Source organism: Gorilla gorilla, chromosome 20 (genome assembly GCF_029281585.2).
Source record: "Gorilla gorilla gorilla isolate KB3781 chromosome 20, NHGRI_mGorGor1-v2.1_pri, whole genome shotgun sequence".
NCBI lineage: Eukaryota > Metazoa > Chordata > Mammalia > Primates > Hominidae > Gorilla > Gorilla gorilla.
In genome coordinates this window covers 26,822,903-26,885,665 of record NC_073244.2, presented here as the reverse complement: position 1 = coordinate 26,885,665, position 62,763 = coordinate 26,822,903, and the positions used below count along the sequence as shown (strand labels likewise).

Here is a 62,763-nt window from a genome sequence, read left to right as displayed (position 1 = left end):
GCCAAAGCTGACAAGAGGAATGTGGGAACAATTCTCTATTTCATAAATGGTGCTGGAATAATTACCTAGCACTATGTAGAAGACTGAAATTGGACCCCTTCATTACACCATGTACAAAAATGAATTCAAGATGAATTAAACACTTAAGTGTAAAACTTAAAATTATAAGAAACCCTGCAAGATAACCTAGGTAATACCATTCTAGACATAGAAACTCACAAAGCCTTCATGATGAATCTACCAAAAGCAATTGCCACAAAAGCAAAAATTGACAAATGGAACCTATTTAAACTAAAGAGCTTCTTCACAGCAAAGGAAACTATCAACAGAGTAAACACACAACCTACAGAATAAAAATAATTTGCAAACTTTTTCTCTAACAAAGGTCTAATATCCAGAATTTATTAAGAACTTAGGCCAGGTGCAGTGGCTCACCCCTGTAATCCCAGCATTTTGGGAGGCTGAGGTGGGCAGATCACCTGAGGTCGGTAGTTTGAGACCAGCCTGACCAACATGGAGAAACCCCATCTCTACTAAAAATACAAAATTAGCAGGGCATGGTGGCGCATGCCTGTAATCCCAGCTACTTGGGAGGCTGAGGCAGGAGAATCTCTTGAATCCAGTAGGTGGAGGTTGCGGTGAGCCAAGATTGGGCCATTGCACACCAGCCTGGGCAACAAGAGTGAAACTCCGTCTCAAAAACAAAAGACAAAAAAAAAAAAACCAAGAATTTAAACAAGTTTACAAAAAAGAAAACCTCATTAAAAAGTAACATCACAAAACTTGAAGAGATTCTTTTCAAAAGATGACAAACGTGGCTAACAATCATGTGAAAAAAATGCTCATCGCTAATCATTAGAGAAATTAAAAGAAAAACCACAATGAGATACCACATCGCATCCATCAGAATGGCTATTTATAAAATTTCAAAAAAATAACAAATGCCGGCAAAGGTTGCAGAGAAAAAAGAATGCTTATACTCTGCTGGTGGGAGTGTAAATAGTTTAACAACTGTAAAAAGCAGTGTGATGATTCCTCACAGAACTAAAAGCAGAATTATCATTTGACCCAGGGATCTCATCATTGGGTATATACCCAAAGAAATATAAATTATTATATTATAAAGACACATCCACATGTATGTTCACTGCAGCACTATTCACACTAGCAAAGATAAGGACAGGCCCTAAATGCCTATCGATGGTAGACTGAATAAAGAAAATATGGTAATATGGTATGGTCATATGCGGTGGCTTATGCCTGTAATCCCAGCACTTTGGGAGGTGGAGGCAAGTGAATTGCCTGAGCTTAGAAGTTTGAGACCAGCCTGGGAAACATGGCAAAATCCTGTCTCCATGGAAAGTGCAAAAAGAAAAATTGGCCAGGCTTGGTAATGCCTGCGTGTAGTCCTAAGAAGCCTAGCTTCTAGGGAGGATGAAGTAGGAGAGAATTGCTTGAGCCTCGGAAGTTGAGGCTAAAGTAAGCCAATATCATGCCTTGGCACTCTAGCCTGGGCAATAAGCTTGTCTCCAAAAATAAAATAAAAAATTTAGTAAAAACAAAAATTTACTAAACAAAATTTAGTAAAAACAAAACATCATGGAATACTGGGTGGCCACACACACACACAAAAAAAGACCACGTCCTTTGCAATAACATTGATGAAGGTGGAGACCAACATTCTTAGAAAACTAACGCAGAGGCCAGGCATGATGGCTCAGGCCCATAATCCCAGCACTTCAAGAGGTAGAGTTGGGCGGATCACCTGAGGTCAGGAGTTTGAGATTAGCCCAACCAACATAGAGAAACCATGTCTCTACTAAAAATACAAAATTAGCTAGGAGTGGTGGCGCCCTCCTGTAATTTCAGCTACTCAGGAGGCTGAGGCAGGAGAATTGTTGGAACCCAGGAAACGAAGTTTGCAGTGAGTGGAGATCATACCATTGCACTCCAGCTTAAACAACAAGATCAAAACTCCTTCTCAAAAAAAACAAAACAAAACAAAACAAAAAAAAAGAAAACTAATGCAGAAACAGAAAGCCAAATGCATGTTATTATTTATAAGTAAGAGCTAAATAATAAGAACACATGAACACAAAGAGGAGAACAGGCCAGACACAGTGGTTCATGTCTGTAATCCCAGCACTTTGGGAGGCCAAGGCGGGCAGATCACAAGGTCAAGAGATAGAGACCATCCTGGCTAACGCGGTGAAATCCTGTCTCTATTAAAAATACAAAAAATTAGCCAGGCATGGTGGAGGGCGCCTGTAGTCCCAGCTACTCAGGAGGCTGAGGCAGCAGGATAATGGCATGAACCCAGGAGGCAGAGCTTGCAGTGAGCTGAAATGGCACCACTGCACTCCAGCCTGGGAAAGAGTGCGAGACTCAGTCTCAAAAAAAAAAAAAGAGAGAGAGAGAGAGAAAAACAGACACTGAGGCCTAGTTGAGGGTGGAGTATGGGACAACTCAGAGGATCAGAAAACATACCTGTTTGGTGCTACAGGTAGTAACGCAGGGACAAAATAATCTGCACACCAAACCCCATGACATAGCTGTGTAACAAACCCACATGTGTACCCCAAACCAAAAATAAGAGCTAAAAGAAAAAAAATTCCTGGGTCGGGGAGATTGCAATGTAGGTAAGTGGACTGATTTTCGCTACAGATAGTGGCCCAGTGGGGCTGTACTCTGATTTATTTCTGTGTGAATGCAGGCAGACAAGATTGTGAAAAGCAGGTCCAGAACCCTAGGTTGGTGGAGAAAACAGGTTGCTGCTGCAGATTCGGTGTCCAGGGAGGGGGATATGCCAGATTTGTAGAGACTTGTGGGTTCTTGGCAAGAAACTCTTGGATCAAAAATGCAGTGGTGAAGTTTCTGAGGGTGGTGCCTAGTCCTGGGAGGAGTGTGGACATGTCAATGTCTAGTGTGTGTGTTTGTGAGTGGGAGGGAATCCTGTGGTAACAGCTGCAAGAAAAGGGGGTCTGTCATCAGTGCTCCTTTCCTCTAAGTTTTCAGTCCTCTGTCACCCTGGGAGAAGACCTGGAATCACAGGACAATGGGCAGTGTGACAGCCTGTGTGCAGGAGAGCAGAGCCTCCCATTCCCAAACACCCAGAGTTTTATTCCAGGCCAGGCCTCCATGATATCTTTTTTCTGGCACCAAATCTGTAATTTGCTGAACATCAAATAATTCTCCAACACCAACTCATTGTCTAACATTTGAATTCTGACACCACCCAGAGTCAGCACAGATCCTGATTCAGGGCTCAGTTCCACAACATTGTCCTCACTGCAGATGCCAGTCACAAACCCCATGGGCCCATCTATGCATCTGAGCTGCTGCTTAAAAACTGGGGACTCCCATAACCTCCCTGAAGTTCAATAATTGGGTAGAGCTACTCACAGAACTCAGCAAAACACTGTAGTTATGTTTACCGGTTTCATATATATAAAATGCAGCCCAGGAAAAGCCAAATGGAAGAAATGCATAGAACAAAGAAAAGAGATGGGGAAAGATGAAACACAAAATCATAAAAAATATTTGCGATTAATAAAATTCTACATCCTTTGTGTGCTCCAGTAACAGTTTGTGGAAAGAAACACTCTTCCCATTACGACTTAGATAATGCTCTCTTTTCTTGCTTATCACAGTGCCAGATACAGACTCTGCACATTTTCTCCTTATTGTCATTAAAACAATCAGCTGAATTTGTCTTCAGTGGCCAAAATAAATTATTATTATTTTTGAGATGGAGTCTCACTCTGTCGCCCAGGCTGCAGTGCAGTGGTGCCATCTCAGCTCACTGCAATCTCTGCCTCTCAGGTTCAAGCAGTTCTCCCACCTCAGCCTCCTGAGAATCTGGGATTGCAGGCACCCACCATGACCACCAGCTAATTTTTGTATTTTTAGTAGACACAGTGTTTCACCTTGTTGACCAGACTGGTCTCAAACTCCTGACCCCACCTTATTCAATATTTTGATTATCTTCTTTGCAGCCCCTCTTACTAATGTTCCCAGCAGGCTACTATCCTGCTTCCTGAACATTTCTACTCAAAAGTGTACTGAGAATGCCCCTCCAGGTCACAAATTGGTGGAATGTCATCAGTTAAGGCAGGAACTGGCTGTTTTCACTTCTTTTGTGATTCTTCGCTTGCTTCAGGCCATCTGGATGTATATGTGCAGGACACAGGGGATATGATGGCTTAGCTTGGGCTCAGAGGCCTAATAGTCTTGAACTCCTGACCTCAAGTGATCAACCTGCATTGGCCTCCCAAACTGCTGGGATTACAGGCATGAGACACAGTACCTGGCTAAGGTGCTTGCATTTTATACCTCCATAAGAAAAGCAAATATATCTACTTTTTTCAGACAATATATGTATTATTTTATTATTTCTATTAAAAATTATGCAGTAAAAGATTAGTCACATGGGAACACTTGTAGAAGGTACTGTTATAAAGTTTCGGTGCGGCTAAAGAAATAGCACTCAAATTTAACATTTTCTTTTTAATTCTCAGCAAGCCGAGGTACTTCTATAGAAGGGTGCACCCTTACAGATGGAGCAATGGTGAGCACATACCTGGACAAGGGAGGGAAAGGGGTTCTTATCTCTGATGCACGTGGACCCTGCTGCTGTGTCACTCCCCTATTGGCTAGGGTTAGACCAGACAGGCTAAACTAATTCCGATTGGCTAATTTAAAGAGAGTGACGGGGTAAGTGGTTTGGTAGGAAAAAGTGGTTATGCAGGGTGGAGAATGAGTCAGAGCAGAGCAGGTAGCAGGTAATGGGAATGAGTCAGGGTGGAGCAGGTAATTGAAAAATGTTGCTTTATGAGGAAGTTAAGCTTAAAAGCAGAAGGCAAAGAATTGAACATACTGACATATTGATTCTTTGAGAAGAAATTTAGAAGTCATATCTAACAACCCCTCCTCTTGCATTTCCTTACAGCCCTTTCTTTTCAAATTTTTTTTAACATGTCTTGGCTTAGTTGTTCTGCTTGATTTTGCAAAAGAAGCTTCTATGGATAAGGTGGTAGATAATTAAGGGAGGTTTTAGTAAGTGCTGTTTTTATAAGCCTCTGCACCAACTCACGGAGTCATGGTGTGACACAGCACCTGACAAGATGAAGTATACCCATTACGTCTGCAAGGGAAGTAAGAATTTAGGCTATTTTTTTTTCCATTTACTGAACCACTTTTCTAGCCATCTTGTAAAGGGGTCATTTACACTTGAGTTGTTGGCTAACTCATCGGACAGAGCAGTCGGACCTTGCAATGCCTTTGTTGTATTTCCATCAGGGACGGTGTTGTTTGGGATGAAGGTACAACATTGAGTTTTAATCATGATGCAAACTCCTTCTCTGTATGTTAATATTATGTCTAAGGCTATTCTATTTTCCCCAAGCCATCTGGCTAATAGGCCCTAATTGCTCAGCTATTCCTTTAACAGCATTTCTAGTGCAGTTAATAAATCGCTGTTGGTTGTAATAGATGTAGTTTATCCAATCTACATTTATTAATTGCCACCCACCAAAATATTGACTCAAATCTTGCAGCTATTTGATTTTGGGCTTTTTTTCTTTTTTTTCAAGATGGAGTCTCGCTCTGTTGCCCAGGCTGGAGTGCAGTGGCATGATCTCGGCTCACTGCAAGCTCCGCCTCCTGGGTTCATGCCATTTTCCTGCCTCAGCCTCCCCAGTAGCTGGGACTACAGGCGCCCACCACAACGCCCAGCTAATTTTTTGTATTTTTAGTAGAGACGGGGTTTCACCGTGTTAGCCAGGATGGTCTCAATCTCCTGACCTCGTGATCTGCCTGCCTCAGCCTCCCAAAGTGCTGGGATTACAGGCATGAGCCACCGTGCCCGGCCTGATTTTGGGCTTTAAATTGATCTGGTACTTCCCATGGGACTCCGATTGCGTTTCAATAGACTTGAGAGTCGAAAGACCCATAAGGAGCTTCTCTCACTTTATGATATCTTATTTTTCCTTCCTCTGGTTGATGAAATGCCAGAGTAAAAGGGATAGCCAATTGAACTAGAGCATAAGTACTGCTCTTAATTATTTGGCAGAGTGTCCAGTAAAGGTCCTCCATAATACTACCATACATCCACTCAGGGATGAATAAGAGCAGACTAATGGGTCAGCTCTAGGAAATGCCGGACTTCACTGCATCCTGTAAAGTTTCCATGGAATGCCAAATTTTTTCCCTTGTCATTGGAGACACGATGTAAAATTGGTTTTGGAAGATGGAGGCTGGATGGCGCTCAGGGGCTGACCCGCAGGGTGTTGGACTTCAGGAAATAGCAGAGAAAGCTTGGCATGATTCGTTATTCCAGGCAGTGGAATCTTGAAACAACAGCGGCCATGCACTCCATGTCCACTTGATTTGAGGACCACCCCAGTGGAAAGGCCCAGCCCGGGCCTCTGGCCTACCATCCACATAAGCATAACAGCCACTTTTGTTTAAAGCGTGAATGGAATCTTTAATCCATTTTGTCCAGGCATTTACATCTTTATATCCTGTTTCAATGGCTATGGTTTGCCTCAGATCTCCTATTTCTACTACTGAGAGCTTGCTTTTGTCATTTGGCGCGAGGTGAGGCATAGTTTGGTGTCATAGGTTTGGGAATGGGGCAGATGTAGGAGGTGGAGGAGGGAGAAAAATGCGCATCTTAAAGAATCATATAGGATCCTTTCCAGTGACCTCTGCTCCTAAATCATAGGAATGCTCTAAAGTGGGGTTAGAGTTGCTAGTGGTAGGAATAGTAATGAATATAAGCACTGGGTTAGGAAAGGAAAGGAAAGTATAGCTAGACTGAGCTTTTCTTAGCTTTAATTTGGTAGGGCTTTATCCAGGAACAATGGCCCATGATTCTGATGACAATGGTGCTTGCTTGACTCAGGTGTGATGTGTGCATCCCCCTTCTGCAGTATGAACAGCAGCCTCAGTTAGCAGCACAAGATAGGGTCCTTCCCAGGCTGACTTGAGTTTTCCTTCTTTTCACACTTTGATGAGAACGTGATCCCAAGGCTGGTGCTGGTTTACCAGAAATTCTAGGGGTGGAACCTAGACTTTTAGTTTTGAGGGAAAGTAAAGTGGAAGATACGCCTAGTATAAGATTTCTAAGAAATCGATCTTTTGTTTTAAATGTGGGGACCTCAACAGTGGACTTTATAGTCGTTGGTGCATTCTTGTTGAGAAATTTTCTTTAGCACCTATTTTTATTAGATTTCAGACCAAAGAAAGTCAAACACCATTTTATATTTTAAAATGCTTCCCGTATGATTTTTATATGAGATAAGCTAAATTTAGTGTTATTAATATTAAACTTAACTTTAATAAAACCTTATAGACATATTTATCCAACTTTTAATGTCTGACCATAAGGTAAGATTTTTATAGACTCTTTTTAACCTTTTATAATTTTTGTTAAAGAGCAAGTTAGTTGTTAAAGTTTGTTAAAGAGCAAGTTAAGAAAAACCTGTTGTGCTTTTATTTTAATGTCCAGTTCACAGAAAAACTGGATGATACCCCTTTAACTTTAGCTCATATGTTTACACACAGAATTTTCTTTACAATTAATGTTTCAAAACTTGCTGAGACCTTTAAAATAAATTTTTTTAACCTTTTAGTGTAGGTAAAAATCCACATTCTTATGCCTCCTTATAATCCTTTTACCAAAAGTATATTTTACTTTCCTTACACACCTTGCAAGTAAATTGTTTCTTCAATAGTTTTACATTCAGGATGCCTAATTACTTTTAAATTATAAAACATTTCTTGCATAAATTCCCTTTATAACATTTTCAAGGCTTTCAAAAATAATTCTTCACATGCCTCAACTTTCTGACTTGTTGCAAATATCCCTTTCTTTAAACAACCAGTTAATTTATTTTAGAACAAGAATTTACCATATAACATCCCTTTTTACATAAATTCTCCTCCCCCCCTTTTTTTTCTTTCAAAGATGATAACCATTCTTTTCCAATGCGAACTTCCTTCCTGTCTGTGGACTAGACTGTTTAAGGCCACAAGATTAGAAGTTAGGATAATACATGTTACACTGTTAACTTTCAGCAAACTTTACTTTTGTTGAAAACCTTGTCAATTTGGGATTTCAATTATTATTTGCTATTAATAAGACCTTGTTCAGTCCATATTAACTTGGAATTGGTATAGATGACTCCTTCCTCATTCCATAAGTACTTTAAGGCTTGGCTGGATGCAAACAACTCCCACGTTTGAGCAGATCAATTATTAGGCAATTTTCCTAACTCTGCTTCTGCAAGAGTTTCCTTATCAGTTACTGAATACCCATTGTGCCTTTTTCCCTCAATCACCCAGGAGGAACCATCTATCATCTTGTCCTGAAGGGAGTTCCTCCTAGGTCTGGTCGGACTTTTATATGGTAATTAAGGTTTAGATTCCCTGTTAGGAAACCTGCTGGGTTAAGGGGATTTACAGTGGTTAATGATAAATCATTTTTTTAACAGAATAATCTCATACTTTCTTCTGTTAGCATGTTATACCCAAGCAAGGTAGAAAAACGCCACACTTTGAGATGAATTAAGAGTCCTTTATTTAGCCAGTGGCCAAAGAGACCGCTAACTCTCAAAATTCTCTCAGCCATGAGGAGGGGGCTTGATTTCCTTTTATACTTTGGTTTAGGAAGGGGAGGGGAGCTCAAATGCAACAATTCTACAGAAGTAAAAACATGCAAAAATTAAAAGGACAAATGATTACAGAGAAACAGACAATTTAAAAGACAAATGTTTACAGAAAAGCAACGGTACCAGATGCGGGGGCTCTAAATCCTTCATAAGATGTTAGATATGGGTGCTATGCTGGACACAGACTCAAGGCTTTATGGTGTTATCTTTTGAGCAAAATCCTGGGAACTTCATACATTGTTTGTTTCAGTACCTTATCAGTTAATTGGACTCTTTTGATATGTTGAGAATCTGTTTATACAAGTTAACTCCTTGAAGAAGGGAGTGGGTAAGGAGTCCTTAGTGTCTTATAAATCAAGGGGGCCAGATGGAGTTCATCCTGCTTTCTCAGCTAAGCGAGAGTTTTATTCATGTGGAAACAAGGCTAGGTGATTAAGAGAGCAAAAGGGAGAGTCTAAAAACAGGGTTAGTAAAAACAAGGTTGGGCATTACCTTCACCACCCGTGTTTTTGGGGAATCAAATTGTTGATTCTTCAGTTATTAACAAGGGGGTCATATTGAGTCTTAAGATACGTAAGTTTGACAGAAGCTATGCGTTGTTTTATAAAATTAAGAAACCAATTTAATATACAAGGCCCAAAAATTAAACTTAATAGTAGGATGAGGAGAGGTCCAGCTAACCCAGTGATTAAAGTAGTTAGCCATGGGTTCCAGTTAAACATGCTTTGATACCAGGGGATGTTATTTTCTCGTTCTTGTTGGTGCCTATCTAGATTTTCTCGACCTTTTTGTACTGTACCTTTTATGACTCCAGATCGATTGGCATAGAAGCAACAACTTTCTCCTAGAGCTGCACATAAACCTCCTTGAGAGAGGAATAGCGGATCTAAGCCTCGGCAGTTTTGAAGAACTACTTCAGCCAGAGACTCTACCTGGGAATGTAGTATATCTATGGCAGACTGGAGGTTACTTAAATCAGCATCCACCTGTTGAGACAGGGACATTAGTCCAGTTTCTCCTTGAACCAGGGCAGCCGAACCAATGGCTGCTGATCCAGCTATGCTAAGACCAGCCAATAGGGGAACCAGAAGTGGGACAGCTTGGCACAACCTGGGATGTAACTCAGGGGAAGCGATGAGGAGTTGTCCTTCTGGTCCACTGTACACATATGCCTGGGGAAGTACATGAACTAACATGCACAGGAGAGGTCCTGGTTCAGTTCCATTAATGCAGCGAGTGAGACCTGAGGTGCAGGCCAACCAGGTATTGTTAGGCGCTTGGTAAGAGACTGAGGTGCTTATGGAAGTAAGCAGGGACTGATTACAAGTAGCCTGAAAAGGAGAAGCAGATAAGTTATACCCAGTACTAATCAGACAGGAAGCATTTCCAGACACATCTCCTAGTGTGAGAGCATGGGGTCGTGTATGACAAGATAGAGGGCCACGTTTAATTGTGGCTTCTACTCCTAATCCTACATAATAAGGGGGTTTTGCTTTTAAACATAGCCAACAATCTTGGGCTAGTTTAGGCTGGGTGAGGTTAAGGAGATGGTGTACTCCACCTAGTATAGATATTAGGCTGGGTTGAAGATGTTGTTGTTGTAGCTGGGTTCTAGGAACTAAGAATGGCAGAGGAACAGTTAAATCAACTTTGTTAGGGTGTTTCTGGAACATAGGGTCACCTAGATCAGTTAAAGGCCCGATTGGCTTGGGGGGGGCTCCATGAGACCAGGATTTTCTTTTGGATGGTGAACATAGTCCCAACATCAAATCCTGGGATATAAAGTCTTAATCCCCATGACATGCCATAATACCATTGAGCTGAATTAGGGTCATGGACAGTTATAGTAAGAGGATTACAATTTTTTCTAGTACATAATTTAGGATGAGGAGCACGACTTATGGAAAGAGTTGAAGATCTAGTTGATCCCCCAGAGTAGGTGGCTAAAGTTACACATGTCCAATCAGGGCAGAAAAACTGATAAGTATCTCTACAGCTAGCGTCAGGGTGATTTCCAGGACAGAGGTAAAAGTCAACATTTTGGAGCCCTTTTTCTGCACCTGTGGAGCTTCCACATCCAGTTTGGCTCCCAGAGTGTCCAAATCCTGCTGCAAGGTCAACACTTCCTGCTCCTATGACCGGCAAATTGTGTTGCTCTTCATGGGTACGAGCTGGCTCTGGGAACAGTACACATAAATCAACTGCAAAGGAGACTTCCTTGGAGGTACCGGCCCTCCAAGTAGTGTTTGCGAATACACGTCCTGTTGTGAAAGAGGTGAGGAGAAAGGAGTAGGGAGGCTCAGAGGACATAACAGGCAAAAAGAAACAAGAGAGGTAAATAAAAAGAATTAATCTAATGGCTTCACCCGACTTAGGTGCAGTTTTAAGGGGCCTGACCAAGGCTTGGGGACCCATGTTTCTAGTTGGGCTCTGTTGGCCTTTTTGTTGCAGGAGTGATGAATCCAAGCAGGAATGCCATCCACCTTCAGAGCCGTTGGCGTCGTGAGGATGATGGTGTGAGGTCCCTTCCAAGCAGGAGTGAGTCCTTCTTTCTGGAACTTTTTAACAAACACTAGGTCTCCTGGCTGGAATGAATGGCAGGGCCCCGTCTGGTCAGGAACTGGATTGGAATGAGCTCCTTAAACAAGTGGCAAGATATCTTGTACCTGTTGGAGAGATTGTAAGTACTGCAATAAATTAGCTTGTGATATTTCTGCCAAATGGGCATCCTTTAGCTTAGGCAAGATAGGCGGCACTCTCCCATACATGATTTCAAAAGGTGAGAACCCAGCCCAGTAAGGGGTGCACCTTACTCTAAGTAGAGCTAAAGGAAGGAGACTTACCCAGTTTTCACCGGTTTCTAAGATTAATTTTGTAAGAGTGTATTTAGGGTTCAGTTCATGTGTTCTATCTGCCCAGAGCTCTGGGGTCGATAGGCACAATGGAGCTTCCATTGAATATTTAATGCCTTACTGACTGAGCTATGGAGGAGGTGAAAGCCGGTCCATTATCAGACCCTATTGCAGCAGGCAGCCCATATCGAGGAATGATTTCATTGAGTAAAAACTTAACTACCATGCAGGCAGTTTCTTTTTTTGTAGCAAATGCCTCAGTCCATCCAGAGAAGGTGTCTATTAGTACTAGAAAGTATTTGTACCCAGCCCGGTGTGGTTTTACTTCTGTAAAGTCAATTTCCCATTTTTCTCCTGGTGAGTTTCCTCAGAGATAGTGGCCTGGGCTGGGTTTAGGACCTTGCTTGGCATTTACCTGGGTGCAGGTTGTGCTCTGGAAAGCTGTTTGATCTGTTAGACTTTGAAGATGGGGGATCTTAAAAAGGCTCCAGAGGAGCTGGGCTAGTTTTGCTCCTCCTAAATGGGTGGTAGAATGTAGGTGGCTGATTAAAGTTTTCCTAAGAGTTCTGGGTATGAAGACTCTAGAGTCAGGAAGAATCCACCAACCTTCCTGATTTTTATTTGCTCCAATATCTGAAGCCAGTTTTTCTTCTTCTGTTGAGTACATGGGATTGTCAGGCAGATCTGGCTGTGGAAAAGAAACTGCAGGTAGCAAGTTTAGAGGCGTGACTCAAAGTCACGCTGTGTCCTGAGCTGCTGAATCAGCTCTCTGGTTACCACGGGCAATGGCCATGTTTTCTTTTTGATGTTCTTTGCAGTGGATTACAGCCACCTGCTGAGGGAGCCATACGGCTTCAAGCAGGGCTAGAATTTCTTCTTTGTTTTTGAGTCTTTCCTGCTGAGGTGAGTAGCCTGCGCTCCTGGTAGATGGCTCCATGTACATGTACAGTAGCAAAGGCATACCTGCTGTCAGTGTAAATGTTAATACGTTTATTCTTACCCCATTGAAGAGCCTGAGTGAGGGCAATCAATTCAGCTTTTTGTGCTGAGGTGTTCGCTGGTAAAGCCTAAGCCCACAACACGTCTGTCTCCATGGTAACAGCTGCACCAGCTTTTCGTTCTCCCTGCTCGAGGAAGCTGCTACCATCTGTGAACACGGTGGCATCTGCCTTTTCTAGGGGCACATCTTGAAGATCAGGTTGGCCAGTTTTGGTAGTTTCCAACAGATCCTGACAGTCCTGAACAGGAGTAGTGGAGTCTGGATCAGGGAGTAGTGTAGCTGGATTTAAACACCTTGTGGGAGAGAAAGTCAAACGAGGCTGATCTAACAGTAAACTCTGATACTGCAAGATGCGAGCATTTGACATCCATTTGCCAGGAGCACTTCATAGTAAAGTCTCTATGGGATGAGGAGCCATAAGGGTTAAATTTTGGCCCAGAATTAACTTATCAGCCTCTTGGACTAGGAATGCTCTAGCCGCTATGGCTTGCAGACAACTTGGCCATCCAGAGGCCACAGGATCCAGCCTCTTAGATAAATAGGCCACTGGGCATCTCCAGGGTCCTAAAGCCTGAGTAAGCACCCCTTTAGAAACTCCCTGGCTTTCATGGACAAACAGGTGAAATGGCTTTGAGATATTTGGGAGGGCTAAAGCAGGGGCTTCAGTTAATGCCTTTTTCAGGTTTTGAAAAGCCTGTTCTTCGGTGCCTGTCCAAACCACTGGGCTGTTTCTTCCTGTAGCAGTGTACAGGGGCTTGGCCAACTCTGTGGACCCCAATATCCAGAGGCAGCAGTATCCCATGGCCCCCAGGAATTCATGTACCTGTCTCTTGGTGGTGGGAGTGGGGATTCATAGGATGGCTTCTTTCTGGGCACTGGTGAGTGCCCTTTTTCCTTGGTTTATCTTGTATCCCAAGTAAGACACTCTGGGAAGACAGAGCTGGGCCTTTTTGGTGGAGACTTGATACCTGAGCTCCTGAAGGAGGTAAAGTAGGTCTCTCATATGTTGCAGGCAACTGTCCATAGTTCCAGTATCTAATAAAAGATCATCAACGTACTGAAGAAGAGTACAGTTAGGGTGACTAGCTCGGAATGGTATAAGATCTTGCTGGAGAGCCTCCCCAAAAAGGGTGGGGGAGTTTTTAAAACCGTGAGGTAACTGAGTCAAAGTCAGTTGGGTAGTGTTCCCTGAGCTAGGATCTGCCCATTCAAATGCAAAGATCGGCTGGCTTTTGGGGTCCAGAGGAATAGCAAAAAAAGCATCCTTTAGGTCAAGGACAGTGTATACTGTATGTTCTGGTGACAGCAGGCTAAGTAGAGTATAAGGATTAGGGACAGTTGGATGGACAGTAACAGTCCATTTGTTAACTTCCCTTAAGTCCTGTACCAGCCAGTAATCATTTGTTCCACATTTCTGGACTGGCAATAATGGGAGCATTTCAAGCAGACTGACATGGTGTAAGTATGCCAGCTTGTAACAGTCATTAAATATGGGGATTAATCCCCTCTCTTGCCCCCTGATTCATGGGGTATTATTTCACCTGGACTGGCATGGCAGTGGCCAGGAGTTCTACAACCACTGGTGAATGGTGTTTAGCCAGTCCCGGAGGGTTTGACTCGGCCCAAACTCAGGGAAAAGGTGTCTGTAAGTCCAAAAGAAGAGGATTATTATTCTCCTCCAGTGATTGTGATGGTGAAACTAAAAGGTATTCCTCCCACAGAGGGGTAGTTAGCAGAAGTTGGGCAGTGGAGGGAGCTGTATTTCCTAGTGTGAGGTGAGCCTGTTGAGCTGAGAAAGAGATTGAGGCCTGTAACTTATGGAGCAGGTCTCATCCAAGGAGAGGAAAAGGACACTCTGGAACCACAAGAAATGACTGCGTCACTCTTTTCTGTCCCAAGCTCACTTCTCATGAGTGTGTGACAGGATATTCTTGAATAGCTCCAGTTGCTCCAGTGACTTGTACAGTCACTCTTTTATTTGAGACACTGCCCAGGGGGGTCTGCAGTACCGAGTGCTCCACCCTGGTATCTACTAGGAAGCATACAGGCTGGCCCCCCACTGTAGCAGTTACCATGGGCTCCTGGGGGCCAACAGCGAGGGAGCCCTGGCCCCGTCAGTCATCAGGCTCTTCCATTATGGGTAGGGTGAGGACCTTTTCTTTTCTGATTTTTCTTCTGGTCGTAGTGGGCATTCCTTTTTCCACTGCCAGTCTGCCTGCAATAAGCACATTGGTCTTTTCCTAGAGGAGCCTGTTCAACTCTTTTACCTTTATGGTGGGAACCCAAGGTTCCCTGGCCATTTCTCTGTGTTGGGGGCCTTTTCTTTTTCCCCTCTTGGATAGCCATCACTAAGATTTTTGCTTGTCTTTTGAATGCTTTATCAGCACCTTTTTCAGCTGCCTATGTTGCTTGTTTTTGTTTTTCAAACTCTCAGTTGTCAAAAACCTTTTGGGCTATTTCTAAAAGCTGACTGATATGCATTCCAGCAAATCCCTCCAGTTTTTGGAGTTTTCTTTTAACATCTGGGGCTGCCTGAGCCACAAATGCCAAATTAAGAGCACGGCTATTTTCAGGAGCCGCCGGGGCAAAAGGGGCGTAAATCTGATAAGCCTCCTGGAGGCGCTCTAAAAATGCTCCTGGTGACTCATCAGGCCCCTGGACAACTTCAGTCATCTTAGACAAGTTTATGGGTTTCTGAACAGCTCCCTTAATACTCATGAGGATATACCAGTGGAAATCATCCAAAGCTCTCCTTTCACTTGAGGAATTTGGGTCCCAATTAAGCCGGGTAGAGGGAAAGACCTCCTCAAGGAGGTCTCTAGCTTCCTCCTCTGGCCTATTGGCTGATGTGAGGAAGTACTTTTTGGCCTCTCTTCAGATACCTTCCCTCACTTCAGAGGTGAAAAGGGTTAAAAGGAGCTTTTGGCAATCATCCCAGATGGGCCAGTGAGTCCGGAGTATGGACTCCATCAGAGAGGTCAAAACCTGGGGCTTTTCAGAGAAGGGAGGATTATGGGTTTTCCAATTAAACAAGTCAGAAGTAGAAAAAGGGACATAAACCAAGAAGGGAGATGAGCGCTCATCACCCAGAGGGACTTGTGCCTCTCTCAGTGGGAGTAGAGGGGCTACTTCCTCCTACCATGGTCACAATCAAGAAGCAATAGGCGGCGAGCCTACAGGGGAAGTAGTTGAGGAGACAAAGGACGATTCTATGGGAGCAGGCTGGTTGTAAGGCGGTGGGACTGGGTGAGGGAGACTCTCCTCTTCTTCAGAGGGAGGCAGTACAGGGAAGTCAGACTGGCTAAGGGTCGAGGTGAAAATGTGGTCTGACTCAGAAGGACCTTGGAGGTAGAATTATGAATGGTGCATGAGTGGACCCATGGAGGGGGGCTCCTGACCAAACTCAGCCATTGATCAATGTAGGGAAACTGATCGGGGTGGCTGGGAGTTTCAGTAACAACCTGCCACACAGCCTGAACAATTGCGAGTTTCAGTGACCCTACACGGGGCCACCCGACTCCAAACTTTGGCCATTCTACTTCACAGAGTGTCCGGAGCTTGCCTTTTTTAAGGCGGACTCCATAATCCTCTGAGAAACCGAGAGAAAAATTCTGCAGCATACATTGGAGAGGACTCCAACACTTACGAGGCCAGAGAAGGAGTTTCCCTTTTTTTTTTTTTTTGAAGGCAATTTATTAAGATTTGAGCATAGATATTAAACCCAGCATGTACAGAGAAACTCACTCCCTAGGGGGCTGGCGTATCAAAAGAACAGAATCAACATAACCAGAAAGAGCAGAAAAACCACAACAGCTAATACCACTTGCCACATTACAGTAGCTTTAAGATTGAGGGAGGGGGACTAGAGGCTGCCCTGAGGTCTCCTGGGTTGGTCAGATCTAGGCGTTCTCCCTCTTCCTCTGGACCTGTACCCTAAATACTTTTGGTGTCTCCATGACTCAAAGGCAAATAGCTCAAACTCAGCCTTTTCCTGTAAGAGTTTAAGGAGTGAGAGCAGAGCCAAGTCCTGGAGATGCTGAAGTTGCTGTGGCACTGGAAAATGAGATGTACAGGGTAAGGGGCAGGGATGAGGCCACTCAGATCATTTTTAAGGTGGGAGAGTAGCCACAGAGGAACAGAGTAAGAATCTAAATGAAGTAAAGCAGTACAGGTGTAGGTTTCCCTACACAGTGTCCTATTTAAGGGCATGGGAAAAGTTACAGGATGACAAAAGAGGTAAGCAAGGAAATCTGCAGGGTGGCTATTTTGAACCCACCACCAGTTTAGTCTAGAGGCAGCCCAGCTCTTGGATGTAGGGCATGACAATCTAAATACCAGCAACCTTCATGGTGCCAGAAATCCCAATCAGGCGAATGTTCTCCACACTCGTTTCCGTAACAAGACCTGACTTGTTTCTGACAGAAAAGGCAGGACTGTTGTGGCCAGCCTAAATGATTGATGAGAAATTTAACCTCCTGTGATAAAAAATCAACACTAAGGACCTTGAAGAAGTTCTTACCCAGATGTCTTGGGCAATATCGATGACATGACATACAAAACTTTGACAACCACTAAACAAGACAATAGACACTGAGCAGAGCAATAAACATAAAACAAACAATTGGCCCTAGGGCATGTAAACAATTATGACAGTTTTTATTAGACAGACAAGGGGAGGGGGTCCCATGATGGGATCATTCAGATGCCCACCTGGCCACCCCCCTTGGGGGACTTGGGCTTCTCTTAGTACTGGCAGGCTGGAAAAACACCTGGCTCAGATCAAGCTATGACCCTTAAGCCTTACGAGGTCACCATGGAACCACAGATGAGGGCCCACTCAAACTCCATAGCTTTCGCCGTGGAGCTACAAACTGGAAGACAAGCACAAGCCCTTGTCTTCCACAATCACCCAATCACTCACCATTCACACGGAGTTTATAACAGTTTTGTTTGTTTTTTTTACCCTGGAGATCTCCAAGAAACCTGAACAAGAGAAGGATGAGAGATAGAAAAAGGGAGAGGGAGGGTGAGAGTGAGAAAGAGAGCAGAGAGTGAGACTAATTTTTAATGAGAGAGAGAGAGAAAGAGAGAGAGAGAGAGAGAGAAAGAGAGAGACTGGCCTGCCAGAAACCAGGACTCAGTCCCCCAGCATCCTGGGATGTGGACTGAGTCCAGGGCAAAGTCAAGCCTGACTTACCTGACCCCAGGATCAGAAGTTGAGGACTCAGAGGTGGAATTTTGTGGGCACCCACACGGTAGTCAATCTGCTCTCCTCCGGAAGATGGTCACCTTTAACGGACCTGGAAAAATTTTTCAGGTAGCACCCCCCCATTAGCCAGCCATCTGTCTGGGGGAGCCTGGAGAAATCCCGGCTCTCACCTGGTGGGGAATATATCTCGCTGGGTCCTCCAAATGTTATACCCGAGCGAGTTAGAAAAACGCCACACTTTGAGATGAATTAAGAGTCCTTTATTTAGCCAGTGGCCAAAGAGATGACTAACGCTCAAAATTCTCTTGGCCATGAGGAGGGGGTTTGATTTTCTTTTATACTTTGGTTTAGGAAGGGGAGGGGAGCTCAAATGCAACAATTCTACAGAAGTAAAAACATGCAAAAATTAAAAGGACAAATGATTACAGAGAAACAGACAATTTAAAAGACAAATGTTTACAGAAAAGCAACGGTACCAGATGCGGGGGCTCTAAATCCTTCATAAGATGTTAGATATGGGTGCTATGCTGGACACAGACTCAAGGCTTTATGATGTTATCTTTTGAGCAAAATCCTGGGAACTTCGTACATTGTTTGTTTCGGTACCTTATCAGTTAATTGGACTCTTTTGATATGTTGAGAATCTGTTTACACAAGTTAACTCCTTGAAGAAGGGGGTGGGTAAGGAGTCCTTAATGTCTTATAAATCAAGGGGGTCAGATGGAGTTTGTCTAGCTTTCTCAGCTAAGGGAGAGTTTTTGGTTTGTTTGTTTGTTTGTTTGAGACGGAGTCTGGCTCTGTTGCCCAGGCTGGAGTGCAGTGGCGTGATCTCGGCTCACTGCAAGCTCCGCCTCCCAGTTTCACACAATTCTCCTGCCTCAGCCTCCCTGGTAGCTGGGACTACAAGCACCCACCACCACGCCTGGCTAATTTTTTGTATTTCTAGTAGAGACGGGGTTTCACCATGTTAGCCAGGATGGTCTCGATCTCCTGACCTCGTGATCCGCCCACCTAGGCCTCCCAAAGTGCTGGGATTGCAGGCGTGAGCCACCGCGCCAGGCCCAGGGAGGGTTTTATTCATGTGGAAACAAGGCTAGGTGATTAAGGGAGAAAAAGGGGCAGTCTAAAAACAGGGTTAGTAAAAACAAGGTTGGGCATTACAGGCAAAGCAGTTGTCGCTACAGATTGAATGAAATACCTTCATCCACAGGTTTCTGGGTTAAGGATTTTTGATAGGAAGGCTACAGGTTGTCAGTGACCTCAGTGCTTTCAGGCTGCACCCTTGTTTACACTGACAACAAGGTGGTATTAGAGTGTTATAGAGTCACGGAGAAGACCTTCAATTGTCAATTATAGGCTTTAAATTTACCCTGGCTTTTAAAGAAATAGGGTACACTGTTTTTTCTTTACTACTTCTATCTTTCTTTCTCTCTTTGACTTTCTGTCTCTCTCTCTGACTTCCTCTTTGTCTCTCTGTCTCTTCCTCTCTCTCTCTGCCTCTCTTCCTCTCTCTCTTTCCTCTCTCTCTCTCTCTCTCTTTCTTCTCTCTCTCTCTCTGTCTCACCTCTCTGCTGGTCTTTCCCTGCCTCTCCCAGATGCTTATGCTGCTGTTCTGTCCTCTCCTTCTCCTTCCCCTAGGGGAGGGACAAGTGGGAGTGGAGCTACTCTTTCTTCCCCCAAGAAAAAAGGAAAGGGGGGGGTTGTGTGAGGTTCAACCCTTGAAATTAGCAGAAGCCTCCACCCCTCAAACCAGGGATGTCTCACCTTGCCTGTCCCAGAAGTCTCAACCCCTGACACCAGAAATATCTCTCCTTGTCTGTCCCAGAAGGTTAACCTGTTTCCTCCCTTTCCCCCTCTTTCCTTGCACACTTCCCACTCGTGTTGTTTCCTCTGGCTGCTCCCCCAAGGGAGAATTAGGCCCCTCTTAGTGTTGGCATGCCAGAGTAAATCTCATGGCAGGATCCACCCTAAGTCATATGAGGTAGCTACAGAACCACAGAGAGGACCCACTCACTCCATTCAGCAGTAGGACTTGTCACCATCCACACGAACAACATCGCAAGCAGTGTTGTTTGTGATCATTCACGCACAAACACATTTAGCTCTCCAGAATTTGACCACCAACGAAGTACTTTTCTGGCTCCCACGGCTTCTCCTTCCTTGGTCTGTGCACAGAGGTGTTGCCACTATATATGAGGATCCTTTAAGCTAGGTTACTGGCCAGTTTTTTTTTCCCCACGTTGCTGAGAGCTCCGGTTATTTTTCGCACTGGGTGGGTCTGGATTTCTCACCCCTGAGGCCGCCATAAGGGGGCAGGGCAAACCTCCTCATGAGAGAGAACCAGAGACCACCCCTGGAGGGGAATGTAATCACAACGAGCCCCCAAATTGTTATAAATAAAGTTTCTGTGCCGCAAAAGAAATAGCACTCGAATATAAAATTTTCTTTTTAATTCTCAGCAAGGCAAGGTAATTCTATAGAAGGGTGTGCCTTTACAAATGGAGCAATGGTGAGTGCACACCTGGACAAGGGAGGGAAAGGGGTTCTTATCCCTGACGCTCATGGCCCCTGCTGCTGTGTCGTTCCCCTATTGGCTAGGGTTAGACTGCATAGGCTAAACTAATTCCACTCAGCTAATTTAAAGACAGTGATTGGGTGAGTGGTTTGGCTGGAAAAAAATGGTTATGCAGGGAAAAAATGAGTCAGGGCAGAGCAGGTAGCAGGTAATGGGAACGAGTCAGGTTGGAGCAGGTGATTGAAAAAGGTTGCTTTACGAGGAAGTTAAGTTTAAAAGTAGAAGGCAAAAAATTGAACATACTGACATATTGACTCTTTGAAAAGACACTTAGAACTCATATCTAACAGTACCATGTTTCACCACATATAATTTAGCATTAAACTAAGAAATCAAGACAACAAGATACAGAACCGAGATGTCACTGTCACAAATTTACCCTGCAAAAAGAGAAACGGATAGTTTGACAAATCTATGTTACTCATCAATTATCTACCACATTTTCCAGTGGAAATACATTCATTTTCTACAGTCAAAATGGAAGAAAGATCTTCTGTATTCTGTTTTTGTTTTGTTTTGTTTTGTTTTTTTGAGACAGAGTCTCACTGTTTTGCCCAGTCTGGAGTGCAGTGGTGCAATCTCGGCTCACTGCAACCTCCGCCTCCCAGGTTCAAGCAATTATCTGCCTCAGCCTCCTGAGTATCTGAGGTTACAGGCTTTCACATGCATCCATGTGAAGAGACCACCAAACAGGGTTTGTGTGAGCAATAAAGCTTTTTAATGACCTGGGTTCAGGTGGGCTGCGTCTGAAAATAGAGTCAGCAAAGGGAGATAGGGGTAGGGCCATTTTATAGGATTTGGGTGGGTAGTGGAAAATTACAGTCAAAGGGGGTTTTTCTCTTGTGGGCAGGGGCGGGGGTCACAAGGTGCTCAGTTGGGAAGCCTCTGAATGAGGAGAAGGAATTTCACAAGATAATGTCACCAGTTAAGGCAGGAACTGGCCATTTTCACTTCTTTTGTGATTCTTCACTTGCTTCAGGCCATCTGGATGTATACGTGCAAGTCACAGGGGATACAATGACTTAGCTTGGGCTCAGAGGCCTGACGCAGGCCTCCACCACCATGCCTGGCTAACTTTTCCATTTTTAGTAGAGATGGGGTTTCACCATCTTGGCCAGGCTGGTCTTAAACTCCTGACCTCGTGATCCACCCACCATGACCTCCCAAAGTGCTGGGATTACAGGCTTGAGCCATCATGCCTGGCCAAAGGCCCAGTTAGTTTTTGTTGTATGCTTCATGAAGGATACAAAAGTATTTGAAGCCGAATTCACCAAGCAGAAGAAAGGATATCAGAGTTTGAATAGCACCTTGTCAAAATTAGGCATGCAGGCAAGATTAAGGAAAAAAGAATAATAAGAAACAAATAAAGCCTCTGAAAAATATGGTGTTCTGTGAAGGAAACTCATGAGGGGAGAAAGAAAGGCACACACACAATACCTTTAAGGGTAAAGACGTTTTATCTTATGTAAATGGCAATGCAGATATAATAAGCAAATTGATATAATAAGAAAATTGCAATGGAAAGGGGAGAAGGGAAAAGTGATATATATACACACACACACACATATACACACACATGACCACACACACATATGTATATATGTATATGTATATATGTATATGTACATATACGTATATACGTATATATGTACATATACGTATATACGTATATATGTACATATACGTATATACGTATATATACGTATATACGTATATATGTATATATACGTATATATGTATATATGTATATATACGTATATGTATATACGTATATGTATATATGTATATACGTATATGTACATATATGTGTGTGTGTGTATATATATATATGTGTGTGTGTGTGTGTGTATGTTTACACTCACCAGACTATGGAGGATTCATCACCAGACCAGGAAGCAACAGTATGGGCTCCAGAGTCAGACAAAAACACTCATCAGACTATGGAGGATTCACCACCACACCGGGAAGCGATAGCCTGGGCTGCAGAGTCGGACACTCAACCGTGCACAGATGAGGAGAGGTCTCCTGAAGCTAGGGCAGTCTGGGGCCCTAGCTCTTTTTGTAACAACTTGTTTGGCATGAGGCCCAGTCACGAGGGACCTTTGCGAATGGGCTCCAGGAACACAAATAGGTGAACTTGTTTTTTTGCAATTGTCTATTGTTTTTCAATAACTAACGTAGAGGAATAGATTAAAATAGAGATGTAAAAGTAAAGTAGAGGTTTCTCTTCAAAGACTTTCCTCCCCATCTAATTAGGAGTAAATAGTAACTTCTCTTAGAAGTAAAATGTATTGAAAGACCTGTGCTAATATTCTTAAATATCTGCTAGCCATAATAAAGAAATCAATGTACTTTATGTTCTTAGCTCCCACTGTTTAGCCTAAATATTTGCTCTGGCATGCTTATACTGGTCCAAGCAAGCATTAGGTCACAGCCTGTTCCTCTTCCTTATTTGAAGGTGTTTTTACCTTTCTCAGCATTCCACAAGTTACTTCCTCCTTCCTCTGTTCTCCTCTGTGTTTGCCTCTTTTAAAGAGTTCTACATTGCTAGCCAATCAAGACAAATACAGAATGTGAGGTCTGGTCCCAGCCAGTGAAAACAACACAGTAGTAGGGTTGATGCGTCAGGTTATAAGTGACCCTGTCTCCTTTGTTCGGTGTACACTCATGGCAAAACTGCTGGTAAGTGTACCCTTTCTGCAGAAAGTAAAAATGGCCTTACTGAGTAAATTAAATTTATGTTCAAGTGCTATTTCTTTATGGCACCAAGGAACAAGCATTTCAAACAGAGATTTCTCAAAAATAGTGCTGGATGAATGCCTCAAGGGGCTCACATAACCTGTCCCAGGACTTGGTGACCATTGTTAGTGTCCATGTTCAATTGAGTTGAAATTTAATGTTTAATATTTTCTCCACAAATTATCCTGTCTTAATGAATGGGCTCTGTCTAGGCAAAGGGCAAGGTGAACGCCTTAGGCCATTACACAATCTCTGCCTACTAGGTTCAAGTGATTCTCCTGCTTCAGCCTCCAGATCAGCTGGGACTACAGGTGTGTACCACCACACCTGGCTAATTTTTTGTATTTTTATTTATTTTTTTATTTTTTTGAGACAGAGTTTCACTCTTGTTGCCCAGGCTGGTGTGCAGTGGCACAATCTTGGCTCACTGCAACCTCTGCCTCCTGAGTTCAAGTGATCCTCCTGCCTCAGCTTCCTGAGTAACTGGGTTTACAGGCACCTTCCACCATGCTGGTCTTGAATTCCTGTCCTCAAACTCCTGACCTCAGGTGATCCATCTGTCTCGGCCTCCCAAAGTGCTGGGATTACAGGCGTGAGCCATGGCACCTGGCCACCAAGGCATTTTTGATCCAAGTGTTTCTTGCCAAGAACCCACAAGTCTCTACAAGTCTCCTGGCATATCCCCACCCCCAGACACTGAATCTGCAGCAGCAACCTGTTTTCTCCACCACCCTAAGGTTCTGAGCCACCTGTTTAATCTCATCTGCCTGCATGCACACAGAAATCAGTCAGAGTACATTTCCACCTGGGCTGCTATCTGTAGCCAAAATCAGTTCATACACCTGCATTGTACTCTCCCACGCAGGGATTTTTTTTTTCTTTTTGCTTTTATTTCTGGTTTGGTGTACACATGTAGGTTTGTTATATAGCTAAAATTATGTCATGAGGGTTTGGTGTCCAGATTATTTCGTCACTGAGGTACTACCCATAGCACCAAACAGGTATGTTTTCTGATCCTCTGAGTCCTCCCTCCCTCCACCCTCAACTAGGCCTCAGTGTCGGTTGTTCTCCTTTTTGTGTTCATGTGTTCTTATTACTTAGCTCTTACTTAAAAATAATAGCATGCATTTGGTTTTCTGTTTCTGCATTAGTTTTCTGTTTTGTTGTTGTTGTTCTGTTTTGTCTTTTTTTTTTTGAAACCGAGTCTCGCTCTGTCGCCCAGGCTGGAGTGCAGTGGCGCGATCTCCGCTCACTGCAAGCTCCGCCTCCCAGGTTCACGGCATTCTCCTGCCTCAGCCTCCGGAGTAGCTGGGACTACAGGCGCCCGCCACCACGCCCAGCTAATTTTTTGTACTTTTAGTAGAGACGGGGTTTCACCTTGTTAGCCAGGATGGTCTCAATCTCCTGACCTCGTGATCCACCCTCCTCAGGGCCCCCCAAGCTGCTGGAATTACAGGCATGAGCCACCGCACCCGGCCCTGTTGTTTGGTTTTTTTGAGACAGAGTTTTGCTCTTGTTTCTCAGGCTGGAGTGCAGTGGCGCCATCTCAGCTCACCGCAACTTTCACCTCCGGGGTTCAAGGGATTGTCCTGCCTCAACCTTCCAAGTAGCTGAGATTGCAGGCACGCACCACCACGCTTGGCTAATTTTGTATTTTTAGTAGAGACGGGGTTTCTCCACGTTGATCAGTCTGGTCTTAATCTCCCAACCTCCGGTGATTAGCCTGCCTCCGCCTCCCAAAGTGCTGGGATTACCGGTGTGAGCCACCGCGCCCAGACTTTCCATTAGTTTTGTAAGAATAATGGTCTCCAGCTTCATCTATGTTCTTGCAAAGGACATGATAATTATTTTTTAATGGCTACAGAGTATTCCATGATATTTATGTACCATATTTTGTTTTTACTAAATCTTTTATTTTATTTTATTTTATTTTTGGAGACAGGGTTTCATTTATTGCCCAGGCCAGAGTGCCATGGCATGATATTGGCTTACTTTAGCCTCAACCTTGGGACTAAACGTGTGTGTTACCATGCCTTGCCAATTTTTCTTTTTGTATTTTGCCATGTTGCCCAGGTTGGTCTCGAACTTCTAAGCTCAGGCAATCCACCTGCTGTGGCCTCCCAAAGTGCTGGGATTACAGGCATGAGCCACCACATCTGACCATATTATATTTTCTTTACCCAGTCTACCACTGATAAGCTTTCAGGGCCTGTCCGTGTCTTTGCTATTGTGAATAGTGCTGCAGTGAGCATGCATGTGGATGTGTCTTTATAATATAAACATTTATATTTCTTTGGGTATATACCCAGTTTTGAGGCTCCTGGATCAGATGATAATTCTGTTTTTAGTTTTGTGAGGAATCGCCACACTGCTTTTTAAGTTGTTGAGCTAATTTACACTCCCACCAGGAGAGTATAAGCATTCCTTTTTCTCTGCAACTTTGCCAGCATCTGTTGTTTTTTGACTTTTTAAAAATAGCCATTCTGACGTGTGTGAGTGAGGTGGTGTCTCATTGTGGTTTTCATTTAATTTCTCTAATGATTAGCAGTGACCTTTTTTTCATAATGTTTGTTAGCCACATGTATGTCTTTTGAAAAGCATCCGTTCATATTTTTTGCCTACTTTTTAATGAGGTTTCTTGGTTTTTTCTTCTAAACTCATTTCAGTTCTTAATAAATTGAGTATATTAGGCCTTTGTAAGAGGCAAAATTTGCAACTATTTTCTCTTACTCTGTAGGTTGTCTATTTGCTCTATTCATAGTTTCCTGTGAAGAAGCTCTTAAGTTCAAATAGGTCCCATTTGTCAATTTTTGCTTTTGTTGCAGTTGGTTTTTGTAGTTTCATCATGAAATCTTTACCTGTTTCTGTGTCAAGAATGGTATTTCCTAGGTTATCTTGCAGGGTTTCTTTATAATTTTAAGTTTTTCATTTAAGTCTTTATTTTATCTTGAGTTGATTTTTGTATGTGGTGCAACGAAGGGGTCAAGTTTCTGTCTTCTACATAGTGCTAGCTATTATTCCAGCACCATTTATTACAGAGAAAAATCTTCCCACGTTCTTCTTGTCAACTTTGTAAAAAATCTGATGGTTGTAGGAAGGTGGCATTATTTCTGGGCTCTCTATTCTGTTTAATTGGTCTTGAGTACTTATGGATTTTATGTAATATCTTTTTATCTTCTGGGTTTTTTTCCCCATAAACCTTCTTTTTATAATTTATTTTTTATTTTTTATTTTTTCGAGACAGTGTCTCTCTCGGTTGACCAGGCTGGAGTGCAGTGGCGCGATCTCGGCTCACTGCAAGCCCCGCCTCCCGGGTTCAGTCCATTCTCCTTCCTCAGCCTCCCGAGTATCCGGGACTACAGGTGCCCACCACCACGCCTGGCTAATTTTTTGTATTTTTAGTAGAGATGCGGTTTCACCGTGTTAGCCAGGATGGTCTCGACCACCAGACCTCGTGATCTGACTGCCTTGGCCTCCCAAAGTGTTGGGATTACAGGCATGAGCCACCCCACCCAGCTTCCCCATAAACCTTCTTTCAAGTGCATACGGTGTGCAAATTTCAGATGTCCAAGAGTTCAAAAACTCATTAAAAAGTTCTGAAAAAAGGCCGGGCGCGGTGGCTCAAGCCTGTAATCCCAGCACTTTGGGAGGCCGAGGAGGGTGGATCACGAGGTCAGGAGGTCGAGACCATCCTGGCTAACACGATGAAACCCCGTGTCTACTAAAAGCACAAAAAAATTAGCCAGGCGTGGTGGCAGCCGCCTGTAGTCCCAGCTACTCGGGAGGCTGAGGCAGGAGAATGGCGTGAACCCGGGAGGCAGAGCTGGCAGTGAGCTGAGATCGCACCACTGCACTCCAGCCTGGGAGACAGAGCGAGACTCCGTCTCGAAACAAACAAACAAGCAAAAGTTCCAAAAAAAGTTTTGCTATTCCCTCTTTTGTTAAGGGATTTAGATTATATATAGATATTTTTCTCTGCTTTTGGAAATATATGTAAATCATATTAACAACTAAATAAGCCTTTTGTCATTTTTTCTGGCTTCAGATTATCTGATAATTCAGATTTATTGCTTTGTTTTCGGTTCTGAAAGTTTATTTTTTTCATTTTTAGTCCTTTAAAGTAGACAGATTTGTTTAGATAAGAGCTCATTTTAAGAGCACACAGAGGGGGGAGGGGGGAGGGTTAGCATTAGGAGATATACCAAATGCTAAATGACGAGTTAATGGGTGCAGCACACCAGCATGGCACATGTATACACATGTAACTAACCTGCACATTGTGCACATGTATCCTAAAACTTAAAGTATAATAATAATAAAAAAAAAGAGCACACAGAAGCTTAGCACAAAGATAAGATTAAATTTAGCAATACAGAATGATAAAGACTAAAAGATACTATATTTCTTTCACAGAAACCTGAAAATCCAAGGTAATTATCCAATATTTGCAGGCTGAAGTGCTTATTCACAGAAACCTGAAAATCCAAGGTAATTATCCAATATTTGCAGGCTGAAGTGCTTATACTGCAAAAGCAAAAACAGTTCAGGGTATAAACTAAACAGTGGAGTCTGTAGTTGTATCTTGCTTTCTATTTATTACTTCATAACAGTTAGCATAATTATGTGTAATGTTTGTGGACAATCTGCATTCATGTACATTAAACTGTATTTTCTCTTTTATTTTGAGACAGAGTCTCACTCTGTTGCCCAGGCTGGAGTGCAGTGGTGTGATCTCAGCTCACTGCAACCACTGCCTCCCAGGTTGAAGTGATTCTCCTGCCTCAGCCTCCCAAGTAGCTGGAATTATACGCATGCCTCACCCTGCATGACTAAGTTTTTGTATTTATAGTAGAAATGGGGTGTTACCATGTTCACCACCTTGATCTTGAACTCTTGACCTCAGGTGATCCACCATCCTCAGCCTCTTAAAGTGCTGGGATTACAGGCATAAGCCAGAAACAGTATTTTCTACAGTAGTACGAATACAAAGCTGCACTACTTACTTTGAATGAATCACTTAAATGGTTATGTTAATATTGCTATTTATACTTTTGAAATATAAAATGTTTTAACTGAAGTTTTAATTTTTTAAATGCTATCTACATTATGACTAGTTCATTAAAATTATTTATACTTAGATATTTATATTTAATATCCAAAGAAAATTTACTACCAAATTGTTACAGTAAGTAGATATTAGTGTGACATGTTTGTTACTTTATTCAATAGGGATAATTTTGAGTAAACACAATTTTAGTATATTTTATTTCACTAAATTGGTATTCTGCCATTGCAGGACAAATAAAGTTAGGTGCTGTGGCCACCCAAAAACCATAATAGCTCTTCAGTTACCTATGTTGCAAGTTCTAACATATTGCACTATATGAACTCAGTCAGATTCTATTTCTTCATCAGAAAGTGTTGTTGGAAGTTGTCAAATATATTTCAATATAGAGCCCCCATTCAATGGCTAGGAGATGAGAGAACAGCAGAGATGGAAAAGAAACTTTATAAAATTCTTCGGAAAATCTGCCCCCTTTCTTCATAATGCTCACGTTTCTCATGTTGAGAGTAGCTGTACAGTTTAGGTGTTTAGAGAGAAATTTCTTTTAGGGGAATATTTTCTATCTGACATAATCAATCTTATATGTAATCTGAGATTTTTCTTAAGATCATTTTAACTTTTTTCTTTCAGAACCATCTTGCTCCGACAGAGATCTGTTTTTCTCTCCAATGCTTTGGGTCTCTGTTTCAGAAGCCTTATTCATATCCCTTGATTTTGGAATAAGCTGGGCTGTCACAGTGAGAACTTTTGGAGCTATCTCTATCTGGATTCATGCTGGAAAATCAGCAGTATTTTTCCCTGGTCACCATTATAAGTAGAAATGGGCTGAAACACTGCTCCCATTTCCATTATTGTGAATGTGTAATTCTACCTAGGAGGCCTGTAGGCTCTCCTGCAGCTCAGGCTTCCCTCTCTGATGTGACACTAGAGTGCTGCTGTGGCAAATAGACTTCACATAAAATGTGAGCTGTGCTCTCAGCTGTTCCTCAGTGACAGATGGTAGAAGTCAAGAGGACACTAGCAACCAGGTGAAATCAAGCAGGAGTGCTGTAGCCCAGTGCCAGGGAGTACAGAGCCACAGCTCTAAAATGAAAATAGCCAAAAACATAGAACCCTATTCAACCATTTTTGTAGCAGAGTGAAAGCCTAGCTTCATCCGGTACCTGGCTTCAAGGTGCTAGACTACCTCCTGTTATGAAGATGTGAAAAGATTATTTATCATTGAATATAAGCAATTAGCATACACAGATGGCCTCTTCAATCTCCAGGTCAATTTAAAATGAACTATGTATGACATAGTGCTGTAAATTCTTCTACTTGTGGACTAATTATGATGTCCATCTTTTTATTATTGCAGTCTCTTAAGCAGATTGACTATGATGCATGTCACATTCAAGTTTAATTGTGTAATAAAACCATTTTCTTTCTGTTCTATTGTGGCATTCCTCTGGGGATGGAGAAAACTTTTCTTTTAATTATTGTTTCAAAACACTGTCTAGAATTACCAGACATAATATAGACACATAAGGTGCCAACCAGAATTTACTCTAGAGAAGACTTCCTCTCAGGCTTCTAGTGAACTCACAGTTGTGCAGCAAAGTGCATGCTGTCCCCTAAATATGCAGGCAGAATTGTGTCTCTGCCTATTTGGTATCTATAGTCCTCTACAGTCACTTCTAGAGAGGCTAGATCAGATTTCTATAAATTTCACAGTACAGTAATCAATCATTTTACCTCTTTCACTGACTCTTGTATCTTCAGATCTGAAGATACATTCAGAGATTCAGAGATCATGGGACCCACAAATCCAATTAAAGTAACATGTGTGCATTGAGTAGACATGTAGACAAGAGAATCTCCACTTTCTTCTTCCTCCTCTTGCTAAAATGCTCACAAGTTTGCAGGTAACACGTACTGCTACTTCAGACATTCAGGCCCTAAATCTGCAGCTCCAAATTTTGAATCCCAGTCTTGAGATTGGGAAATAAAAAACATTTATCTGAAAAATGCAAGTCCTTTTGGTTATCAAACTCAGACATTAAAATGAGAGTGCAGTTATGTCTTTCTCCACCCTTTGAACTACATATTTATCACTGAAACTGTTCACTATTGCCACAAGTAGCCATAAACTAAACTAATAATGCTGCATTGGACCCTGTATCCCATACCCTAAGCCATAACTATATATTTCTAATCAATAATCAAAGTCATTTCTGTAAATAAATAAAATTTTCTGAAAAACAACTTTGTGTCAGCCCACTCTCTGTGTTTCTCTTGTTGTCTTTACAAATCTTCTTGTAACTGCTGCTAATCAAAGTATAGATTTAAGGCAACTTGAATATTTGCTCCCAGCTTATAATCTGTCAAGTTGACCCAAATAAACTGTCTACTTACATTCATGTTACATCAGCTTTTTTTTTTCCATTTAGAATGTGCTAGAGCAGCCTCTATGAGGGGATCTCTCCTTTGTACTCCACTTGCTGTAACACCATAGGATGCAGAGCCAGGTTGATCCTACCTAGAATCTGCAGATAAGGTCTGGCCTCTGCCTGGAATTTACAAAAAAGGGCCAAGCTTTGGACTGAGATGTACAGAAAACTAACAAAAGGCATTTTCTGCATTGTGAGATGTCACTCTTGACATCTTAAGCTCCCATTTGGGAGTGTGGCATTTTGAGATTTTTCACATTTTGTTCATTGCCCTGCTACAGTTATGTGAGAGGATCCAGGAGGAAATAGAATGTGATGGCAGAATCTGTAAGTGTAAATAAGCATCTTAGGCATGAGAGATCGAGGCCACAAAGTATCCAGAACTAAATTTACCGTAAAATGTGATACTGCAGTAGAGTATTTTTGTTCTTTCTTTTACCCAAGAGCTAGCAAATCAGGACAGGTGATCCAAGTTCTTGAGCTCCACCAAGACAGTTCCATTTTCTATTTAGAATAGGCCTGAGTCTCTCCAGCCTGGCTTATCATTGGGCCATCAGCCCCGGTCAATGGGAATCCTCTCAGTCACCTAGGTGTCTTTGAAGCATTTGAGGATGTCCAGAGCAGACAAGAGTGATTACTTCTGCTTCTGTCTCAGTGTAAGAGAAATGAGTCATCCTGTGTTTGTTCATCCCCTCATATAAAAGATGTCTTTGGTTGGTACCCAGATGACAGTTTCTCTAGTTTCCTGGTACTGGAATGATAAACAAGGAGAAGATCTGGAGACTCAAACAGATAAACTAGTAGCTTCCATTTTATATGGCCATTAAAAAAATACATGAAGCAGTCATGGTTCCTACAATCCAGAAACTTTTAGTCTAGACTAGCAACTGGGTAAATAATTGAATCGTGCATCACATGGATGGTCCAACAAATAGATGTGTCCAAAATCTTGGGCTTTATTTGCCACTTTCTTTACATTGTTGTGACTTCTGAAGTCCACAGCTGAAGGGATATTTATGAACAGACGAATTGTTATTATAATTTTAGTTTCTTTTCTTATTTTTTTTTTTTTTGGAGATGGAATCTCAATTTGTCATACAGACTAGAGTTTAGTGGTGTGATCTCAGCTCAGTGCAACCTCTGCCACTCGGGTTCAAGCAATTCTCCTTCCTCAGCCACTCAAGTAACTGGGATTACAGGTGCCTGCCACCGAACCCGGCTAATTTTTGTATTTTTAGTAGAGACAAGGTTTCACCATCTCAGTCAGGCTTGTCTTGAACTCCTGACCTCGTGATCCACCTGCCAAAGCCTCCCAAAGTGCTGGGATTACAGGCATGAGCCACCGCACTGGGCCATATAATTTTTATTCTTTCACCTTGTTAAGTGTATGTATTTATTTTCTAATAAAATTACCCTAGAAAAACTGAAGGGATTTGTTTAAATTGCATATTATCATGTAGTATAAAGTTGACAGGGCATTGGCTAGAAAAGATTAAAATTACAGACTCTGGGATTTAAGTTTCTTTCAGGTAAGATTAGAAAAAAGAAAACTGGAAATCTCCCAATGACATAGAGAACAGAATTCTACATAGGGTTTACTTCCTGGCCCAGTTCTTTCAGATTGACCTTTTCTGGAGGCCTTATTTAGTTCTGACCCTACCCTGGAGTCTTGCCTCACAGAACTGATTAGAAGAGATCAGAGTTTCAGCTGGTGAATCCTGCTGCATTTCTAGAGCTGGTGCTAACAATTTCCTGAAACCCAAAAGCAGATAAATGAGAAAAATAAAGTATGTATTGGAGGGTCTTAGTTTTTAAATTTTCTATGAAAACCACTATTTGCAGAAACATTCTATTTAGGAACTTGTTTTCTATTCCTGCATATCCAGTAGTTGCTCCACAAGTCACAAAAAAGTAAATATACACAGAATGAAATTTTCTCTAAACTACATTAAACTTTACCTTTTTATATCTCTTATATCTGTCTATATTTAGCTTTTATTCTTAATAGTTTTTTAAAATTTTGATGATAGGGAAATGCAAGAAGAAATAAAAATGCTGGGCCTTTTATATAAATACCAAAATTTATTAAAACCTTAGTACCAGCTCCCAGGGTGTTATGAGAATTACATAATGTTATTCCCAGTGCTGTGCTCTGTATCATACTCTTGAGCACACAGTACCTGCTTAATGAACATTGCATGAGTAAATCTGTACATGTTGTTTTCTAAATACTGACTTATTCAGACACTGCTGCCCTCTGTTTCCTCTGTAAACTTTAAAGAGCCAGCAACTTATACAAAATTTTAATCCTTTTAAAATAATGGCTGTTGTTGTTTTAAGATAAGATTTTACCATCACACAGGATGGAGTGTAGTAGCATAAGTTTGGCCCACTGTAGCCTCAGCCTCCTGGGCTCAAGTGATCTTTTTACCTCAGTTTTCTGAGTAGCTAGGATTACAGACATGCACTACCATGTCTGGCTAATTATTTGCTTGTTTGTAGTGTTTGGATCTGACTATATTGCCCAGACTAGTCTCAAACTTTTGGCCCCAATGCATCCTCTAATCTCGGTCTCCCAAAGTGTTAGGATTATAGGCAAGAGCCACTGCACCCAGTCAGTATTTTTAAATTTAATAAAACTTGGTATATGTCATAACAGAATACACCAGATGCAAATAAGAATATTGTGTATTATCTTGGTTTTGACTGGAGCATTTTGTGTGTGTCTGTGAAGCCTAGATGGTCTATAATACGGTTTGGATGTCCATGTTGTCCAAACCTCATGCTGCAATATAAATCCTCAATGTTGAATGTGGGACCTGGTGGGACATGTTTGTGTCATGAGGGCAAATTTCTCATGAATGGCTTCGTATATCCTCTTGGTAACCAAAAAGTTTGCACTCTATTAATTCAAATGAGAGCTGGTTCATTAAAGGAACCTGGCTCCTTCACCTTACACTTGCTCTGTCTCATACCATATAAGTCCAGTTACTCTTTACCTTCTACCATGATTGTAAGTTTTTTGAGAACCTCACCAGAAGCAGATGCTGGCACACACTTCTTATACAGTCTGCCAAACTGTGAGCCAAATAAGCCTTTTTCCTTTTTAAATTATGTATTCTCAATTATTCCTCTATATGCAAAATAATTAATATAGTCTGTAATGTTGTCTACATTTTCTATTTCTTATTCTTCATCTGTATTTTCTGGTATTGAAAATGGGGTCTTGATGTCTACAATTATTGTGTTGCTATGTATGTCTTGCTTCAGTTTTGTCAATATTTACTTTATATATTTTGGAGCCCTGATGTTATATAGACACGTACATATAGATAGATAAATATTATAGTTACAGATTCCTGGTAAATCAACTCACTTTACAATAATATAATATCAACCTTTGTCTCATGGTAGTACTTGGCTTAATGCGTATTATATCTAATATAATTATGACCACCTCACTCAATTGGGGTTACTATTTTCATTGAATATACTTTTTTTCTTCCATTACTTTCAGCCTATTTGAATGAATGCTAAAATGACTCTCTTGTAGGCAGCATACAGAAAGCTTTTTAAAAAACCACTAAGGCATTCTATTTCTTTTCCTTTACATAATTTTATTTATTTATATATATGTTTATTTACTTTGAGATGGAGTTTCACTCTTGTTGATCAGGCTGGAGTGCAATGGCGCAATATCAGTTCACTGTAACCTGTGGCTCCTGGGTTCAAGTGATTCTCCTGCCTCAGCCTCCCAAGTAGCTGGGATTACAGGTGCCTGCCAGCATGCCTGGCTGCCTGCCAGCATGCCTGGCCAATTTTTTGTATTTTTGGTAGAAACAAGGTTTCACCCTCATGGCCAGGCTGGTCTTCAACTACTGACTTCAGGTGATATTCCCACCTCAGCCTCTCAAAATGCTGGGATTACAGGCATAAGCCACTGCACCTGGCCTCTTTTATTTTTGAGATATGGTTTAACTCTCTCAACCAGGCTGATTTGCATGAGTCACTGCTGCCCGAACCTACCAAACTCAGATGATCCGCTCATTTCAGCCTCTCAAGTAGCTGGTTTACAAGTATGTGCATCACACCCAGCTAGCTTTTTTGTATTTTTTGAAGAGACAGAGTTTTGTCATGTTGCCCATGATGGTCTTGAACTCCTGGGATCAAGTGACCAGCCTACCTTTGCCTTCCAAAGTCCTAATATTACATTTTACTTTATTAAGTAGTTTAATTAATTTATGTTTAAAATGATTGCTTAAAGAAATGAAGTTGTAGGGGCCAGGCGAGGTGTCTCAGGCCTGTAATCCCAGCACTTTGGGAGGCCAAGATGGGCAGATCACATGAGGTCGGGAGTCCAAGACCAGCCCTACCAACATGGAGAAACACAGTCTCTACTAAAAATACCAAATTAGATGGTCGTGGTGGTGGATGCCTGTAATCCTAGCTCCTTGGGAGGCTAAGGCAGAAGAATCTCTTGAACCCAGGAGGCAGAGGTTGCTGTGAGCCAAGATCATGCCATTGCACTCCAGCCTGGGTAACAAGGGCAAAACTCCAGCTCAAAAAAAAAAATGAAGTTGTAATTACCAGTTATATTGTTATTGTTTTATGTGTTTGTAGTAGTTATATTTTTGTCATTTCCTGTTTTCCTTTTTTTTTTTTGAGACAAAGTCTCATGCTTGCCCCCCAGGCTGGAGTGCAATGGCACAATCTCCACTCACTGCAACTTCTATATGCCAGGTTCAAACGATTCTCCTGCCTCAGCCTCCCAAGTAGCTGAGATTACAGATGCCTGCCACCACTCCTGGCTAATTTTTGTATTTTAGTAGAGACAGTGTTTCACCATGTTGGCCAGGCTGGTCTCGAACTCCTGACCTCAGGTAATCTGCCTGACTCAGCCTCCCAAATTGCTGGAATTACAGGCATGAGCCACTGCACCCAGCCTTCTTTTTAAATTTTCATTTAATTTCATACTGGCTCGCTTTGATTATTTTGTATTTTATTTTGAATACTTTCTATGAATATTATCTTTGTAATCATCTTGAAATCTCGAGATTACATACATCTTAAAGTTAAAACATATGTTTTAATCTCGTAACAACTTCAGTTAAATACAAAAACGATGCCTCTATATTTTCCAGTTTGTTATTGATATTAAAATTATTATTTAATTTATTGATTTTTTGAGACGAAGTCTTCTTGCTCTTGTCCCCCAGGCTGAAGTGCAATGGCACGATCTTGGCTCATTGAAATCTTCACCTCCCAGGTTCAAGTGATTCTCCTGCCTCAGCCTCCCAAGTAGCTGGGATTAAAGGCACCTGCCACCACACCTGCCTAATTTTTGTTTGTTTAGTAGAGAGAGGAGTTTCACCATGTTGGACAGGCTGGTCTTGAACTCCTGACCTCAGGTGATCTGCCTGCCTTGGCAGCTCAAAGTGCTGGGATTACAGGCATGAGCCACAATGCCTGGCCTAAAATTATTTTACATGGTGTATCTATTAACAGATTTATGCAGTTTTTTAAATTTTTGAGACAGAGTTTCACTCTGTTGTCAAGGCTGGAGTCCAATGATGCAATCTTGGCTTACTGCAACCTCCACCTCAAAGGTTTAAATGATTCTCCTGCCTCAGCCTCCTGCGTAGCTGGGATTAGAGGCATGCATCACCGTGCCAGGCTAAGTTTTGTATTTTTAGTAAAGATGGGGTTTCTGCATGTTGGCCAGACTGTTCTTGAACTCCTGACCTTGTGATTCACCCATCTTGGCCTCCCAAAGTGCTGGGATTATAGGCATGAGCCACTGCGCCTGGCCGATTTATGCAGATTTACATATTGTTTTTTATATTCTATAAAATAACTTTAAAGGTTTTATGTACAATCATTTTGATTTTTTTTTTTTTTTTTTGAGGCTGAGTCTCACTCTATTGCCCAATTTGGAGTGCAGTGGTGGAGTGCAGTGGGCGCCATTGCATCTGGCCTATTTTTTTTTTTTCTTTTTGAGATGGAATCTTTCTCTGTTGCCCAGGCTAAAGGGGCATGTCATGATTTTGGCTCCCTGCAACCTCTGCATCCTGGGTTCAAGAATTCTCCTGCCTCAGCCTCCTGAGTAGCTGGGAATACACGTGTGTGCCACCATGCTGGGCTAAGTTTTGCATTTTTAGTACAGATGGGGTTTCACCATGTTGTTCAGCTGGTCTTGAACTCCTGACCTCAGGCAATCCACCCTCCTTGGCCTCCCAAAGTGGTGGGATTACAGGCGTGAGCCAGAGCACACAAGCCCGTGTAGTATATCTTGTAGCACTGTGCTAATGGTGATGAACACTCAACCTTTATTTAGCAAAGTCTTCATTTTTATCTTCTTTTTAAATTAAAATAATTTTGAATCCAGTATTACTGGTTAGAAAATTTTTTTGTTACATCAAAATTTGGGAAGTTCTCAGCTTTTTTTTTCTTTTTTTTTTTAATCTTCAAGTAACCTATGTATTACTTTTTCCCTATATGCTAAAATTCCTTTCATGAAAACATTGATCACTTTATGGTATCCAATAAGTTTTACATTCCATGTTTTAATTTTTTTTGGCAACTTAATATTTTTGTGTTATGTATTTTTGGGTACTTCACATCACACCAGTTAATTGTGTTTTGATTTTTTTAGTTTATATTATAATTGTATATGACAATATTTAACTCTGTACAATTTAAGACAGTGTGGACCAAAATTAAATATGAATAAACCATATGTCTACTGCCAATACAATTATTTCTGTTTCTTTGCCTGTATAAATATTATCCCTGTAGTTTGGTGTCACTTGTATATTTGTTGTGTAGGTTTGTTGTAACAGGGTTTTGTTTTGTTTTTTTTTTTGAGAGGGAGTTTTGCTCTTGTTGCCCAGGCTGGAGTACAATGGTAGGACCTCAGCTCACTGCAGCCTTCACCTTCTGAGCTCAAGTCGCTCTCTCGCCTCACCCTCCTGAGTAGCTGGGGTTACAGGCATGCACCCCCATACCCAGCTAATTTTGTATTTTTAGTAGAAACAGGGTTTCACCATGTTTGTCAGGCTGGTCTTGAACTCCTGACCTCAGGTGATCCGCCTGCCTTGGCCTCCCAAACTGCTAGGATTACAGGCATGAGCCACCATGCCCAACCTGTAACAGTTTTTTAATCCTGTCTAGGTGAGTAGTCATAAAAATTCTCCTGATTTCAACATCTCTTTATTTGTGAATCTATATTATTTTTGGGTCCAAGAAACACTTTTGGATTTAAAGATAATTTAAAAACAATAATAACTCCGTATCTCTTTTAGGCATTATTGTTTATTTTTATTTATGTGTTATGTGTCAAAAACACATAACAAAATTTAAAATAAAATATTTCCAGGCCGGACACAATGTCTTAGGCCTGTAATCCCATCACTTTCAGAGGCCGAGGCGGGTGGATCACAAGGTCAGAAGATGGAGACCATACTGGCCAACATGGTGAAACCCTGTCTGTACTGAAATACAAAAAATTAGCCAGGCATAGTGGCGCGCGCCTGTAATCCCAGCTACTGAGGAGGCTGAGGCAGGGGAATTGCATAAACCCGGGAGGTGGAAGCTGCAGTGATCCGAGATCGTGCCACTGCAGTTTAGCCTGGGAGATAGAGCAAAAAGTATATATTTCTAAATATGCAGTTTGTTCAGTATAAATATTATTCCCGTAGTTTTGCGTCACTTGTATATTTGTTGTGTAGGTTTGTTGTAACAGGTGTTTTTTTTTTCTTTTTTGAGAGGGAGTTTTTTTGAGAGGGAGTTTTGCTCTTCTTGACCAGGCTGGAGCACAACGGCGGGATCTCAGCTCACCGCAACTTCGCCTCCTGCGTTCAAGCCATTCTCCTGCCTCAGCCTCCCGAATAGCTGGGATTACAGGCCTGCGCCACCACGCCTGGCTAATTTTGTATTTTTAGTAGACGAGGTTTCACCATGTTGGCCAGGCTAGTATTGTTGATTTTTACTTATGTGTTATGTGTCAGAAACACATAACAAAATTTACATTAAAATATTTCTAGGCAGGGCGCAGTGTCATAAAAAAAGTAGCCAGGCGTGGTGGTGTACTCCTGTCATCCCAGCATCTGAGGAGGCTGAAGCAGGGGAATTGGTTAAACCTGGGAGGTGGAGGTTGCAGAGAACTGATATTGTGCCACTGCAGTTTAGTCTGGGAGACAGAGTGAGAAGTATATATTTCTAAATATTCAGTTTGTTCATATTAATTATATTGACATTATTATGTAACATATCATTAGAATGTTTTTATCTTGCAAAGCTAAAGCTCTATACACCTTAAACAACTACCAATTCTTCCCATTTTGTGGCACTTTTCAAACACTACTCTGTTTTCTGTTTCTAAGGGTATAAATGCTTATAAAATCTCTGTTTGTGGCTGGCTCATTTTATTTTGCATAATGTCATCAATATTTATCTTAATAGTTGTTGGAATATTTTCTGCTTTTTGAAAACTGAATGAGATTCCACTATTTTTATATCTGCAGAATCATTTGGTGACAGAAATTTGCATTGCTTTTACCTATTGGTTTTCAGTAACAATCCTGCAATAATTATGTGAAAGTTAATATGTGTGCTGCATTCTATTTTATTAGTCTGCTTTTTCACCTTTATGCTCACACCAAATTGTTTTAATTCTGTATCTTTCTGATGTGTTTTGAAATCAGAAATGGTAATGCCTCCAACATTGTTCCTTTTTTTGACGATTGTCGGGTACTTTATTGTCTTTTTAGATTCCATATACTTTTGGATTTGCTGTTTTTATTTCTTCAAAAATGCAATGAGAAATTTGAAAAATATTGCATTAAATCTGTAGATTAAATTGAGCGGTATAGAAATCTTCACAATATTAATTATTTCTTTTTTGAATTGTTTGTTTTTGAGATGGAATTAAATTCACCTGTCTCGGCCTCCCAGAATGCTGGGATAACAGGCATGAGCCACCGCACCCAGCCCAGTTATTTCAACAAGTGCATGCTCAAGAGTGTGTTGTATCATTTCTATATAGCTGTAAATTTATCAATTATTTATATTATTGTTTTATACTCTAATTCCATTTTTGTCGTAGAAGGTAATCTATGAAATTTCGGTTTTAAAAAATGTGTTAAGTCTTTGTTTTTGGCCTAACAGGTGGTTTATAAAGAAGAATGTTGAATGAGCTATTGAGAAGGCTGTGTATCCTGATGTTGTTGAGGAGTGTTCTCTATACCTTCATTAGAAATTATTGTTTTTGACTGCCTTTTAGTCCTCTGTTCCCTTACTAATATCATCTTGTTTTATTATTATTACACAAAGTGGGGTATTGAAATATCCTACTATAATTATATTGCTCTCTCTGTGTTTATTCAGTTTTGTTAGTATTTACTTTATATATCTGAAAGCCTAATTTGAGACACACACACAAATACATGCATGTATAAACAAATTTGTCATACATTCACAGGGAATGAATCTATATATTGTTAAATGTCCTTTTTTGTCTGTTTGAAGTTTTGACTTAAAGTACATTTTATAAAATATGACAGTTTTTTACTTAAGATGTAGCTTGTGTAATATTATTTTGAGCTCTTCTGCTCTAATTTGGTTAATATTTACATTAAATTTCTACTTCCATCTCACCACTTTCAGTCTTTTTTTGTCATTAGATCTCAACTGACTCTCGTAGAAAGTCAAGTTGAATCTTGATTTCACAGAATTTTTAATAAACCTTTTTATTGAAAGTATGTCTCTTGATTGGAAATATAATTATATATATTTAAAAGTTTTCTAAAAGAGAAAAACTTACTAATGGTATTTTATTAATTGTTTTATTAGATTTTGTATCTTCGTCTCTCATTTTCTCTTTCTGTCTTTTTTGTGTTTTTTTGATTTTTGTATTGACATGCTTTCAGGTTTTTTAAATTTTCTTTTGTGTATCTATACAGATATTTTCTTAGTGGTACCTTGGAGGACTACACAAAACCTCTAAAGGATCCAACAACATATCTGAATGTGGTAAAAAATTAACTTCAGTTGCATACAACAATTCTTCATCATACATCTGCCTACATTGAGCTCCCAAAATTCTCTTATCTGTGAATTTTGAAATTTTGCTTATATGTATGCTTGTTATAAATATCTTTATGTGTATCCTAGTTTGTTTGTTCAACTTTTCCATGTTTACATCATTTTTTTAAGAAATTTTTCAGGGATTTTTTGTATTTTTTATATCCACAATTTCTGTTTTTTTGCTATTTTAATATTTCTTGTTATTTTCATTTTTCTGATCTTTGGTAGTTGTCTGTGTTTCTAGTTCACTTACTGAATATTATTCAATTTTATTTATTTATTTATTTAATCTGAGACGGAGTTTTTCTTCTGTCGCCCAGGCTAGAGTGCAGTGACTTAATCTCAGCTCACTGCAATGTCCATCTCCTGGGTTTAACTGATTCTTTTGCCTCAGTCTCCTGAGTAGCTGGGGTTACAGGTGCCTGCCACCATGCCTGGCTAATTTTTTGTATTTTTAGTAGAGATGGGGTTTCACCATGTTGGCCAGGCTGATCTTGAACTCCTGACCTCAAATGATCAACCCACCTCAGCCCCCTAAATTGCTGGGATTACAGGCATGAGCCACCATGCCTGGCCAATTTTGTTTTATTTTTGAGACATTCTTGCTCTGTTGCCCAGGCTGCAGTGCAGTGGTATAATCTCCACTCACTGCAACCATCCACTCCCAGGTTCAAGCAATTCTTGTGTGTCAGCCTCCCAAGTAGCTGGGATTATAGGCACATACCACCACGCCCAGCTAGTTTTTGTATTTTTGGTAGATACAGGGTTTCACCATGTTGGCCAGGCTAGTCTCAAACTCCTGACCTCATGTGATTTTTCCCACCTTGATCTCCCAGTGTATTGGGTTTACAGGAATAATGCCCACTCACATCTTACTCAATATAAGAAGGTTCATAGTTAATAAAGTCATTAAAAGTGCAATTACTGTGAAAAAATCTTCCAGAAAGTATAAGCCTTTAAGTTGACTTTAAACATAAGCCTTTAAATGTGACTAACTTTAACCTATCCCAACTTACTCAAGGGTGTAGGTAAAAGATGGCAGCAGTATACTATTTGGTACATAGTGGAATAACACCTCTAGTAATCACTTTGTCAGTGGCTTTAAACTGCAAATGAGTTGAAGAATATTTTTCCCATAGGTTAAATTTTTATTCTTTGTTCCTATTGAAATTTATTGTTAGTATTTGTGGGTATATAGTATGTGTATATATTTACGCCTTATATGGCATATTTTCATTAATGCATACAATATGTAGTAATTACATTAGGGTAAATAAGGTATCCATCACCTCTAGCATTTATCCTTTGTATTACAAACTGTAATTATACACTTTTAGTTATTTTAAAATGCACAATTAAATTCTTTTTGACTACAGGGTTATTTTTATGGTCATAATACAAATTATACAGAGATATAAATAGAATATGGGTTTGGCACAGTGGCTGACACCTGTGATCCCAGCACTTTGGGAGGCTGAGCCAGACAGATCATGAGGTCAGGAGTTGGAGAGCAGCCTGAGCAAGATGGTGAAACCCTATCTATACTAAAAATACAAAAATTAGCTGGGCATGTTGGCGTGCCTGTAATCCCAGCTACTCCGGAGGCTGAGGCAGGAGAATGGCTTGAACGCAGGAGGCGGAGGTTGCACTGAGTTGAGATAGCACCACTGTACTCCCTTGAGACTTTGTATCAAAAAAAAAAGAAAGAAATAGAAATAAAATCCTTATATTTCTGAGTCCTGAAAAATTATTAATAAATATTTGTTATATAGTTGAATGTGTATATAGTCTTTGAACGTGTGGTCTCTCTGCCTGAAAACATAGTTTTAGTTTTAATTTTCATAGAGTGAAATATACACATATTACTCTGAAGATGAACCTTAGGTGTAAGAAAATTATGAAGTGAGTAAGTGTGTTTGTGTCAGTATGCATTTGTACATATTTTCAGAAGAAAAGAACAATTATTGGAACAAAACAAATTATTTTAATTAGGTGAGTAATAGAAAACTAAACACCTTGAAAATGCTGAAAGCAAACTTATACTTTCTGCTTTGCACTGAATTTATTAATGTAAAATTTTATGGTTTATGTTTCAAATTATTTCCATAATCTACCTATTAAAGCACAGGCAACTTTGTCTCCAGAAATAACACCTTTTTTTTTTTTTTTTTGAGACGGAGTCTCACTCTGTCGCCCAGGCTGGAGTGCAGCCGCCCAATCTCAGCTCACTGCAAGCTCCACCTCCTGGGTTCACACCATTCTCCTACCTCAGCCTCCTGAGTAGCTGGGACTACAGGCACCCACCACCACGCCTGGCTAATTTTTTGTATTTTTAGTAGAGATGAGGTTTAGCCAGGATGGTCTCAATGTTAGTCATCGATGTTAGAGACAGGGTGTTAGCCAGGATGGTCTTGATCTCCTGACCTCGTGATCCACCTGCCTCGGCCTCCCAAAGTGCTGGGATTACAGGTGTGAGCCACCGCACCAGGCAAAATAACACTTTTGAGTAAAACAATAAAAGCCCTCTTCAAACAGAAAAAAAAGTTATTTTTAACACTTATTTTAATGAAAATTTAACCAAAATTAAATAAGTGGATACATTTTTATTGTTCCATGTGTGGGTGAATGTATAAAATGGTACATAAAGGAAAAATAATTTAAGCCAGAAAAAAGATGTTAATATTTGTAATGAATAAAGCTGGAAAGTAGTTAATTATTATTTGCACATGATATCTTTGTTTATGCAGATAACAAAAGCAGCAGAAAGACTATTGTAAAAGTTTATTGAGATGGGTAGGCAACATTCTAAGATAATACCCTGGATTCCCAGTCTGTTGCACACCTGCTTTCCTCTCCAGTGTAAAAAATGTGTAACTGTGGTGTGAAATCACTCATGAAATTAGGTTCCTCTTGTGTTGACTTTGTGTTTATCAAAATGGAGATTATCCTGATTGTGCTAAACTTAATCAGAAGTGCTTTTAAGAGAAAGAGACACATCATAGAAAAACACGCCTGCTGGTCTGAAAGTGACTTCTAGGTGGGCCATGTTGTAAGCTGCTTATGGTGGCCACTTGGCAGGAAACATATTTGTATATTGTCATCATTTCTGCCTTCTGCATGTTACTTCCAGTAGGGACAATAAGAGGTTCCTATGGCAGAGGGAAAAAAAGGGAATCTCATTCATGCAAGAAGTAATCACCTCTCACCTCTCAGCACTTTGGGAGGCTGAGGTGGGTGGACCGCTTGAGGTCAGTTCAAGACAAGCCTGGTCAACATGGCCAACATAGACAAACCTTGTCTCTACTAAAAATACAAAAATCAGCTGGGCATGGTGGCTGGCACCTGTAATCCCAGGTACGAAGGAGGCTGAGACAGGAAAATTGCTTGAACCCAGGAGGCAGAGATTGCAGTGAGCCGAGATGGTGCCACTGCACCATCGCCTGCCTGAGTGAGAAGAGTGAAATTCTATCTCAAAAATAAAATAATTTTTTTGCTTGTGTGTTTTTCTGTGCTGGCTTATTTTACTTAGCATAATATCATTCAGGTTCATAAATGATGCTGCAAATAACAAGACTTTCTTATTTTTAAGGGCTGAATAGCATTGCATTGTAAATCTGCAATATGTAAATCAAGCAATATGTAAATCTGCATAAATCTGTTAATAGATACACCATATACAATAATTTTAATATGAATAACAAACTAAAATATAGAGGCATAATCTTTGTATTCAATTGAAGTTGTTATAAGATTAAAACATATTGTTTTAACTTTCAGATGTAATCTCCAGTTTTCAAGATGATTATAAATATAATATTTATAAAATTTATGCAAAATAAAATAAAAATAATCAAAGCATACCAGTACAAAATTAAATGAAAATTAAGAAAGTAAAACAGGAAATGAGAAAAATATAACTGCAGAAGTTGGCCTTTACTGTGGTCCCTGAAGTGGTTCAGTGACTCAGTTTCAGTTACCTGAGCCACAGTTCATGGCCAGTGCTGCCTATATAGAAACTCACACAGTTACCTGAGGAAATGCTCTCTGGTACTTAGTGAAAGCCACACTCATCCACATCCTGATACAAGGCCCAGCATGTGAAGAACCAACTGCAAAAACGTGCCCTAGTGTCTGCCCTGCAGAGCAAAGTCCTGAAGGATATGCAGTTTGTTCAAAAATAAAATGGGAATTACAACAACCCAAGCCCCTGTAACAAGCCAACTAAAGGTGGACCCTAGTGCAGACCCAGCAGCCTTGTGACCAAGCTACAACCCCTCTTCACTACAAATTCAGAGGGCATCTTATCATCCTAGGACCCAACAAACGATCTTTACCTTCTGTAATCAGTTTATAAAAACATGAAGATGGCCGGGCATGGTGGCTCACACCTGTAATCCCAGCACTTTGGGAGGCCAAGGCAGGCAGATCACCTGAGGTCAGGAGTTCAAGACCAGCCTCAACGTGGAGAAACCCCGTCTCTACTAAAAAATACAAAATTAGCCAGGTGTGGTGGTGCATGCCTGTAATCCCAGCTACTCAGGAGGCTGAGGCAGGAGAATTGCTTGAACCTGGGAGGTGGAGTTTGTGGTGAGCCGAGATCACGCCATTGCACTCCAGCCTGGGCAATGAGAGCAAAACTCTATCTCAAAAAAAAACAAAAAACAGAAAAACAAAACAAAAGACATGAAGATGTGTTTGCTCCATCAAATTCAGACACCAATACAAAACTATATTTTGCCCATTGTCAATGCTTCTATTTTAATGTAGCACTGGAAGTATTGGCCAAAGAATTAGACAAGAAAATAAAAAAATCCTTTGAACCTGAAGAAAAGCAAAATGCTGCTGTTTGTAGATCATACAATCTTATGTTTAAAAACCATAAACAGTACATTAAAACCTGTCTAAACTATTAAATACATTCAGTAAATAAGCAAAATATAAAATCAGCATTTAAGTATATTTATGGTTTCATACACTTGAAACAAACTATCTGATAAAATAGAGAATGAGGCTGGGCACAGTGGCTGACACCTCTAATCCCAGCATTTTGGGAGGCAGAGGCGGTTAAATCATTTGAGGTCAGGAGTTCGAGACCAGTGTGGCCAACATGGTACAATCCCGTTTCCACTAAAAATACAAAAATTAGCTGGGCGTGGGGGTGGCTGCCTGCAATCCCAGCTAGTTGGGATGCTGAGGCAGGAGAATAGCTTGAACCCGGGGAGTGGACATTTCAGGGAGGCGAGACTGAGCCATTGCACTCCAGCCTGGGCAACAAACAGCGCAAGACTCCATCTCAAAAAAAAAAATAAAGTAGAGGAAGACAAAAACTCAATTACTAAGGCATTAAATAATAAATTTCTGAGAAAAAATTAACCAACTGGGTAAAAAAACTTCACAATAAAAAAATGAAAAAAATTAGAGAAGATCCAAATAAATTTTAAACTATTTTATGTCTATGGATTGAAAGAATAAATATTACTGAAGCACCATATTATCTAACATGATCTATAGATTCAATAAACTTCCTATCAAAATTGCAATGGTATTTTTTTACAGTAATGGAAAATACAATTCCAAAATTTACATAAAATTAAAATAAACTTTGAATAGCCAAAGCAATCTTGAAAAAAAAGAACAAAGCAGAAGGATATCATACTTACAATTTCAAACTATATTTCAAGATGATATAGTAATAAAAACAGAATGGTCTGTGCAGAAAAATGAACAAAAAAATGCAACAGAAACTACTACTCTCACACATTTCAGACTTGATGAAAAAAAACTTAAAAAATAGTTTTGGTCTCTAAAAAGCATGCAGATATTTATGTGCCCCCAAAACAATGAAAAAGCAGCCAGATTGTGCAGTCTCTTATATGCCATGATGAGGACTTTGGCTCTCACTGTGGACTTGAAGGAAGCTCACCAAAAGAAAAGCAGAATTCTTAGAGAATTTCAAATCATAAAACAGAAGATGCCTCTCTGTGAAAGCAAAATTAAAAATAAACAACAACAACAACAACAAAAAAAAAAACACGAGCTGCCCAGGAACCATGTTCTTTGGAACACAGCTTCCTCAATCACATTTTAAGGGCTTGCTTTCTCTTTGACCTTGGGACCTCTTATCTGTGTTGTCTGTTGTATTGATTTTCACTCGCACCTACCTGGGGGTTTGGCAATCATCTCATGTCTCTTCATAGTCAAAGATTTTTTTCTTTTTCTTGCTCCAGACAGGTGATCAGGTCTGACTTACAGACAACGATACCTGTTTTTTTGTTTGTTTGTTTGGAGACGGAGTCTCGCTCTATGGCCCAGGCTGGAGTGCAGTGGCGCGATCTTGGCTCACTGCCAGCTCCGTCTCCCGGGTTCACTCCATTCTCCTGCCTCAGCCTCCCGAGTAGCTGGGACTACAGGCGCCCGCCACCCCGCCCGGCTAATTTTTTTTGTATTTTTAGTAAAGACGGGGTTTCACCGTGTTAGCCAGCATGGTCTCGGTCAGGATGGAGATGGGGTTTCACTGTGTTAGCCAGGATGGTCTCGATCTCCTGCCCTCGTGATCCGCCGGCCTTGGCCTCCCAAAGTGCTGGGATTACAGGCGTGAGCCACTGCGCCCGGCAACAATACGTGTTTTATTAAAAAAAAAACACGAATCATGCTCATATTCTCCAATTACAGGTTAGTAATGTGCTCAGCAGAGAGGATATAATAAAATATTCTAGTAAATTAATACCAAAATATTAATTTCTAAAGGAAATTTCTAAATATTTAGAAAATACTTTCAATTTGTAGGTTTTTTAATTTTACTACCTTACTACCTGGTACTACTGAATCAAACATTAGATTTTCAGGTAAGGGCAACAATATTTTATGCTACTAAATTGCTGGAATTACCACTAATTTAGAGTGAAAAATACAGCTCAACTCAGGAATGTGGAAAGTTTGGATTAAGATAAAACATTTTGAAGAAATTCTTTTCTAAATGAACAAATTTTGAAAGTTTTCTGGAAAAAGGGATTCTGAAACTCTTTTATGCCAAGAATAAATCACTGAAAAACATTCCATAAAATAGAGAAATAAAATCTTTAGGGTATATTATGAATTATGTATTAAAGTTATCCTCACCAAAGAAGACCAGGTTTCTGTAGTTCTCTAACATCACGTTTGTATATAAATTCTGCCATGCAGTGTCCAGGCAATGCCACTCCTCCAGAGAATTCTATGGCCACATCTCTAAATTGCTATGGTACCTGAAACACACACATACACACACACACACATATTTACTAAGTAACCATGAGCGACATTTTTAATTTGACTTAAGGTGAAATTAGAGAGTAAACAGAACTGGTTCTGACTTACAGGACTGAATAAATTATCCAATAAAATAATTTTCAACACAGAAATATTCTCTAATGTATTCTCTAACCCTAAGAAAAAAAGAGTAGCGTAAGATCCATAACATCCATTCATATATTTTTCTAGATAATAAGGTATAAAATTAAAAGCATAAACATAAACATGTACACTTTTGTGTGCTATATTTACATCATACGGAAGTAGTTGTGAATATTTTCCAACTGGAAAAGACATGTTGAGTTAGAAGACATCTCTCAATTTTTATTTATTTATTTATTTATTGAAACAGATTTTCGCTCTTGTTGCCCAGGCTGGAATGCAGTGGCCCAATCTCAGCTCACAGCAACCTCCGTATTCCAGGTTCAAGCGATTCTCTTGGGTCAGTCTCCCAAGTAGCTGGGATTACAGGCGTACACCACCACACATGACTAATTTTTTATTTTTAGTAGAGATGAGGTTTTTCTCCATGTTGGTCAGGCTGGTCTGGAACTCAAGACCTCAGGTGATCAGCCCACCTTGGCCTCCAAAAGAGATGAGATTATAGGCATGAGCCACTGTCCCCTGACTGATTTTTTGAATTTCTAACAAGCTCACTAGTAAAGCCAATGTTTTTGGCCTAAGAAGGATATTTTGTCAAACATTCAATAAATGGAAGAGCCTTTGTTTTTCCCACTTTTTCTGGCCTGTAAACAAAGATAAGAGCCTTAATTTTCCAAAGAAAAATATGTAGTAAAAAAATAAGAAAAAAGGACAGCCGCCAGATTAAATGGGATGGTTTATGCATATCAGCTGCAGAAACATACTTACTAATGAAGAAAAAAATAATTATATAGTGAAAAAATCTGTCAGGTATTTCACCAAGTGAATCATTACCCATTAACCACATGAAAAAAAATTTTATGACACGCTAATACACAAGAACACATCATCACTGTTGAAATATTCCTCCCAAAGTAAATTAAAATCTGAATTTAACCATAAACAAAATCAGTTTTATGCAAACTTCAAAATACAGATAACTCCTATGTTCTGTAATTTTTACTAGTAATTTTAAGTAGGCTTCATTGAGCAACCTAGACAGCAGGTATCCCCTAATAATTTTTTTCAGAACTTTCTGGGTAATAAATGCCATCCCATTTAAATACGCATTCTCTTAATCCTGTTCTGCATGGAGCAAATGGAACACATGATTGAAGCCTCAACATTACATGTTCTTCATCTGTACTAAGGACCACAGTTTTCCTCAATAGAAATCTTGAGTACCCCCATTTTTCCATGTTCAACAGCCACAAAGGGAACATTCTTAATATTGTGGATCATAAATTCTTGCTGAGAATTCTGTGTGGCATATAAGAAGCTATGGTGTAGAGAATAAAGAGAAGGCTCTGGGATACAGAAAAGAAATATTTTTCAGAGATCCTTGACTATTGTAAGAATTTAGAGAAGTAGTTAAATCAAACCCCTGAAACACAAGTAGAGAAGTAAAGATTTGCAAGTACTAAATGCATGGCGTTCAAGTAGGCAGAGCAGACACAGCTTTTCATTTGGGACATGTTTAACTGAAGAAAAACCTTTTTTTTTTTTTTCTCCTCTGGATTTCTTCTGAGATCCTCTGGACAAATTACACCTGCATCTGGAGAATATGCCTTTAAAGGTGTCAGTACCACATGTCTACCTGCTAGCATGACGTCAACTGACAGCAAAGACAGAAAAAGCCCACCCATTTCTATCCATTAAAGCAGAAGATATTTGGGAACAATACGCTGCTCCATGAAGATAAAAATGTAAGTTTCTTCTTTCCTGTACTCATGTGCCCTCCCCTGCCACAGACACCAGCAATTTCTGCTGCAGTAATACAAATATCCACCACACTGACCTGTCCCTACCAAGTCAAAACAGAATAGGCCCGGTGACCAGGCTTTTGTGCAAAGGTGGAACTTAACTCTCATGAATGTATTTTGAAACCCTCATACCCGATTCTGGCCTCACCTTAGGGTCACATGAGGCCCTTCATTAAAACAACATGGATGCTTCCACCGACAACAATAAAGCTGTGGGGAAGGCAAAAGAGATTCTGCAAATTGGCCATGTGATCCTAATAAGGAGCCTGAGCTGATAATCACTAAGCTAAGCATTGCCTCTCAAGCTTTAACGAGCTTATAAATCACTTGGTAATTTTACCCACTTTATGTAATGTGATTCTGCAGGTTTGAAAAGGGTCCATGAATGGGTGTTTTAAACAAGTCCCCTGTCAATGCTGATGTTGCTCCCCATTGGCTCATCATTACCATTAGTTACAGAAGCAGGCACAGCACAGGGTCCCTTACACTCAGCACTCTTTTCACAACCAAATACTTCTGATACAAAAAAGGACAATCCATCTGTATCCTAAAGTTATATATTCTTTGCCAACTCTGTAAAGTTTACAGAGGAAACAGAAGGCAGCAATGTCTGAATAAGTCTGGATTTAAAAAACAAAATGTACGCATGTACTAATGCAATGTTATTAAGCAGGTACTATATGCTCAAGGGTATGATACAGAGCACTGTGCTGGGCATAACACATTATGTGATTTAATTCTCATAACATCGTAGGAGCTGGTACTAAGGATTTAATAATTTCCACTATTTAGAAAAAGGGCCCAGCATTTTCATGTCTTCAGTTATTCTCTCATCAAATTTTTTTAAAAATTGTATAGAATAAAAACTGAATATAGGCAGATGAAAGAGATATAAAAAGGAAGGGTTCAGTTTAGAGAAAATTTTATTCTGTTTATATTTACTTTTTTGTGACTTGTGCAGCAACTACTGGATCTGCAGGAATAAAAAAAAAGTTGCTAAATAGAATGTCTCTGCAACCACTGGTTTTCACAGAAAATTTAAAAACTAAGACCCTCAAATACATACTTTATTTTTCCCATTTATCTGCTTTAGGATTTCAGGAAATTGTGAGCAGCAGGTCTAGAAAGGCAGCAGGATTCACCAGCTAAAACTCTGATCTTTTCTAATCAATTCTGTGAGGCAAGACTCCATGGTAGGGCCAGACCAAAATAAGGCCTCCAAAAAGGGTGAATATGAACAGGTCTGGGGCAGGGTGAGGACCCTATGTAGAATTCTGTTCTCTATGCCACTGGGGTACTTCCAGTTTTGCTTTTTCTAAGCTTACCTAAAAGAAACTTAAATCCCAGAGTTTCTGTAATTTTTATCTTTTCTAGCCACTGTCCTGTTAACTGTATACTATGCATTAATATGCAATTTAAACAAATCCCTTAAGGTTTCCTAGGGTAATTTTATTGGAAAATAAATATGTACAGTTAGCAAGGTAAAAAAAAAAAAAATAGAAACTATACAGCAGTGTGCAGTGGCTCAGGTCCATAATTCCAGCATTTTAAAAGGCTGAGGCAGGTGGATCACAAGGTCAGGAGTTCAAGAACAGCCTGACAAAAATGGTGAAACCCAGCCTCTACTAAAAATACAAAAATTAGCTGGGCACAGTGGCAAGGCCTAGTAATCCCAGCTACTTGGGAGACTGAGGCAGGAGAATCACTTGAACTCAAGTGGCATAAATTGCAGTGAGCCAAGATCATGCCACTGTACTCCAGCCTGGGCAACAGAGTGAGACTCTGTATAAAAAAAAAAGAAAGAAAGAAATTATAATAACAATTCTTCTGTTAATAAATATCTCTTCAGTGGTAGACATCAGAAGTCACAACAGCATAAAGAAAGTGGCCTAAATACCAGCCGCCCCGTCCGGGAGGTGAGGGGCGCCTCTGCCCGGCCGCCCCCACTGGGAAGTGAGGAGCCCCTCTGCCCGGCCACCACCCCGTCTGGGAGGTGTACCCAACAGCTCATTGAGAACAGGCCATGATGACAATGGCGGTTTTGTGGAATAGAAAAGGGGGCAAGGTGGGGAAAAGATTGAGAAATCAGAAGGTTGCTGTGTCTGTGTAGAAAGAAGTAGACATGGGAGACTTTTCATTTTGTTCTGTACTAAGAAAAATTCTTCTGCCTTGGGATCCTGTTGATCTGTGACCTTACCCCCAACCCTGTGCTCTCTGAAACATGTGCTGTGTCCACTCAGGGTTAAATGGATTAAGGGCGGTGCAAGATGTGCTTTGTTAAACAGATGCTTGAAGGCAGCATGCTCGTTAAGAGTCATCACCACTCCCTAATCTCAAGTACCCAGGGACACAAACACTCTGCCTAGGAAAACCAGAGACCTTTGTTCACTTGTTTGTCTGCTGACCTTCCCTCCACTACTGTCCTATGACCCTGCCAAATCCCCCTCTGTGAGAAACACCCAAGAATGATCAATAAATAAAATAAAATAAAATAAAATAAAATAAATAAATAAAATAAAAAAAAAGAAAGTGGCCTAAATAAAACCTAAGGTTTTGGACACATCTATATATTGTACCAACCATATGATGCATAATTCAATTATTTATCCAGTTGCTAGTCTAGACTAAATGTTTCTGAATTGTAGGAACCATGACTGCTTTCATGTATTTTTTTTAATGGCCATATGAAATGGAAGCAACCAGTTTATCTACTTGGGTCTCAAGATCTCCTTCTTGTTTATCATCTAAGTACCAGAAAACTGGATGAACTCCCATGTAGGTACCAACCAAAGATATGTCTTGTATGAGTCAATGAATAAACACAGGATGACTTATTTCTCTTACACTGAGGCAAAAGCAGAATTAATGACTCTTGTCAACCTGACACAATTCTGCTCCAGATATTCTCAAATGCCTCAAAGACACTTAGGTGATTGTGAGAGAATTCCCAGTGACCATGGGCTGATGGCTCAATGATAACCCAGGCTGGAGTGGCTCAGGCTGATTCTAAGTAGAAAATGGAAGTGCCCTGGTGGAGCTCCAGAACCTGGATCACCCATTCTGATTTTCTAGCTCTTGGGTAAGAGAAAGAACAAAAATACTCTACTCCAGTATCACATTTTAAATATAGTTGTGGTTATGGCTCCGCATATTTTGTGGCCTTGATCTCTCACTCCTAAGATGCTTATTTGCACTTACAGATTCTGCCATCAGATGCTATTTCCTCCTGGATCCTCTCACATCACTGTAGCAGGTCAATGAACAAGATGTGAAACATCTCACAGAGACACACTCCCAAATGGGGGCTGTAAGCTGTCTATCTTGACATCTCACAAGGCAGAAAATACTTCTGATACTTTTCTGTACATTCTCTCTCCAAAGTCCAGACCTTTTTTGTAAACCCCAGGCAGAGGCCAGACCTTATCTTCAGATTCTAGGTAGGATCCACCTGGCTCTGCATCCTTTGGTGTTACAGCAAGTGGAGTATAATCAAACGAGACCCCCTCATAGAGGCTGCTCTAGCACATTCTAAGTAATAAGTCTACATGAAAAAAAAAAAGCTGACACAACATGAATATAAGTAGAGAGTTTATTTGTGTCAAGTTTAAGGATTATAAACTGGGACCAAAGATTCAAGTTGTCTGGAATCTACACTTTGATTAGTAGCAGTTACAAGAGGAGTTGTAAAGACAAAAAGAAAGGGAAAGAGAGGTGGCTGATAGAGTTATTTGTCAGAAATTTTTGTTTATTTAAAGAAATAACATTGATTATTGATTAGATATATATTGTTATGGTTTAGGGTATGAGATATAGTGTCCAATGTGGCATTATTAGTTTCATATATATCTACTTGTGGCAATAGCGAACAGTTTCAAGAGATGAATACTTTTTTTTTTTTAAGATGGAGTTTCGCTCTTGTTGCCCAGGCTGGAGTACAATGGCATGATCTTGGCTCACCGCAACCTCCGCTTCCCAGGTTCAAGTGATTCACCTGCCTCAGCCTTCCCGAGTAGCTGGGATTAAAGGCATGTGACACCATGCCCAGCTAATTTTGTGTTTTTAGTAGAGACGGGGTTTCTCCTTGTTGGTCAGGCTGGTCCCGAACTCCCGACCTCAGGTGATCCGCCCAGCTCAGTCTCCCAAAGTGTTGGGATTACAGGCATGAGCCACCATGCCTGGCCATGAATACATATTTTAAAGGGGGAGAAAGACATAACTGCACTTTCATATCAATGTCTGAGTTTGACAACCAAAAGGACTTGTATTTTTTAGATAAAAATTTTCTATCCCCCAAATCTCAAGACCTGGATACAAAATGTGGAGCTGCAGATTTAGAGCCTGAATGGCTGGAGTAGCAGCAGGTGTTACCTGCACATTTGTGAGCATTTTACCAAGAGAAAAAAGAGGAAAGTGGAGATTCTCATGTCTGCATGTGTACTCAATGCACACATGTTACTCTGACTAGGTTTGTGGGTCCCATGGTCTCTGAGTCAGTTTCAGGTCTGAAGATAACAATAGTCATTGAGATAAAATGATTGATTGTTGCCCTGTGAAGTTAGTAGAAATTTGGTCTAGTCTCTCTAGAAGTAACTATAGAGGACTATAGATACCAAATGGGCAGAGACACAATTCTGACTGCATATTTAGGGGACAGCATGCAATTTGTTGCACAAGTGTGGGTTGACTGGAAGTCTGAGGGGGAAAGTTTCCTCTAGAGTAAATTCTGGTTGGCACCTTATGTGTTTATATCATGTCTGCTCATTCTAGGCAGTGTTTGGAAACAAAAATTAAAAGAACAATTTTCTCCAGCCCCAGAAAAACTCCACATAGTAGAACAGAAAGAAAACAGTTTTATTACACCATTAAACTTGAATGTGACATGCATCATAGTCAATCTGCTTAAGAGACTGCAAAGAAAGATGGTCACCATAATTAGTCCACAAGTAAAATTTACAGCACCACGTCATACACAGTTCATCCTAAATTCACAGGCAGGTTGAAGAGGCCATCTGTGTATGCTAATTGCTTATATTCAAAGACAAACTTTTTCCATCTTCATAACAGAAGGTAGTTTAGCAGCTTGAAGCCAGGTGCCTGCTGAAGGTAGGTTTTCACTAGCTACAAAAGTGGTTGAATAGGGTTCTATCATTTTGGCTATTGACATTTTGGAGCAGTGGCTCTGTACTCCCTGGCACTGGGTTATATAGCACTCCTGCTTGCTTTCTCCTGGTTGCTAGTGGCCTCTCTTGGCCTCTACCATCTGCCACTGAGCCACAGCTGAGAGCACAGCTCACAGTTTATGTGAACCCCATGTGCTACAGCAGCACTCTAGAGTCACATTAGATAGTAAAGCCTGAGCTGCAGGAGGAGAGCCTGCAGGCCTCATGGGTAGAATTGCACCTTCACAACAATGGGAATGTGAGTGGAGTTTCAGCCCCAATTTTTATTTATAATGGTGACATAAAAAAAATACTGCTGAATTTCCAGCATGAGTCCAGATAGAGATAGCTCCAGAAATTCTGTGACAGCCCCAACTCATTCAGACACCATGGGAAACTAACAGCACTTCTGAAACAGACACCCAAAGCATTGGAGAGAAAACCAGATCTCTATCTGAGCAAGATTATTTTGAGAGAGGTTAAAAAGATCTTATGAAAAAGCTCACATTAGATATAAGATTGATCAAGTCAGCCAGAAAATAGTCCCCTAAAAGCAATTTCTCTCTAAACACCCAAAGTGCACAGCTACTCTCAGCATGAGAAACATTAGCATTACGAAGAAACGGGGCAGATTTTCACAAGAATTTTATAGTTTTTTTTTTCCATCTCTGCTGCTCTCTCATTTTCTAGCCACTGAATGGGGGTTCTACATTGAAATATACCTGAAAACTTCCAACAACACTTTCTGATGAAGAAATAGAATCTGACCATGTTCTTATAGTGGAATACATTAGAATTTACAACATAGTTAACAGGAGAACTATTATGGTTTTTGGGTGGCCAGATTACCTGTCTTTATTTCTTTTGTAATAGCAGCATTCCAATTTAGTGAAATAAAAGATGTTAAATTATGTTTACTTATAATTATCCCTATTGAATAAAGTAATAAACATGTCAGACTAATATCTACTGTAGCAATTTAGTAGCAAATTTTTTTGGATATTAGATATAAATATCTGAGTATGAATAATTTTAGTAAACTAGTAGTAATGTATGTAGCATTCTTAAAAATTGCAACTATACTTCAGTTAAAACAATTTATATTTCAAAAGTGTAAATAACAATATTAAACATTCAAGTGATTCATTCAAAGTAAGTATTGCGGATTTATATCCATACTATTGTAGAAAATACTGTTTATTAGGCTGGGCGTGGCGGCTAACATCTGTAATCCCAGCACTTTGGGTGGCCGAGGTGGGCACATCACCAGAGGTCGGGAGTTCGAGACCAGCTTGACCAACATGGAGAAACCCCGTCTCTACTAAAAATACAAAATCAGCCGGGTGTGGTGGCTCATGCCTATAGTCCCAGCTACTAGGGAGGCTGAGGCAGGAGAATTGCTTGAACCTGTGAGGCTGAGGGTGAGCCAAGATCATGCCGTTGCACTCCAGCCTCAGCAACAAGAGTGAAACTCTGTCTCAAAAAAATAAAATAATAATAATAAATAAAAGAAAATACTGTTTATTATTAGCCAGGTGTGGTGGCAGGCACCTGTAATCCCAGCTACTTGGGAGGCTGAGGCAGGAGAATCGCTTGAACCTGAGGGGCAGAGGTTGCAGTGAGCTGAGATCATGCCATTGCACTCCAGCCTGGGGGACAAAAGCGAGACTTCATCTCAAAAAAAAAAAGAAACTTTATGGCTCATGCCTGTAATCCCAGCACTTTGAGTCACTGAGGTGTGTGGATCACCTGAGGTCAAGAGTTCACAATCAAGCTGGCCAATATGGTGATACCCCATCTCTAATAAAAATAGAAAAATTTAGCCAGGCATGGTGGTGGGTGCCTGTAATCCCAGCAATTCAGGAGGCTGAGGCAGGAGAATTGCTTGAACCCGGGACCCAGTGGTTGCAGTCAGCCAAGATCATGCCAGTGCACTCCAGCCTGGGCAGCAGAGTGAGACACAGTCTCAAAAAAAAAAAAAAAATACTATTTAGTGTATATGAATGCAGGTTGTCTACAAACACTACACATAACTATGCTAATTTCTCTGAAGTAATAAATACAAAGATACAAAGCAAGGTACAACTACAGACTCCACTGTTCAGTTTATGCACTGAACTCTTCTTGCTTTTGCAATGTAAGTACTTCGGTCTGCAAATATTGGATAATTACCTTGGATAATCAGGTTTCTTTCAAAGAATCTTAGTATCTTTTAGTCTTTAGCATTCTGCATTGCTAAATTTAATCCTATCTTTGTGCTAAGCTTCTGTGTGCTCTTAAAATGAGCTTTTATCTAAACAAGTCTGTGTTTACTTTAAAGGACTAAAAATGGGCTGGGCATGGTGGTTCATGCCTGTGATCCCAGCACTTTGAGCAGCTGAGGTGGGTGGATCACTGTTGGTGGAAGAGCTGAGGCAGGACTAGCTTGTTTGTCCTAATGTAAAAGGGTCTTGGAACAAGTCCTGTGTCCAGGGTCTAAACCCCCTCGTGGCCTCTGGAACACAAAGCTCTGTGCCAAAGGGTGGAAGGCTGCCTTGCCACACCATAATCTAAGCCCAGGGCATAAAACCCCTCGTGGCTTGGATGGAATCCAAGGCTCAGGGCATAAAACCCCTCCTGGCCTCTGGAATGTGCACAGACTTGTTGATTCCTTGTTTCTTGCTCTCCCAGGCTCATATACATGTTCTCCATTATCTCAGGTAGCAGAGCATATTACGTATGCATCAAAGAAAATGTGAAACCATCACAGCTACACTTGATGCACTGCTACCTTTCTAGCCCGACGTCCTCACGTCCTCACCTGTTTACCCCACATCCGCACGTCCTTACCACCTGCTTATTTGTCTGATCACTGATAAATAGTGTGGGCTTCCAGAGCTCGGGGCCTTCACAGCCTCCATACTAGCATTGGCCCCCTGGACCCAATTTAAGTACTCTTAACTTGTCTTGTCTCATTCCTTTGACTCCGCCAGACTTCATAGCCCACATGGCCTGGTGTTGGGCCTGATCACCCCAACATTTCTGGTGCCCAATGTGGGGCTATGAAGACACCAGTGAAGGAATGCTAGAGCTTGTGGAAGCAGAGGACATATTGTCAGAGGACACACGAGGATGACTAAAAGAAGCTCAGTGCTAAGCTGGGCACTCAGAAGAACCAGGGTAACAATGGGACAGAATGAAAGCAAACATTCTGCTTATTTAAACTTCTAAGGCATTTATTATGGAGAGGAGATGTGAAAGTTAGTACACAGAATTTATTGACACTCTTTAGTACTGTAGAACAGTTTTGCCCATGGCTCCCAGAACAAGAGACTATGGAGTTGGATGAATGGAAAAGAATTGGCAGAGAATTTAAAAAGGCATATAAAGCAGGAGCCAAAATTCCAGTTTCTGTTTGGTCAGTGTGGGCACTGATAAAGGCAGCTCTTGGGGCATTTCAAACAGGTGACAAGGCAGATTCAGATGAGGAAGAGGCAGACAAGTGTAAAAAACTAACTTCAGATTCTGAATGTGAGGAACAGCAACTGGAGGAAATTAAAGAAAACAAAGGGAAACTGAAAAAGGTATGTTTTACTAGCCCATTGATTCCACCTGCTGAATTAAGTGAATGGCCACATCCTCCCTCTCCCCCTAATGGGCAAGAAAATGAAACAGCTGAGAAACTTACCACTCCTGTAGTTGCAACATTACAACCTGGAGCGATTGGTGGTGCTATACAAAATTCGATTCAAAAAGCTAGAGCTGAAGGTGACTTTGAAGCGTGGCAATTTCCAGTTGCTATAACCCAACGACAAGGATGAAATATAGCTAATTGGGCCACTTTTTCTTTTAAGTTGTTAAAGGAATTCAAACAAGCCATTAGTCAATATGGGCCAAATTCTCCTTTTGTAAAAACTTTATTAAAAAATATGGCTCTTGACAATAGGTTAATACCATATGACTGGGATACTTTAACAAAATCTGTTCTCACTCCATCTCAGTACTTGCAGTTTAAAACTTGGTGGGCTGATGAAGCTCAAACTCAGGCAAGAGAAAACATACAAGCACAGCCACCTGTGCCTGCCTCTTTTGAACAGTTAATGGGAGTTGGCCCTAACTGGGGGCGATTAGAAAATCAGGCAGTGATAGAGAATGTTGCCATTTTTCAGCTGCATGCTGTGTGCTTATGGGCATGGGAGAGAATAAATGTTACGAGAGAAAAATATCCTTCTTTCAGTTCTGTCCTACAAGGACCTAAAGAATCATATGCTGATTTTATTGCTCAGCTCTGAGAGGCTGTGCATAAAGCTATAACTGACAAAACAGCTCAAGATGTTACAATACAGCTTCTTGCATATGATAATGCCAATGCAGAATGTCAAGCTGCTATGAGACCTATGAGAGGGAAGGCTCATTTGGCTGAATATATTAAGGCTTGTGATGGCATTAGGGGTAATTTACATAAGGCTCCTCATTTAGCTCAAGCTATGGCTGGACTAAAGAGGAAAAAATATGCCCCATTTCTCAGTCTCTTTTAATTGTGGGCAATTTGGATACACAAAAAAGAATGTAAAAAAGGAAATCAGCAGGCAAAGACTACTACCAGTAAGCAACAAAAAAGTCCCAGTATCTGCCCCCGATGTAAAAAAGGGATTCACTGGGCAAATCAGTGTCATTCTAAATTTAGTAAAGATGGGCAGGGTGGGGGGAGGAGCGAGGGATAGCATTAGGAGATATACCTAATGCTAAATGATGAGTTAATGGGTGCAGCACACCAACATGGCACATGTATACATATGTAACAAACCTGCACGTTGTGCACATGTACCTTAAAACTTAAAGTATAAAAATAATAACATTTAAAAAAATAAAAAATAAAAAAAAGGTGGGCAACCTCTTTTGGGAAACAGGAAGAAGTGCCCAACTTGGGCCCCTCAACAAACCGAGGCATATCTGGCACAGCCACTGCCCTTACAAATGTACAACAATTGTCCCCCACCACAGCAGGCACTGCTGCCATAGATTTTTGTGGTACAGTTCCCATTTTCTTACTTCCTGGGGAGCCACCAAAGAAGGTCCCCATGGGAGTTAGGGGCCCTTTACCCTCAGGAAGAGTTGGTCTATTGCTTGGAAGGTCTAGTTTAAATTTAAGGGGTGTCACTGTTCACACGGGAATAATTGATTCTGATTATAGCAGAGAAATTCAAATAGTTATTACTTCCTCAACTCCATGGTCTGCTTCTCCAGGAGAAAGAATTGCTCAATTATTACTACTACCTTACACAAAGCTAGGAAGTAGTACAGTGAAAAGAACAGGAGGCTTTGGTAGTACAAATCCAGCAGGAAAGGCTGTCCATTAGGTTAATCAAGTTTCTGACAAAAGACCTATTTGTACAGTAACCATTCAAGGTAAAGACTTTAAAGGATTAGTAGATACTGGAGCTGATGTCTCTATTATTGCTTTAAATCAATGGCCCCAACAATGCCCAAAGAAAAGGCTTCCATGGGTATTGTTGGCATAGGGACTGCCTCAGAAGTTTTTCAGAGTTCTTTAATTTTGCCATGCCAAGGGCCAGATGGCCAAGAAGGGACAATTCAACCTATTATTACACATATTCCTCTCAATCTATGGGGTAGAGACTTATTACAACAATGGGGTGCTGAAATATCTATTCCTATGGAACAGTATAGTAATAACAGTAAACAAATTATGAGAAAAATTGGACATCTCCTGGGGAACGGATTAGGAAAAAATGAAAATAGCCAACCAGAACCTTTAGAACTAAAAGGGCAAATAGATAGAACTGGATTAGGGTATCATTTTTAGGAGTGGCCATTGCTGAGCCTCCAGCTCCCATTCCCCTTGTCTGGTTAACTACCAAACTTGTTTGGGTGGAGCAATGGCCACTGAAACAGGAAAAACTGGAGGCTTTTATAGAATTGGCACAGGAACAATTGCAAAAGGGACACACAGAGCCTACCTTCTCTTTTTGGAATTCTCCTGTGTATGTTACTAAGAAAAAATCAGGTAAATGGAGAATGTTAACAGACTTGAGGGCTGTTAATGCTGTATTTCAACCCATGAGTGCACTGCAACCAGCGCTGCCCTCTCCAACTATTATTCCTAAATACTGGCCTCTAATAGTGATAGATTTAACAGATTGTTTCTTTACCATTCCTTTAGCGACCCAAGATTATGAAAAATTTGCTTTTACTGTTCCCGCTATAAATAACAAAGAACCAGCAGACAGATACCATTAGAAAGTATTACCACAAGGCATGTTAAATAGCCCAACTATTTGTCAAACTTATGTCGGAAAAACTATTAAGCCAGTTAGAGAACAATTTTAAAAAGTTATATTATCCATTACATGGATGATATTTTATGTGCAGCTGAAACTAGAGAGGAATTAATGCTACGCTACAAACAGTTAGAAAAGTCTGTGACTGCAGCAGGATTAATCATAGCCCCTGACAAAATCCAAAACTCTACTCCCTTTCAATATTTAGGAATGAAAGTAGAACAAAGTACTACTAATCCTCAGAAAGTTCAAATTCAAAGAGATAATTTAAAAACTCTAAGTGATTTTCAAAAATTATTAGGAGACATTAATTGGATTCATCCATCTTTGGGCATTCCTACCGATGCTATGTCTCACCTTTTTTCTACTTTACAAGCTAATTCTGACCTTAACAGTAAATGCTCCCTTTCTAAAGAGGCATTAGAGGAACTTCAACTAATTGAAGAAAAAATTCAACAAGCACAAGTGAAACGAATTGACCCTATGCAGCCATTACAGTTTTTAGTTTTTCCTACTAAACATTCACATACAGGAATTCTGTTGCTATGTGTGTCTTGCTTCACTGTTGTTAATATTTGCTTTGTATGTTTTAAAGCCCTGATGTTATATACACATATAGATATAGATAAATATTATAGTTATAGATTTCTGCTATATTAACTCACTTTATCATAATACAATATCAATCATTGTCTCATGACAGTATTGACTTAAAGCATATTATGTCTGTTATAATTATGACCACCTCACTCAGTTGTGGTTGCTATTTTCATGGGATATACGTCTTTTTCATTCTGTTACTTAATCAGCCTATTTGACTCAATGCTAAAGTGAGTCTTTTGTAGGCAGCATACTGTATGCTTTATAAAAAACTACTCAGGCATTCTATTTCTTTTTCTTTATATAACTTTATATATATATATATATTGTTTTGTTTTGTTTTGTTTTTCAGATTGAGTTTCACTGTTGTTTTCCAGGCTGGAATGTAATGGTACTATCTCAGCTCACTGCAACCTCTGCCTCTTGGTTTCAAGCAATTCTCCTGCTGCAGCCTCCTGAGTAGCTAGGATTACAGGCACCCACCACCATGTCCAGCTAATTTTTTCTATTTTTAGTAGAGATGGGGTTTCACCATCATAGCCAGGCTGCTCTTGAACTCCTGACCTCAGGTAGTTGCCTGTCTCGGCCTCCCAAAGTGCTGGGATTACAGGTGTGCACCACTGCACCTGGCCTCATTTATCATGGAGATAGGGTTTCACTCTGTCAGCCAGGCTGATTTGCTCAGTTCACTGCTGCCTGAACCTCCCAAACTCAGATGATCCTCTCATTTCAGCCTCTCAAGTAGCTGGGTTACAAGTATGTACCATCACACCCAGCTACCTTTTTTGCATTCTTTATCGAGAATTCCAGTCTTGAACCCCTGGGATCAAGTGATCAGCCTACCTCGGCCTTCCAAAATCTTAAGATTACATTTCATTTTATTAAGTAGTTTAATTAATTTATAT

The 62,763-nt window shown here is 40.6% G+C and overlaps 1 long non-coding RNA gene across 1 annotated transcript; it reads right to left on the bottom strand.

Annotated features, from left to right (window-relative positions):
- Positions 1-11,253: 11,253 nt before the first annotated feature.
- On the bottom strand, positions 11,254-22,377 carry LOC129528945 (uncharacterized). Its single transcript, XR_008674278.1, has 3 exons — positions 22,171-22,377; positions 17,722-17,824; positions 11,254-11,338 (listed from the first exon to the last, which is right to left on the bottom strand). It is a non-coding gene; the product is annotated as an uncharacterized lncRNA (long non-coding RNA).
- Positions 22,378-62,763: the final 40,386 nt, after the last annotated feature.